This window comes from Argopecten irradians, chromosome 15 (genome assembly GCF_041381155.1).
Source record: "Argopecten irradians isolate NY chromosome 15, Ai_NY, whole genome shotgun sequence".
NCBI lineage: Eukaryota > Metazoa > Mollusca > Bivalvia > Pectinida > Pectinidae > Argopecten > Argopecten irradians.
This window is the reverse complement of record NC_091148.1, coordinates 425122-497210: the sequence shown is the minus strand read 5'-3', so window position 1 is coordinate 497210 and position 72089 is coordinate 425122. Positions and strand designations below refer to the sequence as shown.

At 34.8% G+C, this 72089-nt stretch overlaps 2 protein-coding genes across 2 annotated transcripts in view; both read right to left on the bottom strand.

The window, feature by feature from the left end:
- Nucleotides 1-32175: 32175 nt before the first annotated feature.
- LOC138309116 (contactin-associated protein-like 2) lies at nt 32176-42155 on the bottom strand. The gene is made up of 5 exons (XM_069250261.1): nt 42010-42155; nt 40173-40339; nt 36526-36669; nt 34035-34185; nt 32176-32626 (listed from the first exon to the last, which is right to left on the bottom strand). Exons 1-5 carry the CDS (start codon nt 42131-42133, stop codon nt 32391-32393), a joined length of 822 nt encoding a protein of 273 aa, XP_069106362.1. The 5' UTR covers nt 42134-42155; the 3' UTR covers nt 32176-32390.
- A 28742-nt stretch (nt 42156-70897) lies between these two features.
- Nucleotides 70898-72089, bottom strand: part of LOC138309762 (uncharacterized) — a 5714-nt gene continuing 4522 nt past the window's right edge. Inside the window, exon 4 of the mRNA XM_069250974.1 lies at nt 70898-72089. This exon is cut by the window's right edge and continues 2201 nt beyond it. The gene's annotated coding sequence lies outside the window, so the exon portion shown is untranslated.

The following is a 72089-nucleotide window of genomic DNA, read 5'->3' as shown; positions in this document are numbered from 1 at the left end:
TTATTGTGGTGAAATGTCATGGCATCATTTATTGTTATTGAAGCTAGCATGTTTTTGATATTATTGTGGTGAAATGTCATGGCATCATTTATTGTTATTGAAGCTAGCATGTTTTTGATATTATTGTGGTGAAATGTCATGGCATCATTTATTGTTATTGAAGCTAGCATGTTTTTGATATTATTGTGGTGAAATGTCATGGCATCATTTATTGTTATTGAAGCTAGCATGTTTTTGATATTATTGTGGTGAAATTGTCATGGCATCATTTATTGTTATTGAAGCTAGCATGTTTTTGATATTATTGTGGTGAAATGTCATGGCATCATTTATTGTTATTGAAGCTAGCATGTTTTTGATATTATTGTGGTGAAATGTCATGGCATCATTTATTGTTATTGAAGCTAGCATGTTTTTGATATTATTGTGGTGAAATGTCATGGCATCATTTATTGTTATTGAAGCTAGCATGTTTTTGATATTATTGTGATGAAATGTCATGGCATCATTTATTGTTATTGAAGCTAGCATGTTTTTGATATTATTGTGGTGAAATGTCATGGCATCATTTATTGTTATTGAAGCTAGCATGTTTTTGATATTATTGTGGTGAAATGTCATGGCATCATTTATTGTTATTGAAGCTAGCATGTTTTTTGATATTATTGTGGTGAAATGTCATGGCATCATTTATTGTTATTGAAGCTAGCATGTTTTTTGATATTATTGTGGGTGAAATGTCATGGCATCATTTATTGTTATTGAAGCTAGCATGTTTTTTGATATTATTGTGAGTGAAATGTCATGGCATCATTTATTGTTATTGAAGCTAGCATGTTTTTGATATTATTGTGGTGAAATGTCATGGCATCATTTATTGTTATTGAAGCTAGCATGTTTTTGATATTATTGTGGTGAAATGTCATGGCATCATTTATTGTTATTGAAGCTAGCATGTTTTTGATATTATTGTGGTGAAATGTCATGGCATCCATTTATTGTTATTGAAGCTAGCATGTTTTTGATATTATTGTGGTGAAATGTCATGGCATCATTTATTGTTATTGAAGCTAGCATGTTTTTTGATATTATTGTGGTGAAATGTCATGGCATCATTTATTGTTTATTGAAGCTAGCATGTTTTTGATATTATTGTGGTGAAATGTCATGGCATCATTTATTGTTATTGAAGCTAGCATGTTTTTGATATTATTGTGGTGAAATGTCATGGCATCATTTATTGTTATTGAAGCTAGCATGTTTTTGATATTATTGTGGTGAAATGTCATGGGCATCATTTATTGTTATTGAAGCTAGCATGTTTTTGATATTATTGTGGTGAAATGTCATGGCATCATTTATTGTTATTGAAGCTAGCATGTTTTTGATATTATTGTGGTGTGAAATGTCATGGCATCATTTATTGTTATTTGAAGCTAGCATGTTTTTTGATATTATTGTGGTGAAATGTCATGGCATCATTTATTGTTATTGAAGCTAGCATGTTTTTGATATTATTGTGGTGAAATGTCATGGCATCATTTATTGTTATTGAAGCTAGCATGTTTTTGATATTTATTGTGGTGAAATGTCATGGCATCATTTTTTTGTTATTGAAGCTAGCATGTTTTTGTTATTTTATTGTGATGAAATGTCATGGCATCATTTATTGTTATTGAAGCTAGCATGTTTTTTGATATTATTGTGGTGAAATGTCATGGCATCATTTATTGTTATTGAAGCTAGCATGTTTTTGATATTATTGTGGTGAAATGTCATGGCATCATTTATTGTTATTGAAGCTAGCATGTTTTTGATATTATTGTGGTGAAATGTCATGGCATCATTTATTGTTATTGAAGCTAGCATGTTTTTGATATTATTGTGGTGAAATGTCATGGCATCATTTATTGTTATTGAAGCTAGCATGTTTTTGATATTATTGTGGTGAAATGTCATGGCATCATTTATTTGTTATTGAAGCTAGCATGTTTTTGATATTATTGTGGTGAAATGTCATGGCATCATTTATTGTTATTGAAGCTAGCATGTTTTTGATATTATTTGTGGTGAAATGTCATGGCATCATTTATTGTTATTGAAGCTAGCATGTTTTGTGATATTATTGTGAGTGAAATGTCATGGCATCATTTATTGTTATTGAAGCTAGCATGTTTTTGATATTATTGTGTGATGAAATGTCATGGCATCATTTATTGTTATTGAAGCTAGCATGTTTTTTGATATTATTGTGGTGAAATGTCATGGCATCATTTATTGTTATTGAAGCTAGCATGTTTTTGATATTATTGTGGTGAAATGTCATGGCATCATTTATTGTTATTGAAGCTAGCATGTTTTTGATATTATTGTGGTGAAATGTCATGGCATCATTTATTGTTATTGAAGCTAGCATGTTTTTGATATTATTGTGGTGAAATGTCATGGCATCATTTATTGTTATTGAAGCTAGCATGTTTTTGATATTATTGTGAGTGAAATGTCATGGCATCATTTATTGTTATTGAAGCTAGCATGTTTTTGATATTATTGTGGTGAAATGTCATGGCATCATTTATTGTTATTGAAGCTAGCATGTTTTTGATATTATTGTGGTGAAATGTCATGGCATCATTTATTGTTATTGAAGCTAGCATGTTTTTGATATTATTGTGGTGAAATGTCATGGCATCATTTATTGTTATTGAAGCTAGCATGTTTTTGATATTATTGTGGTGAAATGTCATGGCATCATTTATTGTTATTGAAGCTAGCATGTTTTTGATATTATTGTGGTGAAATGTCATGGCATCATTTATTGTTATTGAAGCTAGCATGTTTTTGATATTATTGTGGTGAAATGTCATGGCATCATTTATTGTTATTGAAGCTAGCATGTTTTTGATATTATTGTGGTGAAATGTCATGGCATCATTTATTGTTATTGAAGCTAGCATGTTTTTGATATTATTGTGGTGAAATGTCATGGCATCATTTATTGTTATTGAAGCTAGCATGTTTTGATATTATTGTGGTGAAATGTCATGGCATCATTTATTGTTATTGAAGCTAGCATGTTTTTGATATTATTGTGGTGAAATGTCATGGCATCATTTATTGTTATTGAAGCTAGCATGTTTTTGATATTATTGTGGTGAAATGTCATGGCATCATTTATTGTTATTGAAGCTAGCATGTTTTTGATATTATTGTGGTGAAATGTCATGGCATCATTTATTGTTATTGAAGCTAGCATGTTTTTGATATTATTGTGGTGAAATGTCATGGCATCATTTATTGTTATTGAAGCTAGCATGTTTTTGATATTATTGTGGTGAAATGTCATGGCATCATTTATTGTTATTGAAGCTAGCATGTTTTTGATATTATTGTGGTGAAATGTCATGGCATCATTTATTGTTATTGAAGCTAGCATGTTTTTGATATTATTGTGGTGAAATGTCATGGCATCATTTATTGTTATTGAAGCTAGCATGTTTTTGATATTATTGTGGTGAAATGTCATGGCATCATTTATTGTTATTGAAGCTAGCATGTTTTTGATATTATTGTGGTGAAATGTCATGGCATCATTTATTGTTATTGAAGCTAGCATGTTTTTGATATTATTGTGGTGAAATGTCATGGCATCATTTATTGTTATTGAAGCTAGCATGTTTTTGATATTATTGTGGTGAAATGTCATGGCATCATTTATTGTTATTGAAGCTAGCATGTTTTTGATATTTATTGTGGTGAAATGTCATGGCATCATTTATTGTTATTGAAGCTAGCATGTTTTTGATATTATTGTGGTGAAATGTCATGGCATCATTTATTGTTATTGAAGCTAGCATGTTTTTGATATTATTGTGGTGAAATGTCATGGCATCATTTATTGTTATTGAAGCTAGCATGTTTTTGATATTATTGTGGTGAAATGTCATGGCATCATTTATTGTTATTGAAGCTAGCATGTTTTTGATATTATTGTGGTGAAATGTCATGGCATCATTTATTGTTATTAAGCTAGCATGTTTTTGATATTATTGTGGTGAAATGTCATGGCATCATTTATTGTTATTGAAGCTAGCATGTTTTTGATATTATTGTGGTGAAATGTCATGGCATCATTTATTGTTATTGAAGCTAGCATGTTTTTGATATTATTGTGGTGAAATGTCATGGCATCATTTATATTGAAGCTAGCAGTTTTTGATATTGTGGTGAAATGTCATGGCATCATTTATTGTTATTGAAGCTAGCATGTTTTTTGATATTATTGTGGTGAAATGTCATGGCATCATTTATTGTTATTGAAGCTAGCATGTTTTTGATATTTTGTGGGTGAAATGTCATGGCATCATTTATTGTTATTGAAGCTAGCATGTTTTTGATATTATTGTGGTGAAATGTCATGGCATCATTTATTGTTATTGAAGCTAGCATGTTTTTGATATTATTGTGGTGAAATGTCATGGCATCATTTATTGTTATTGAAGCTAGCATGTTTTTGATATTATTGTGGTGAAATGTCATGGCATCATTTATTGTTATTGAAGCTAGCATGTTTTTGATATTATTGTGGATATTATGTTATTGAAATGTTTTGATATTATTGGGTGAAATCATTTATTGTTATTGAAGCTAGCATGTTTTTGATATTATTGTGGTGAAATGTCATGGCATCATTTATTGTTATTGAAGCTAGCATGTTTTTGATATTATTGTGGTGAAATGTCATGGCATCATTTATTGTTATTGAAGCTAGCATGTTTTTGATATTATTGTGGTGAAATGTCATGGCATCATTTATTGTTATTGAAGCTAGCATGTTTTTGATATTATTGTGGTGAAATGTCATGGCATCATTTATTGTTATTGAAGCTAGCATGTTTTTGATATTATTGTGGTGAAATGTCATGGCATCATTTATTGTTATTGAAGCTAGCATGTTTTTGATATTATTGTGGTGAAATGTCATGGCATCATTTATTGTTATTGAAGCTAGCATGTTTTTGATATTATTGTGGTGAAATGTCATGGCATCATTTATTGTTATTGAAGCTAGCATGTTTTTGATATTATTGTGGTGAAATGTCATGGCATCATTTATTGTTATTGAAGCTAGCATGTTTTTGATATTATTGTGGTGAAATGTCATGGCATCATTTTATTGTTATTGAAGCTAGCATGTTTTTGATATTATTGTGGTGAAATGTCATGGCATCATTTATTGTTATTGAAGCTAGCATGTTTTTGATATTATTGTGGTGAAATGTCATGGCATCATTTATTGTTATTGAAGCTAGCATGTTTTTGATATTATTGTGGTGAAATGTCATGGCATCATTTATTGTTATTGAAGCTAGCATGTTTTTGATATTATTGTGGTGAAATGTCATGGCATCATTTATTGTTATTGAAGCTAGCATGTTTTTGATATTATTGTGGTGAAATGTCATGGCATCATTTATTGTTATTGAAGCTAGCATGTTTTTGATATTATTGTGGTGAAATGTCATGGCATCATTTATTGTTATTGAAGCTAGCATGTTTTTGATATTATTGTGGTGAAATGTCATGGCATCATTTATTGTTATTGAAGCTAGCATGTTTTTGATATTATTGTGGTGAAATGTCATGGCATCATTTATTGTTATTGAAGCTAGCATGTTTTTGATATTATTGTGGTGAAATGTCATGGCATCATTTTATTGTTATTGAAGCTAGCATGTTTTTGATATTATTGTGGTGAAATGTCATGGCATCATTTATTGTTATTGAAGCTAGCATGTTTTTGATATTATTGTGGTGAAATGTCATGGCATCATTTATTGTTATTGAAGCTAGCATGTTTTTGATATTATTGTGGTGAAATGTCATGGCATCATTTATTGTTATTGAAGCTAGCATGTTTTTGATATTATTGTGGTGAAATGTCATGGCATCATTTATTGTTATTGAAGCTAGCATGTTTTTGATATTATTGTGGTGAAATGTCATGGCATCATTTATTGTTATTGAAGCTAGCATGTTTTTGATATTTTGTGGTGAAATGTCATGGCATCATTTATTGTTATTGAAGCTAGCATGTTTTTGATATTATTGTGGTGAAATGTCATGGCATCATTTATTGTTATTGAAGCTAGCATGTTTTTGATATTATTGTGGTGAAATGTCATGGCATCATTTATTGTTATTGAAGCTAGCATGTTTTTGATATTATTGTGGTGAAATGTCATGGCATCATTTATTGTTATTGAAGCTAGCATGTTTTTGATATTATTGTGGTGAAATGTCATGGCATCATTTATTGTTATTGAAGCTAGCATGTTTTTGATATTATTGTGATGAAATGTCATGGCATCATTTATTGTTATTGAAGCTAGCATGTTTTTGATATTATTGTGGTGAAATGTCATGGCATCATTTATTGTTATTGAAGCTAGCATGTTTTTGATATTATTGTGGTGAAATGTCATGGCATCATTTATTGTTATTGAAGCTAGCATGTTTTTGATATTATTGTGGTGAAATGTCATGGCATCATTTATTGTTATTGAAGCTAGCATGTTTTTGATATTATTGTGGTGAAATGTCATGGCATCATTTATTGTTATTGAAGCTAGCATGTTTTTGATATTATTGTGGTGAAATGTCATGGCATCATTTATTGTTATTGAAGCTAGCATGTTTTTGATATTATTGTGGTGAAATGTCATGGCATCATTTATTGTTATGTTATTGTTTTTGATATTATTGTGTGAAATGTCATGGCATCATTTATTGTTATTGAAGCTAGCATGTTTTTGATATTATTGTGGTGAAATGTCATGGCATCATTTATTGTTATTGAAGCTAGCATGTTTTTGATATTATTGTGGTGAAATGTCATGGCATCATTTATTGTTATTGAAGCTAGCATGTTTTTGATATTATTGTGGTGAAATGTCATGGCATCATTTATTGTTATTGAAGCTAGCATGTTTTTGATATTATTTGGTGAAATGTCATGGCATCATTTATTGTTATTGAAGCTAGCATGTTTTTGATATTATTGTGGTGAAATGTCATGGCATCATTTATTGTTATTGAAGCTAGCATGTTTTTGATATTATTGTGGTGAAATGTCATGGCATCATTTATTGTTATTGAAGCTAGCATGTTTTTGATATTATTGTGGTGAAATGTCATGGCATCATTTATTGTTATTGAAGCTAGCATGTTTTTGATATTATTGTGATGAAATGTCATGGCATCATTTATTGTTATTGAAGCTAGCATGTTTTTGATATTATTGTGGTGAAATGTCATGGCATCATTTATTGTTATTGAAGCTAGCATGTTTTTGATATTATTGTGGTGAAATGTCATGGCATCATTTTTATTGTTATTGAAGCTAGCATGTTTTTGATATTATTGTGGTGAAATGTCATGGCATCATTTATTGTTATTGAAGCTAGCATGTTTTTGATATTATTGTGGTGAAATGTCATGGCATCATTTATTGTTATTGAAGCTAGCATGTTTTTGATACTTTTAGAGGTGAAATGTCATGGCATCATTTATTGTTATTGAAGCTAGCATGTTTTTGATATTATTGTGGTGAAATGTCATGGCATCATTTATTGTTATTGAAGCTAGCATGTTTTTGATATTATTGTGGTGAAATGTCATGGCATCATTTATTGTTATTGAAGCTAGCATGTTTTTGATACTTTATTGTGGTGAAATGTCATGGCATCATTTATTGTTATTGAAGCTAGCATGTTTTTGATATTATTGTGGTGAAATGTCATGGCATCATTTATTGTTATTGAAGCTAGCATGTTTTTGATATTATTGTGGTGAAATGTCATGGCATCATTTATTGTTATTGAAGCTAGCATGTTTTTGATATTATTGTGGTGAAATGTCATGGCATCATTTATTGTTATTGAAGCTAGCATGTTTTTGATATTATTGTGGTGAAATGTCATGGCATCATTTATTGTTATTGAAGCTAGCATGTTTTTGATATTATTGTGGTGAAATGTCATGGCATCATTTATTGTTATTGAAGCTAGCATGTTTTTGATATTATTGTGGTGAAATGTCATGGCATCATTTATTGTTATTGAAGCTAGCATGTTTTTGATATTATTGTGGTGAAATGTCATGGCATCATTTATTGTTATTGAAGCTAGCATGTTTTTGATATTATTGTGGTGAAATGTCATGGCATCATTTATTGTTATTGAAGCTAGCATGTTTTTGATATTATTGTGGTGAAATGTCATGGCATCATTTATTGTTATTGAAGCTAGCATGTTTTTGATATTATTGTGGTGAAATGTCATGGCATCATTTATTGTTATTGAAGCTAGCATGTTTTTGATATTATTGTGGTGAAATGTCATGGCATCATTTATTGTTATTGAAGCTAGCATGTTTTTGATATTATTGTGGTGAAATGTCATGGCATCATTTATTGTTATTGAAGCTAGCATGTTTTTGATATTATTGTGGTGAAATGTCATGGCATCATTTATTGTTATTGAAGCTAGCATGTTTTTGATATTATTGTGGTGAAATGTCATGGCATCATTTATTGTTATTGAAGCTAGCATGTTTTTGATATTATTGTGGTGAAATGTCATGGCATCATTTATTGTTATTGAACTTACATGTTTTTGATATTATTGTGGTGAAATGTCATGGCATCATTTATTGTTATTGAAGCTAGCATGTTTTTGATATTTTTAGAGGTGAAATGTCATGGCATCATTTATTGTTATTGAAGCTAGCATGTTTTTGATATTATTGTGGTGAAATGTCATGGCATCATTTATTGTTATTGAAGCTAGCATGTTTTTGATATTATTGTGGTGAAATGTCATGGCATCATTTATTGTTATTGAAGCTAGCATGTTTTTGATATTATTGTGGTGAAATGTCATGGCATCATTTATTGTTATTGAAGCTAGCATGTTTTTGATATTATTGTGGTGAAATGTCATGGCATCATTTATTGTTATTGAAGCTAGCATGTTTTTGATATTATTGTGGTGAAATGTCATGGCATCATTTATTGTTATTGAAGCTAGCATGTTTTTGATATTATTGTGGTGAAATGTCATGGCATCATTTATTGTTATTGAAGCTAGCATGTTTTTGATATTATTGTGGTGAAATGTCATGGCATCATTTATTGTTATTGAAGCTAGCATGTTTTTGATATTATTGTGGTGAAATGTCATGGCATCATTTATTGTTATTGAAGCTAGCATGTTTTTGATATTATTGTGGTGAAATGTCATGGCATCATTTATTGTTATTGAAGCTAGCATGTTTTTGATATTATTGTGGTGAAATGTCATGGCATCATTTATTGTTATTGAAGCTAGCATGTTTTTGATATTATTGTGGTGAAATGTCATGGCATCATTTATTGTTATTGAAGCTAGCATGTTTTTGATATTATTGTGGTGAAATGTCATGGCATCATTTATTGTTATTGAAGCTAGCATGTTTTTGATATTATTGTGGTGAAATGTCATGGCATCATTTATTGTTATTGAAGCTAGCATGTTTTTGATATTATTGTGGTGAAATGTCATGGCATCATTTATTGTTATTGAAGCTAGCATGTTTTTGATATTATTGTGGTGAAATGTCATGGCATCATTTATTGTTATTGAAGCTAGCATGTTTTTGATATTATTGTGATGAAATGTCATGGCATCATTTATTGTTATTGAAGCTAGCATGTTTTTGATATTATTGTGGTGAAATGTCATGGCATCATTTATTGTTATTGAAGCTAGCATGTTTTTGATATTATTGTGATGAAATGTCATGGCATCATTTATTGTTATTGAAGCTAGCATGTTTTTGATACTTTTAGAGGTGAAATGTCATGGCATCATTTATTGTTATTGAAGCTAACATGTTTTTTGATAACTTTTTGTGGTGAAATGTCATGGCATCATTTATTGTTATTGAAGCTAGCATGTTTTTGATATTATTGTGGTGAAATGTCATGGCATCATTTATTGTTATTGAAGCTAGCATGTTTTTGATATTATTGTGGTGAAATGTCATGGCATCATTTATTGTTATTGAAGCTAGCATGTTTTTGATATTATTGTGGTGAAATGTCATGGCATCATTTATTGTTATTGAAGCTAGCATGTTTTTGATATTATTGTGATGAAATGTCATGGCATCATTTATTGTTATTGAAGCTAGCATGTTTTTGATACTTTTAGAGGTGAAATGTCATGGCATCATTTATTGTTATTGAAGCTAGCATGTTTTTGATATTATTGTGGTGAAATGTCATGGCATCATTTATTGTTATTGAAGCTAGCATGTTTTTGATACTTTTAGAGGTGAAATGTCATGGCATCATTTATTGTTATTGAAGCTAGCATGTTTTTGATATTATTGTGGTGAAATGTCATGGCATCATTTATTGTTATTGAAGCTAGCATGTTTTTGATATTATTGTGGTGAAATGTCATGGCATCATTTATTGTTATTGAAGCTAGCATGTTCTTGATACTTTTAGAGGTGAAATGTCATGGCATCATTTATTGTTATTGAAGCTAGCATGTTTTTGATATTATTGTGGTGAAATGTCATGGCATCATTTATTGTTATTGAAGCTAGCATGTTTTTGATACTTTTAGAGGTGAAATGTCATGGCATCATTTATTGTTATTGAAGCTAGCATGTTTTTGATATTATTGTGGTGAAATGTCATGGCATCATTTATTGTTATTGAAGCTAGCATGTTTTTTGATATTATTGTGGTGAAATGTCATGGCATCATTTATTGTTATTGAAGCTAGCATGTTTTTGATATTATTGTGGTGAAATGTCATGGCATCATTTATTGTTATTGAAGCTAGCATGTTTTTGATATTATTGTGGTGAAATGTCATGGCATCATTTATTGTTATTGAAGCTAGCATGTTTTTGATACTTTTTGAGGTGAAATGTCATGGCATCATTTATTGTTATTGAAGCTAGCATGTTCTTGATACTTTTTGAGGTGAAATGTCATGGCATCATTTATTGTTATTGAAGCTAGCATGTTTTTGATATTATTGTGATGAAATGTCATGGCATCATTTATTGTTATTGAAGCATGTTCTTGATACTTTTAGACTGCCATGAACGTTCGACAATATTTTTTATACAGATTACTTCGTGACCGTATAACATAGTTTTATATTTTTCCGAATAATATCCAGTGATTTCGCCAGTGTAGTGGTTTTGCATGTCACCAGAGTAATGTAAGATGGAGAGAATGCCATTGGCTGGGAATTCATTGTGACATCATGACAGAAACAATAAAATGAAGTGGAGCAAAATGAAGTGAGTGTGATCTCATCATAAAACGCTTCATTTCAACAACTTTTATTGCAAATAATATGCAAATGGATTTGGCATAAGGAAAAACCTATATTAGCCATCTTCAAAAAATACGGTATAGTTCAATTATCGACAAAATATTTTAACATTTAACATTTATTTACATCATGAATGAATATTATTAGTGTATCTCCCCGACCTATCACCGTAGAAAAATCTAAAACTAGAAATATGTCTGTTAAACATTAAGTGCTCGCTAACTACTTTCTATAACTTCCAGTACAATATGCATCTATAGGGCCAGGTGTACGTAGCACTAGCGATCGGTCATTACCCGGGGGACTATGGTTTATGTCCTTGATGTATTGTAATAAATATTTTACCTTGCTTCAAAGAACTTTTAATTTGAAATTACAATTGAACTTTGTTAATTGTGTTCTTTGATACATAGAAAGAAGTTCGTTTATGCTTTTATTGATATTGATACGATAGACGTGTTTCACTGTTCAAAAGAGTCGTCCGCTCTGTCTGTAAACGTGGTGGCTTACTTTTGTCATGCTTGAATACCTTTCTTGGGTACATCAGATCTAGGGCTATAGATATCTATTATTTTCTTTTTGCGTTAAAATGCGGGTGAGGACTTTTGAGTTATGCAAGTAGGGCGTTAGAATTGTACCTGCTGCCCATATTTCATGATCGCAAAAGGCGACTTAATGTAGAATCTCATCTTTTCTCTTCTTCCTAATTGATTTTATCTTTTCTAATGCCTCCCTTGGCACCTCCTCACTTTTGGCCTTAGGTTGAGCGTTCGCCCCAGTGAGGAAGGCTCTGGGTTCTATCCCCTGGCCGAGACATACCAAAGTCAATAAAAGTGGTAGTTTCTGCTCCTGCTTAGCGCTCAGCATACAGATAAGTGGGACGACTGGTTCGCCCGTTGTCAGTATAATGTGACCGTGTGGGGTGTGTTACTTAAATTTTTTTTTAAAAGTTTTACGTGATACTCTTTTTTAAATTAAAAAAAAAATTATCCTTCTAAATGCTTTCTGGTTTACATAATCTTTATGGTGAGTCCTTTTACAATCGTCAGAAAGTAAAACTCCTAAAGTCTGTGTGCTAGCTGTATGAACCGTGTTATTGTCGAAGTATATATCGGGCTGAATGACGTTTCATTTCTTTGAAAATATTATTGATTCAGTTTTTGTGGGGTTAAACTTATGTCCCATTTCAGACCTCACATACTTATATTTGAAAGATTTTGTGAAAGTGTATGGGCAGCATAGATTGGTTAAAATCAAGTCATATGCAAATCTTAACGGTCATCTGACTCATGGCACAAAACAACAAAGTCACAGTATAAAGTAGTGGTTAAAATTAAAATAAGCAATACAAGGAACTCCTTTGTTGAATATTTAAGTTTCTGAAATAGGTAAAGGTCATTTGTTTTACAAACTTGGTAGCCCTTCATCCATATATGGCTGTAACCCATTAATGGATGGAGGAGGAGTCATAATTTAAAGCAAAATTTCAGCAACGCTCCCATGGGTCTTACCTCGGTCCTTTATCAAATATTATTGTCAATACCTAAAACTCGTTTTTATTAAATACATGTATGATTGCACTTCCCCAGTGATGTTTCACAAAAAATATTGATGCATTAATCCGCTCAAGAATTAAGGAGGAGTAGTCTTTTAAAGCCAAATTTCATCAAAACCCCCCGTTCTGAGCCCCGCCCCTCTGTCCCCAGGGGTTGGACATAACTTGTTTATATAAAAACATGACAGTTCTTTCCCTACGATGTTTTACACAAAATATGGATTAAATTCACTTAAAGATGCTCTACCACAGACAGGGCATAAATGGTGTTCATCATTTGAACAATAACTGGTGTTTAATAATGTTTTTGCCTTTGGTGCATGGGCAATCAGTATCTCATTCCTTATAGGATATAGTGCCACGGATTTTTTTCGGGATGCAATTAATTATTTTTTTTTATATTTTTAACTAATATAAAATCAGATGCTCACACTTTTCAATGGTGGTAATGGTGTAAAGTAAGTAACTTTTGTAACTGAAGAAAAATACCTTTTGTCGGCGGTGGTGCATCTTTAAGGGTTAAGGAGGAGTATGATTTTAAAGCTAAAACAAGTACTCATTGTAATGGGCACCAATACATAAATCCCCAAACGACTTTCTCCCTCCCCCTCCCCATTTTTACCTGAAACAAATCAAGCATGGAATTGCGCAGTGTATGACCATCTTGAATGAAGTTTTGAGGTACTTTTATATTCAATGAATTGCAGACGAAAATTTGAAACAGGAGGTTTGCCCAGTGACAATCTTTTAAATTTTTTATCACAATGATCAGCACCCCTTATTACCCCTCTATATTAATTTTCATTCAAATCAGAGACCGAAATATAAAAAAAACAGGAAGTTGGCCAAGCGGCCATCTTGGAATACCAAAATCTTTACGAAAATGTTAACATGTTGCTCGCCATCCCTTAAAACCCTTATAGACCAATTTTCGTTGAGAAAGGAGACCAAAACCTGAAAACAGGAAATGGGCCCAGCGGCCATCTTGGAATAACAAAATCTGTACGAAAATATTTGCTTGTTGTTCGCAATCCCTTTAAACCACTACAGACCAGTTTTCGTTGTGATCGGAAACCAAAACCTGAAAACAGGAAGTTGGCCAGTGGCCAAAATGGAATACCAAAATCGTATTATCAAATATGATTATCCTTCCCTTATGATGTTTTACACCAACTATGGAACGCCACTCAAGTTTAAGAGGGAGTAGGATTTTAAAGCCAAATTTCATCAAAGTTCCCTTTTCTGTGCCTCACCCATCTGTTCTCAGGCTCATTTATATAAAATATGATTGTCCTTACCCAATGATGTCTCAAACCAAATATGAATCAAATCTGCTTTGCAGTAAAGGAGGAATAGCGTTTTAAATGCAAAAAAAAATGCATTTAAATGGCCCACGATGACAGACAAAACACGATGACTATAGGTCATCCTGACCCTTCGGGTTAGTTGACCCTAAAATGGGCCTAAGACAGATCCCTGGTGGACTCCAGCATTAATAGGCTTAAAGGTAGAGAAAATGCCTTCAGTTAGAACACGTTGCTTTCTATCAGTAGGATAATTGATAGGGGGAATAGACGTTTGCTTCGTAGTTTATTTAGAAAAAAAATCATGTTATATCTTCATAATATAAACTCTATTCAAATTAATCCTGAAAAATACAAAAAATACCAAAAACTAACAAAAAATTAAAAGAATTAACACTACCATAAATCATTTTATTTTCGTCTTTACTGGCAAACCAGAAGTCAAGGTGTGGTCTACCCTTTAATAACACATGTTAACATTGATAATAAGTAATCATACAGTTTCTTCTTTTTTTTCAGATATGCTTTTTTCCGCTTAGTTTACATGAAAAGAGACATTCTTAACGAACATTTCATAAATTCTGATTGACCCAAAAATAACACTTAGACGGTACCATTTCAGAATCATTTCAGGCTAAATTGTACTGGTAGAACTGGAGAATAAGTTTACGCACGGCAGACAGCGCACGTCGACGGACGAAACCCTTTAGGCCAGATTACCTAAATTGCATGTAGATATTGCCGACCAGTTATGGCACATATAACTTTTAACTCTAAGGCCAAAGCATCAGAGGAAGGCATCAAATCGCCCCGACATAATACTTCTAAAAGACGATAGTGTTATGTCAGTCAATTCAAATGCAATTGTTAAGAACATTTTAAAAGTTATATAAATGTGACGTATAGTCTAGTTTTCTTTATTGAATTATATTCATTGTATATATACAAAGTCTAATATAACGCCCCAAGCTAAGTGTGCCTTCCGTTCCAATCAAATATACAGCAATATAAATGAGAATATGTCGTTACCTATCCTAATTTCTTGGGAAATAAAGAATTATAATTAATAACAGTAGCATACCCCATTTTCTAGATACAGAAACCTCAGCATTTCTCAAATAACTGCACAATTAATCACATTAATCAACAAGAAAGATTTGACAAATGTAAGTAATTAGCTAAAAATACAGTTTTTCATAACACTCTCGTGATTTAAAGATGCTCCACTGCCGATAGAGCATAAATGCTATTCATTATTCGAACAATAATTGATGTTTAATCGAGTTTATATACATTTGTATGTCTGATTAATAAAAAAATAACAATATATAATTTATTTTGCCTTTGGTGCATGCACAATCAGTACTTCATTCCATATAGGATATATTGCAACGGATTTTTTCGGGATGAAATTAGTTATTTTTCATATTTTTAACTTAAAGTAAAATTAGTAGCTCAAACTTTTCTATGGTGGTAATAGTGTAAAGTAAGTAACTTTTGTAACTGAAGAAAAATACCAAATCGTCTGCTCCTGTTTGTGATAATGAAAAAATACCATTTGTCAGCGGTGGAGCAGCCTTAAAGGTATGATTTGTAACTTACCTGCACATAAATTCGCCGTACAAAGAAATCCAAGAAGAAGCACAGCCTTCATAGTGAGAAGCACCTTATGTTATTAGAACAATACCGGTGGCTATCGGAAGCTGCTTAACGTCACGGTTAAGTGAATTCCACTGAACTGATTTGGTAATGATGTGAACATGCTAGAATAGGGATAACAACGCATACTAGGTGGAAAATCAATGAATTCTCTTTTCAATATCAGTTCATCTGCTAGTGACGCTACTTTCGGATATAAAGACAGAAACTTTGTTTTGATACTTTTTACCGCCGATACTGTCAAAATCCATTCGATGCCGTTACTGAGTAGACTTTATTGGTAAATTGTGGCGTCAAATACATATTAATTCTAATAACAATGGATAAGTAAGGATTAAGGTATAAGCCTGTAATTAAATTTAGTGATATTTAAAATTTTGTTCGTGTTAAATCTAATAAACGTCCTAATAACAGCCAGAGTCATATAAGAAAGGCCTCCAATGTATTCGGTGTATAGCGTGTGTGAAGTGCAAGGTGCCTATTTTGGGACACTGTGGTATATTCATGATGTATTCTATAGGGAAACTGCTGCCATTTTTATAGTGCTATATCACCGAATCATGTCACCAAAGACGCCAAGCAACATATCCCACCTGGTCACATTATACTGATAACGGGCGAACCAGTCGCCCCATGGCCTTTCATGTTTGCGGTGTGTTGCCTGTATGAAGTGCGGTGTGTGTTAATGGTTAGGTCTGATACATACTCACTTTTTAATAAATTCCTGTAACGTCATCAATTGTGTACAACAAACGTGTAGTTTCACTATCCAATGGTGGTCAGTTGGATTGTTTAATAAACTATTAAACTATCAAACAGTATTAAGTTGAATAGCTGTTGGATAGTAAAATATTCAACAGTTCCAATCCAGAAATGAATATGCATGATGTTTAAGCATTGACAACAATAAGATTTTGAAACAAATCGTTTTTATTTGGAATATCGATTATTTCAATATGAGTTCCATTTAGAATAATCCAGTTGTCGAATTATATCCAATTTTAGTGTTATTTTTCGCTACTCTTCTTAAAAGTTGTGTTTCCTTTCCAATCATGAATTGTATTCCAAGAACATTTTTACACTTTTGGAATTTCTAATCCCCTCATTATAAATATCAATGAAAATATGTTATTTCGATGTTTAAAATATCCATTTGATATCCACAAGAATGACTTGTGTGTAACTAGTTATTGATTATCACTGTCACTGCATGTTAAATCCAGTTTTGATTCGATGACCTGTAACTGTGATATGGCAAATGGAATGCACGTGTACCTATATATACACCTTACCTGTATGTCGTATTGTCTTCATTAGACCATATAATAAACATGATTTAGCTGTGTAACCAATTAAGTTCTATTCAACTATCCAACAGTTATAGTTGTTCAGTTCAGAATAGTTCAGTTGTTTCAATACTTGATGGGGTTGAAAAGGGGATTGGAGATTTTTTAAGTTGGATAAACCACTCGTTGGTGTAGAATAGGCCAGAGAAAACACCCTATCGAGGACTTAAAGTGAAGAGTAGGCTAGAGAAACTACCCTATCGAGGACCGAAAGTGTAGAATAGGCCAGAAAAAAACACCCTATCAAGGGCCTTCGGCCCTCCATAGGTGTGTTTTCTCTGGCCTTTTCTATACCAACTCGTGGTTTATGCTATACTCATCAATCTAGTTATGTTAAATTACATCTAGGACATTATATGTAGACAAACAAAATATCACTAGTTAAACATAATACGTTTATGTTGGAATGTTTATACACCGCCTATGTGTTACCCAAATATAGCAGCAAGTGTTTCATTAATCAAGTAGTCTGGTGGGATCTACAGTTTAATGAGATTGGATTGAAAATCATTGGTGCATTGATGCCGCATTCTATATTGATTCTAGGTATATATTTTAAACTATCAGAGACATCTGATTTCGTTATAAGATGTACCACCTTGCGGATATACACAACTGCATAAAGACCGGGTAATATCCCAAATTAGCATCGGGTTTCCTTGTAAACATGATTTAAGCCAGTCAGTTATTTAGTTTTAGTGTATTGGGTTTATATCTATGAATTCCTGGAATACTTTACATTGTTAAAACTTTTTTTTTGTACTCAGAATTGGCTCGTCATGTATTGAAATACAATTTATACATATCATAGTCATATCATTTATAAATAAAAACGTTTTTGAATTTATATATATATAAAAAAATACTAAAATTAAGTACATGAAATAAAACAAAGAGTTGTTTAATTTTAAATGTAGTGAAATTAGTATTTATTAAATTGTGCTGTTAATGTCTAGTCTAATATTTATCTTTTTATGTTATATTTCGTGCCTCTGGCACGGAGCCATTTCATCATCGTACTTTTTTTTCTGTCGTATTATTTTTTCATACTTTTATTTTCATTTTGGCATTAGATTGTATTCTCCTCATTTATACTCTTTCATTCTCTTTCTCACTTTACTGCATCTAATAAAGGAGTTTTGTTATAATATTATATCTTCTCTCACTCTCTCTCTCTGGACATATTCATTTATTCCCATTCACTCTCCCTCTGTTAGTCTTTCTGTGGGGTGCCAAGTTAATATTGTAACAGTATTAGTTGGTGAATTCTGAATATTTACCAAATACATGTATACGGTATATTTATACTTAAAAAAAAGAAAAAAGAAAAAATAAAGGGAACTTTAAGGTTGAAAACATATTTCCAGTATAAAAAAATTGTTTCCATCGGTTGGGAGTCCCATACCTGCATGGATAATCTAGTCTTCACACAAGAAAAAAAAAATAAAAAAAAAACAAAAAAAAAAAAAAAAAAAAAAAAGAAACAAAGAAATAAACACAAAAAATCCTTCTTTTGTAGTTTTTATCATTAGTAATGTTTTTAATTCAATTTCTAGTGAAGCATTGCTTCGTGCGACTTCTAAAGAAAAGCATACAGTTTTTTCATTTTTGTATAATACTGAAAACACAATTTCCGTTTCAGCTCATGTTTGAAAAGTTGAACAATATCTACATATTTTGTTCTTAATTCACTTAGATGATACCAGCATTGTACTTTCCAACTTTGATAAATCTGGAAAGATGGTCAGACAATTTTTCATCAATCACAATTCTGTCTCCGGTATCGCAATTTGTGAGACGATTGTTTTTCGCGATAAAGGTCAAGAATTGTACAGTTTTTGAGAGTCAGGGCCCGGCGTATTTGACCATCGTCAGCTGACAACAGCACGCTCGAAACTCGTAATTTGGTAGTCGTATCAGGATCATACTTCGGCGTGTTTGGATTTTCTGGTAATAACGTTACCTCCCTCCCACGAATGACAAGACCTTCCGTCAACAACTTAACTCCGTCCGAGATGTTGTCAACATACAATCTCCAAAACTTCCCTGTGCATTGTATACCACTGATATGATCAGGTGAAACCACGTTTCCAATAGCAATATAAAGTTCATCATTCATCACCGCCCATACTGTGACATAATATTCAAGTAGATGAAGGTGGTACTAAATTTTTCGATGTAAATGTAGACAAATACAAATTACATTATGGAGCAGAAATCACCATTTCTATAGACTGTATGACACGGACTGTGTTAAATCGATATTGGTGATATACGAATCATTCATTGGACATTAATCACAAAAGTATATTTCAGAAAGTTGTCAATATATGTAATCGATTGCAAATACTGTGGGGCCTTATGATAATACGTTTCTCGAATTGGATGTACAGTATTTCTTACATTAAGTTATTATGTTTCTGTTTTGTGATGCCAATCAATTTAACGACCACAATCCATCTATAATGACAAGAGGCCCAAATGGGCCTGTATCGCTCACCTGGTTCGTAATGCCAAGTTATTTTCTGAATACAGGTTCATTGTTTCTTTTCTAAAGGAATTTAAATATTTACCTCTATTTCCCCTATTTGGCTCCTGCCCTGGGGGTCAGAGCAAAAATATATACAAACTCTATTCCCCTTTCCCTAAGGATATTTCTGGCCAAATGTGGTCAGAATCCAAGAAGAGTTCTATGAATAGTAGCGATATAAAGGATTGACCTCTATTTCCCCTTATTGAGCCCCGCCCCTCCTGCCCCCAGGGGATCAGAGCCAAAATTTATACAAACTTTATTCCCCTTCCCCCAAGGATGTTTATAGCAAAATTTGGTCACAATCCATGCAGAACTCTAGGACTAACACCGATTTAAAGAATTTACCTCTATATCCCCTATTGGGCTCCGCCCCTCCTGCCCCCGCGGGGTCAGAGCCAAAATTTATACAAGTTCTGTGCCCCTTTTACCAAGGATGTTTGTGGCCAAATTTTGTCACAATCCATGGAGAACTCTAGGACAAGTAGCGATTTATAGGATTAACCTCTATTTCCCCTATTGGGCCCCGCCCCTCCTGCCCCCGCGGGGTCAGAGCCAAAATATATACAAGTACTGTTCTCCTTCCCTCAAGGATGTTTGTGGCCAAACTTAGTTACAATCTATGCAAATCTCTCGCACCAGAATCGATTTATAGGATTTACCTCTATTTCCCCTATAGGGTCCCGCCCCTCCTGCCCCTGGGGGGTCAGAGCCAAAATTTTTACAAGTTCTGTTCCCCTTCCCCAAAAGATGTTAGTGGCTAAATTTGGTTACAGTCCATGCAGAACTCTATGACTAGTAGCGATTTAAAGGAAATGTTGACAGACGGACGACGGACGCCGCGCCATGACATAAGCCCTTCGGGCCAGGTGAGCTAAAGACGAATTACATTCTAGCTTCCATTTACCAAACTATTAGACCAAGAAATCGACTGCAGATTTTACTTGAGGAATGCCGGCCTATAAATTAACAATTTTAACTACTTTTATGTTAAGTCCGGATCTGTTTGACACGCAAGACTATAAATGTTTACAGCTAAATTCTGGAGCCGGTCTCCGTTACCAATAGCAACATCTAATATTAATATCCAATTCTGTATTTAATGTAAGCAGTAAGTCATCGTTACTTGCTTTATTTGCAAAGACAAGACAAAACAATCTAAAATTCCATATTTAAATTTCTTCTGATCCATAAAGTGATCTATGTTTTCAAGCATCAATGATGTATACATAATAGAAGCGTCCAGATCCTATCTCGGTTTGTTATATCATACTTGTGTCGTATTAACAGGGTCATGTAAGGACGGCCTTCTGAAGATGTGGTGTCTCCCGTGTGTGTGAAGTGAGTGTTTTGGGAGACTGTTCATATTCTATATTGGTTTGGTATATCATACTTGTGTCGTATTAACAGCCAGGGTCAAGTAAGGACGGCCTAATGTAGATGTAGTGTCTCCCGTGTGTGTGAAGTGCGTGTTTTGGGAGACTCTTCATATTCTATATTAGTTTGGTATATCATACTCGGGTCGTATTAACAGCCACGGTCATGTAAGGACGGCCTTATGTAGATGTGGTGTCTCCCGTGTGTGTGAAGTGCGAGTTTTGGGAGACTGTTCATATCCTATATTGGTTTGGTATATCATACTTGTGTCGTATTAACAGCCAGGGTCATGTAAGGTCGGCCTTATGTAGATGTGGTGATTCCCGTGTGTGTGAAGTGCGAGTTTTTGGAGACAGTTCATATCCTTTATTGGTTTGGTATATCATACTTGTGTCGTATTAACAGCCAGGGTCATGTCAGGACGGCCTTATGTAGATGTGGTGTCTCCCGTGTGTGTGAAGTGCGTGTTTTGGGAGACTGTTCATATTCTTAATGGTTTGGTATATCATACTTGTGTCGTATTAATAGCCAGGGTCAAGTAAGGACGGCCTAATGTAGATGTAGTGTCTTCCGTGTGTGTGAAGTGCGTGTTTTGGGAGACTGTTCATATTCTATATTAGTTTGGTATATCATACTCGGGTCGTATTAACAGCCACGGTCATGTAAGGACGGCCTTATGTAGATGTGGTGTCTCCCGTGTGTGTGAAGTGCGAGTTTTGGGAGACTGTTCATATCCTATATTGGTTTGGTATATCATACTTGTGTCGTATTAACAGCCAGGGTCATGTAAGGACGGCCTGATGTAGATGTGGTGTCTCCCGTGTGTGTGAAGTGCGAGTTTTGGGAGACAGTTCATATCCTTTATTGGTTTGGTATATCATACTTGTGTCGTATTAACAGCCAGGGTCATGTCAGGACGGCCTTATGTAGATGTGGTGTCTCCCGTGTGTGTGAAGTGCGTGTTTTGGGAGACTGTTCATATTCAATAATGGTTTTGTATATTATACTTGTGTCGTATTAACAGCCAGGGTCATGTCAGGACGGCCTAATGTAGATGTAGTGTCTCCCGTGTGTGTGAAGTGCGTGTTTTGGGAGACTGTTCATATCCTATATTGGTTTTGTATATTATACTTGTGTCGTATTAACAGCCAGGGTCATGTAAGGACGGTCTTATGTAGATGTGGTGTCTCCCGTTTGTGTGAAGTGCGTGTTTTTGGAGACTGTCCATATTCTATATTGGTTTCGTATATTATACCAGCGTCCTATTAACAGCCAGGGTCATGCAAGGACGGTCTTATGTAGATGTGGTGTCTCCCGTGTGTGTGAAGTGCGTGTTTTGGGAGACTGTTCATATTCTATATTGGTTTTGTATATTATACCAGCGTCCTATTAACAGCCAGGGTCATGCAAGGACGGTCTTATGTAGATGTGGTGTCTCCCGTGTGTGTGAAGTGCGTGTTTTGGGAGACTGTTCATATTCTTAATGGTTTGGTATATCATACTTGTGTCGTATTAATAGCCAGGGTCAAGTAAGGACGGCCTAATGTAGATGTAGTGTCTTCCGTGTGTGTGAAGTGCGTGTTTTGGGAGACTGTTCATATCCTATATTGGTTTGGTATATCATACTTGTGTCGTATTAACAGCCAGGGTCATGTAAGGACGGCCTTATGTAGATGTGGTGTCTCCCGTGTGTGTGAAGTGCGTGTTTTGGGAGACTGTTCATATTCTATATTGGTTTTGTATATTATACTTGTGTCGTATTAACAGCCAGGGTCATGTAAGGACGGTCTTATGTAGATGTGGTGTCTCCCGTGTGTGTGAAGTGCGTGTTTTGGGAGACTGTTCATATCCTATATTGGTTTTGTATATTATACTTGTGTCGTATTAACAGCCAGGGTCATGTAAGGACGGCCTTATGTAGATGTGGTGTCTCCCGTGTGTGTGAAGTGCGTGTTTTGGGAGACTGTTCATATCCTATATTGGTTTGGTATATTATACTTGTGTCGTATTAACAGCCAGGGTCATGTAAGGACGGTCTTATGTAGATGTGGTGTCTCCCGTGTGTGTGAAGTGCGTGTTTTGGGAGACTGTTCATATCCTATATTGGTTTGGTATATCATACTTGTGTCGTATTAACAGCCAGGGTCATGCAAGGACGGTCTTATGTAGATGTGGTGTCTCCCGTGTGTGTGAAGTGCGTGTTTTGGGAGACTGTTCATATTCTATATTGGTTTTGTATATTATACTTGTGTCGTATTAACAGCCAGGGTCATGTAAGGACGGTCTTATGTAGATGTGGTGTCTCCCGTGTGTGTGAAGTGCGTGTTTTGGGAGACTGTTCATATCCTATATTGGTTTTGTATATTATACTTGTGTCGTATTAACAGCCAGGGTCATGTAAGGACGGTCCTTATGTAGATGTGGTGTCTCCCGTGTGTGTGAAGTGCGTGTTTTGGGAGACTGTTCATATTCTATATTGGTTTTGTATATTATACTTGTGTCGTATTAACAGCCAGGGTCATGTAAGGACGGTCTTATGTAGATGTGGTGTCTCCCGTGTGTGTGAAGTGCGTGTTTTGGGAGACTGTTCATATTCTATATTGGTTTTGTATATTATACTTGTGTCGTATTAACAGCCAGGGTCATGTAAGGACGGTCTTATGTAGATGTGGTGTCTCCCGTGTGTGTGAAGTGCGTGTTTTGGGAGACTGTTCATATTCTATATTGGTTTTGTATATTATACTTTTGTCGTATTAACAGCCAGGGTCATGTAAGGACGGCCTTATGTAGATGTGGTGTCTCCCGTGTGTGTGAAGTGCGTGTTTTGGGAGACTGTTCATATTCTATATTGGTTTGTATATTATACTTGTGTCGTATTAACAGCCAGGGTCATGTAGGACGTATGTAGATGTGTGTCCTGTGTAAGTGCGTGTTTTGGAGACTGTTCATATTCTGTTTGATATATTGGTCTTTAGCGTATGGCGTAATAGATGTGTGTCTCCCGTGTGTGTGAAGTGCGTGTTTTGGGGAGACTGTTCATATTCTATATTGTTTTATATATACTTGTGTCTATTAACAGCCAGGTATGAAGACTTATGTAGATTGGTGTCTCCGTGTGGTAGTGCGTGTTTTGGGACTGCATATATATTGGTTTATATATACGTCTATTAACAGCCAGGGTCATGCAAGGACGGTCTTATGTAGATGTGGTGTCTCCCGTGTGTGTGAAGTGCGTGTTTTGGGAGACTGTTCATATTCTATATTGGTTTTGTATATTATACTTGTGTCGTATTAACAGCCAGGGTCATGTAAGGACGGTCTTATGTAGATGTGGTGTCTCCCGTGTGTGTGAAGTGCGTGTTTTGGGAGACTGTTCATATTCTATATTGGTTTTGTATATTATACTTGTGTCGTATTAACAGCCAGGGTCATGTAAGGACGGTCTTATGTAGATGTGGTGTCTCCCGTGTGTGTGAAGTGCGTGTTTTGGGAGACTGTTCATATTCTATATTGGTTTTGTATATTATACTTGTGTCGTATTAACAGCCAGGGTCATGTAAGGACGGCCTTATGTAGATGTGGTGTCTCCCGTGTGTGTGAAGTGCGTGTTTTGGGAGACTGTTCATATTCTATATTGGTTTTGTATATTATACTTGTGTCGTATTAACAGCCAGGGTCATGTAAGGACGGTCTTATGTAGATGTGGTGTCTCCCGTGTGTGTGAAGTGCGTGTTTTGGGAGACTGTTCATATTCTATATTGGTTTTGTATATTATACTTGTGTCGTATTAACAGCCAGGGTCATGTAAGGACGGCCTAATGTAGATGTGGTGTCTCCCGTGTGTGTGAAGTGCGTGTTTTGGGAGACTGTTCATATTCTATATTGGTTTGGTATATTATACTTGTGTCATATTAACAGCCAGGGTCATGTCAGGACGGCCTAATGTAGATGTAGTGTCTTCCGTGTGTGTGAAGTGCGTGTTTTGGGAGACTGTTCATATTCTATATTGGTTTGGTATATTATACTTGTGTCATATTAACAGCCAGGGTCATGTCAGGACGGCCTAATGTAGATTTAGTGTCTCCCGTGTGTGTGAAGTGCGTGTTTTGGGAGACTGTTCATATTCTATATTGGTTTGGTATACTATACTTGTGTCCTATTAACAGCCAGGGTCATGTAAGGACGGCCTTATGTAGATATGGTGTCTCCCGTGTGTGTGCAGTGAGTGTTTTGGGAGACTGTTAATGTCCTATATTGGTTTGGTATATTATACTTGTGTCGTATTAACAGTCAGGGTCATGCAAGGACTGTCTAATGTAGATTTGGTGTCTCCCGTGTGTGTGAAGTGCATGTTTTGGGAGACTGTTCATATTCTATATTGGTTTGGTATATTATACTTGTGTCGTATTGACAGCCAGGGTCATGTAAGGACGGTCTTATGTAGATGTGGTGTCTCCCGTGTGTGTGAAGTGCGTGTTTTGGGAGACTGTTCATATCCTATATTGGTTTTGTATATTATACTTGCGTCGTATTAACAGCAAGGGTCATGCAAGGACGGTCTTATGTAGATGTGGTGTCTCCCGTGTGTGTGAAGTGCGTGTTTTGGGAGACTGTTCATATCCTATATTGGTTTTGTATATTATACTTGTGTCGTATTAACAGCCAGGGTCATGTAAGGACGGTCTTATGTAGATGTGGTGTCTCCCGTGTGTGTGAAGTGCGTGTTTTGGGAGACTGTTCATATTCTATATTGGTTTTGTATATTATACTTGTGTCGTATTAACAGCCAGGGTCATGTAAGGACGGCCTTATGTAGATGTGGTGTCTCCCGTGTGTGTGAAGTGCGTGTTTTGGGAGACTGTTCATATTCTATATTGGTTTTGTATATTATACTTGTGTCGTATTAACAGACAGGGTCATGTAAGGACGGCCTTATGAAGATGTGGTGTCTCCCGTGTGTGTGAAGTGCGTGTTTTGGGAGACTGTTCATATTCTATATTGGTTTTGTATATTATACTTGTGTCGTATTAACAGCCAGGGTCATGTAAGGACGGCCTTATGAGATGTGTGTCTCCTCCCGTGTGTGTGAAGTGCGTGTTTTGGGAGACTGTTCATATTCTATATTGGTTTTGTATATTATACTTGTGTCGTATTAACAGCCAGGGTCATGTAAGGACGGCCTTATGTAGATATGGTGTCTCCCGTGTGTGTGCAGTGCGTGTTTTGGGAGACTGTTCATATTCTATATTGGTTTCGTATATTATACTTGTGTCGTATTAACAGCCAGGGTCATGTAAGGACGGCTTTATGTAGATGTGGTGTCTCCCGTGTGTGTGAAGTGCGTGTTTTGGGAGACTGTTCATATTCTATATTTGGTTTTGTATATTATACTTGTGTCGTATTAACAGCCAGGGTCATGTAAGGACGGCCTTATGTAGATGTGGTGTCTCCCGTGTGTGTGCAGTGCGTGTTTTGGGAGACTGTTCATATTCTATATTGGTTTTGTATATTATACTTGTGTCGTATTAACAGCCAGGGTCATGTAAGGACGGCCTTATGTAGATATGGTGTCTCCCGTGTGTGTGCAGTGCGTGTTTTGGGAGACTGTTCATATTCTATATTGGTTTTGTATATTATACTTGTGTCGTATTAACAGCCAGGGTCATGTAATGACGGCCTTATGTAGATATGGTGTCTCCCGTGTGTGTGCAGTGCGTGTTTTGGGAGACTGTTCATATTCTATATTGGTTTTGTATATTATACTTGTGTCGTATTAACAGCCAGGGTCATGTAAGGACGGCCTTATGTAGATATGGTGTCTCCCGTGTGTGTGCAGTGCGTGTTTTGGGAGACTGTTCATATTCTATATTGGTTTCGTATATTATACTTGTGTCGTATTAACAGCCAGGGTCATGTAAGGACGGCTTTATGTAGATGTGGTGTCTCCCGTGTGTGTGAAGTGCGTGTTTTGGGAGACTGTTCATATTCTATATTGGTTTTGTATATTATACTTGTGTCGTATTAAACAGCCAGGGTTATGTAAGGACGGCTTTATGTAGATGTGGTGTCTCCCGTGTGTGTGAAGTGCGTGTTTAGGGAGACTGTTTATATTCTATATTGGTTTTGTATATTATACTTGTGTCGTATTAACGCCAGGGTCATGCAAGGACGGTCTAATGTAGATGTGATGTCTCCCGTGTGTATGAATTGTGTGTTTTTGGGAGTAATGAGTGGTTAATTTGCTGGGATTAAAAAAGTGATTACTAATGAGTAGTTAATTTGCTGAGATTAAAAAACAGTGATTACTAATGAGTGATTAATTTGCTGGGATTAAACAAAAAACAGTGATTACTAATGAGTGGTTAATTGCTAGGATTAAATAAACAGTGATTACTAATGAATGGTTAATTTGCTGAGATTAAAAAACAGTGATTACTAATTAGTGGTTAATTTGCTGGGATTAAAAAAAACAGTGATTACTAATGAGTGTTTGATTTGCTGGAATTTAACAAACAGTGATTACTAATGAGTGGTTGATTTGCTGGGGTTAAAAAAATTGTGATTACTAATGAGTGGTTAATTTGCTGGGATTAAAAAAAACAGTGATTAGTAATGAGTGGTTAATATGCTGGGATTAAAAAAAACAGTGATTACTAATGAGTGGTTAATTTGCTGGGATTAAATAAACAGTGATTACTAATGAGTGGTTAATTTGCTGAGATTAAAAAAAACAGTGATTAGTAATGATTGGTTAATTTGCTGGGATTAAAAAAAGTGATTACTAATGAGTGGTTAATTTTCTGAGATTAAAAAAACAGTGATTACTAATGAGTGGTTAATTTGCTGGGATTAAAAAAACCAGTGATTACTAATGAGTGGTTAATTTGCTGAGATTAAAAAAATTGTGATTACTAATGAGTGGTTAATTTGCTGGGATTAAGAAAACAGTGATTACTAATGAGTGGTTAATTTGCTGAGATTAAAAAAACAGTGATTACTAATGAGCGGTTAATTTGTTGAGATTAAAAAAAAGTGATTACTAATGAGTGGTTAATTTGCTGAGATTAAAAAAACAGTGATTACTAATGAGTGGTTAATTTGCTGAGATTAAAAAAAAACAGTGATTACTAATGAGTGGTTAATTTGCTGAGATTAAAAAAAAACAGTGATTACTAATGAGTGGATAATTTGCTGAGATTAAAAAAACAGTGATTACTAATGAGTGGTTAATTTGCTGAGATTAAAAAAAATCCGTGATTACTAATGAGTGGTTAATTTGCTGGAATTAAAAAAACCCAGTGATAACTAATGAGTGTTTAATTTTCTGAGATTAAAAAAACAGTTCTAACTAATGAGTGGTAAATTTGCTGAGATTAAAAAAACTAGTGATTTCTAATGAGTGGTTAATTTGGTGAGATTAAAAAAACAGTAATTACTAATGAGTGGTTAATTTGCTGGGATTAAAAAACCCAGTGATAACTAATGAGTGGTTAATTTGCTGAGATTAAAAAAACCCAGTGATTACTAATGAGTGGATAATTTGCTGGGATTAAAAAAACCCAGTGAAAACTAATGAGTGGTTAATTTGCTGAGATTAAAAAAACAGTGATTACTAATGAGTGGTTAATTTGCTGGGATTAAAAAAACAGTGATTACTAATGAGTGGTTAATTTGCTGGGATTAAAAAAACAGTAATTACTAATGAGTTTGAATATGAAGATTTGTTAACGAAAAATCTGTTTAAGCATATTCAAATAAATTGTTTAACTCAGAAACATTTTAGCTGTCGGAACGCTTCTCAATTTTACGGGCCATCGCAAATTTGACAATTTCCACAGTGATCATGTCAGCATATCGAACCGACTATCACTTCGTCATTAAAACATCCTTTTTTGGGGATGTGGATGTGGCGCAGTGGTAGAAGGCGCAGCTATGTTTGGCTAGGCGATTGTGTGCCGTAGATCGTGAGTTCGAGGCCCGGATAGGGCACGAGTCAATAAATTGTCATGCTTTGTTAAATTGTGTTTCTTTGATATTTAATATTTACTAAACACAATGAATCATATTCACTATGTGTTGTTGATCCAAAGATTTAATTTGACGATTTCCACAGTGATCATGTCAGCATATCGAACCGACTATCACTTCGTCATTGAAACATCCTTTTTTGGGGATGTGGATGTGGCGCAGTGGTAGAAGGCGCAGCTATGTTTGGCTAGGCGATTGGGTGCCGTAGATCGTGAGTTCGAGGCCCGGATAGGGCACGAGTCAATAAATTGTCATGCTTTGTTAAATTGTGTTTCTTTGATATTTTTTATGAATTGATATGAAGTATTGTTAATCTCCATAAAAAATGAAATTAGTCCAATTAGTTTTATGAAAAAAATAATGTCACGCTATATATCTATAAGTAAACAACTATGATGTTTATGTATTCATAGGTAGGGGTATTTACCAAAATGTTTTTCCCAAAAGGAGAAACAATGCTTGAATATTATGGAGTCATTAGAACAAGCATAGAGGAACCAGATGAAGGCGAGGATGATATATACATCTTTGAATGTGTCTTCAAAGGAAAAAAATGATCATATGAGAATGACATGAAATGTTCATGCGAAGATCATGCGTGTGCAAAAATCATATGATTTCCGCATGAGATTCATGTGAAAATCACATGAAAATCACCACGCATGATTTACATGCGTGGCACTATTGCCTGTGTACGTAAGAAAAAGTACATACTGAGACCAACGACCTGCATGCATGGATGGCTAATTTTTTTCGTACTTCCGGTATAACCTGTTCCGGCTGTGCGTTGCTCCGGTTCTGTTCTCCATAGTAAATTTATTCAACTAATGCAAATGCATTAATGCATTAACAGGAGTAATTTATTATTTTTATTCTTTTTTTAAATATTAATAATAACACTTTTAAAATTAAAAGCTATGGAATACACTCAAAATATCCAACAAGCGAAAAATGAGCACAAGGAATCATGACATCACATCACGTCAACATATTTAAATCGCGTGAAATCAAAGGATTCGCATTTGCGGCACAGCAGGCCTGTGACACCGCAAGGACACAGATAACCTCTGTTTAAATTAAAAGTTTTATTATTCTTGACAATCTTTATGTCACATATTGCTATAGGTTTACGTTCTTTTAATTTATGTTTTCTACAAATCTACTTGAAATAGAAAAGAAAAAAAACAAGGAGAGCTTCACTCTTCCCATGCCGTGCTTGATTCATATTAAGAGCTAGCTCGATGAGCGGTCTCTACTAACCATAACACGTGTGGGATCATATATAACCCAATACATTCCAGTACCCCCTGGACTTTGAAATCGTGTCCGCGGGAAAAGTCTCGCGCTTCCATGCAGGCAGACATGTTTTGATACTCGTTCATCAGCACGAGAAGAATTGAAATTTTCTCTATAGACAAAACGTGTCATCAGAATACACTTTGAAAATACTATAAGTAGTTGTAGATAAATACACAAAAACGAAGAACGGCACAATAAATGTACTGGTCAAAATGATAAACTCTGTGTCGAGTGTTCGGCACCATCAGCCGTGACGTCAGGGCGTCTTTGTTGCCAAAGATGACGGCTCATATACCCACGCATTTTTGATACATGACATGTTGCTATATTTTCCGCCTTTGAGAGAAACAAGATTGAAAGGATGAACTATTCCAGTTGAATATTTCTTTTCGACCTATATATGACGACTGTCAATATATTGCTAGAACCAAACATCCATCAACAGTGATGCAGAGTTACATTTCATAAAAAAACGATGATGGGACTACAAGTTTAAACAGTTTTAATATCGTTCCGAGGTTATAATCCTTACTATATTTACATTTTTACATGTAGCTGCGCTCTTCTAAGGCTTTGCCTTAAATTCATATTATCTTACAGCTATTCTACACTGATTGAAGTGTTAGTAATAGTTATATAAAACATACTATAGTGGTAATGTGTGATTGCGAGGTATTTGATTTAAGTTATGGCTTGGCTGTAACCACGACTCCTGTATCAGAGAACCCGAAACCAAATACAACACTGATCATCAAGGTTTAAACACTTTATTAAAACAAACTATATTAAAATGTAATTTCTTAAGGATGTACACCTCTGAGAAGTCAAAATTTCTTGTATTAAACTTTTTTTCTCATATAGATTTCTGGAAAAAGGAGTTCATACCATAAAAGAAAATGGAAGAAAAAACATATGTCCGTGTGCTCGTTTTTGAGCTTGTGTCACTCAAAGACACCTAGTTGACAAAATATTGTATTTTATGTGAACTTTGCCGTTTTGACCATATAAGATAGAGATTAAAGCCATAATTTCCTAATGAGGTGTTTGATATGTATGAATGTTTGTAGAATTCATTTTCTAGTTGTCTTCTTTAAAAATATACCAGTTTTGATCAATTAGACTAATATTTTTTCTCAGAATAACAACATATGCTACCCCAACCCCTTAATTTTGTGCTACAAAATGCACCATTTTCAGCCATTTTTGTCAAATTTAACCTTTTATAGAAAAAGTTCTGGTATTAAACTTTTGTTATTATTTTGCATATCAATAGGGAAACGGTTGTTCTTTCTAAATCAGGAAGAAAAATTGGGGGTCCGTGTGCTTACTTTTTTGCCCCATTTGAATTTTTGTTATTTTTCAGTATTTTAGAGTAAAAAGTAAAAGTGCCCAAATTACTATTAAATGTAAAAATAAAGTCACAAAAGTGTATCGTTTCACATATTAATGCTCAATATTTTAATAACTACGGACGATTTGCAGCAAAAATTAGCTGAATACAGCTAAAAATGCTGGCGCAGTGATGATTTAAGTAAAAACAATTTCAGTAAAAAATGGTAAAAGTGTGGCTCTTCTTGAAGCGAAAAAAGACACAATTTCAAAATGGCCGCCAAATGGACCATTTCTTAAATTCCCCGTATAAAAAAATCTACTAAAAATAGAAATGTATTTTTTTGACAAAATTTGCATCTGGCAACTTGCTACAGATACTGATAAATTGTATTTGAAAATCTCATAATTTCTTTGATCTATGTTAAAACGAGACTTAAACGGGACTGAAACCTCAGAAGAATACATCCTTAACACAGTTCTTCCGTTCCCAACGTAGGCTGATCTTTGGGCTGTTAATTCACTAAAGCATATACAAATGTACAGATAAAGCAATCCTGTTCATGTCTTTATGAAATACCAAACATTCTCGAGGTCCACTGTAGTATATGACACATCAGGGGTTGACTTTAGTAGCATACAGTAGTTTGAGCCAATATCAAAGACGAAACTGTCACAGTCTGGCTGTCTGTAACACATCAGGCCACATAATCCTTGGTAAGGCGCGTTCGTCTCCTGAAGGACTGGGAACACATCACCTGCGGATCCGAGTGTCGCTGCCCACTGGTTACATGTACCTGTTACAAGACACGACATTCAATGACAAAAACAATACAAATATTAGTTTGTTTGTTTGATTAATTAACGTCCTATTAACAGCTTTGGTCATGTAAGGACGGCCTACAATGTATGTGGTGTGTTGCCTGTATGTTGTGCGAGGTGCATGTTTTGGGAGACTGCGGTATATTCATGCTGTGTCTTCTTGTATTAATAGTGGAACTGTTGCCCTTTTTATAGTGCTATATCTCTAAACCATGCCGCCGAAGACACCAAGCAACACACCCCACCCGATCACATTATACTGACAACGGGCGAACCAGTCGTTCCACTCCCTGTATGCTAAGCGCTAAGCCGGAGCAGAATCTACCACTTTTTATAGACTTTGGGTGTATCGGCCATGGGACAGAACAGAACTCAGACCCTTCCTCACAGGGGCGAATGATCAACTCAAGGCCAAAAATGAGGCGGTGCCAAGGGAGGCATTAAAAAAGATAAAGTCGATTAGGAAGAAAAGAAAAGATAAAATCCTAAATTTAGTCGCCTTTTACGATCATGTAACAGGGGCGGCAGGTACAATTCTAACGCCCTACCTGCAGGGCGTTTTAATATATGATGAGTATTTCCTTCCATCAAACCTGTGAATTCAGAAGATGTTTTGAATTTTTAGTCAGTTTGACCCTGTTTGGTCAACCTCTCTGGTCCCTCTGGTCCCCCAGGGAGCAGCGAGGACCTATATGGATGCTAAACTGATATATCTCTGGCTAAAAATTCTAATCAAGTTTGACTTATTTCCTATGGAAATTCAACAAATAATGTTCGTGTTAGTCCTATATAACCTAATGTAAACATGAAACCCCAGAGTCATATAATTTTTATAAATGACCTTAAGACCTTTCCATATATGAAAAGTATTTGTTATATAATTTCAGGAATTCTAGATGAAGATTTGTGAAGATTTAATCCATTTGACCACTTTTGACCCCAACCCTAAGGCTCCTGGGGGTCAGTCATGAGATTCAATGGCCATCTCATACTAATAATTATGACAATATTTGACTCATTACAAACGACCAAATTATGCTCAAAAAGGTGTTTTCCCAACTTTAGTAAACTTAAGATTGCAAAGGACCCTAATACCTTTCTATGTATGAAAAGTATTTGAATCTACTATATCTGTGAGATTTGTGAAATTTACGTCAATTTTACCCCTTTTGGTCCTCCTAACAACCCCCTTGTTCACTGGGGATCAGGGACCATTTAATTTGTGCTTGTTCACTGGGGATCAGGGACCATTTAATTTGTGCAAAATTTCACGAAGGACAAAAGGCAATTAGAATAAGTCACTAGAGATTTCGTCTCAGGTGACCTAAAACAAAGTTCGACAATGACAAACCAAGTTCCTTTGTAAAAAATTATGATACTAACTTGAATTTGAAATCGGACATCCTTTAACCTCAAGTCTCATAGATCTGTAGCCTGTTCCAGACACGGATATGACCCTGACAAACTTGGCGGTTACACTTCTCCCCAGTGTATTCGTTACTATGCTGCTATCGTCAGAGTTTCCAGGAAACAACTGCAAAAATAACACAGTAAATATGTGATTGGTTGTGTGGTTATTTCATGTATATCCGTCTAACATTTAGTCAAGGGAATTTAGGAAGAGGGGAAGAGATAATATCCTAAATTTAGTCGCCTTTTACAATCTGATTACAATACAGATCCTCATTACCAATACGTTAAATAGACAACATCCCAGTAGGGGTCATGTTCGGAGACATTTTTACCACGAGTAATTTAGATCAAATGCATTTCTACCACATTGTTATATCAAGTGATAACTTCATTTCGTCCTAGTATACCTATACATTAAGCTTTATTCAGCTCTTTGGGCGACTAGGTCGTCCCCAGTCAAGATTCTGGCAGCAGCAATTCGATTGGACATTTCCAAATGTCACCAGAATGTGAACCCTGATGGGATGTTGACAGATTCTCTTATCAACATAGTGATAATAAAGTATGTTTTTAGTCAGATTGTCGCCTTTTACGATTATACAATAGAAGCAGCAAATACAATGTATTGTTTGTTACTAACAGGTGAACTGACATACAAGTAACTGTTCTACGTTTGCTTTGATTCCCACTTTTTGCATTTGCTTATACGTTTACATAGTAACGTGGAGCTCAATATATCGCGACACATAACGTACCAACTCGATGTTTCTTTTTTAAAATCCCTATGTTAACATTCGACGAATTTAGCAACGTTGTTGGGAATTATCTTTCCGAGTTCTTTTACCAGATATTTAGATAGCTTGTTGAATATAACAAATACATAGATTATCTTAATTCTGTTCGGTAAAATAAAATAATGTTGTCCCTGTGTCAGGATACATCTAGAAATGTCTCCCTCAAGAAAAAATAATTCTTACATTATCATCCTCCGTTAAGACCTTTGTCTTGGTCTATATAGTGGTACACGCACCCCAACAATTGTCTCTAATTAAAACACTTATTAATAATACAGTATGGTGATTTTTTTGATCAATTTACTTCATATTATCAGTTAGGGACATGTAAGGCGGATCTCCAATATATGCGATGTGTCGCAGTGTATGGCGTGCGTGGTGCGTGTTTTGGGAGACTGAGGTATTTTCATGTTGGGTTTTCTTGTATAGTGTTACTATTACCCTTTCTATAGTGCTATATCACTCAACAATGCCGCCTAAGACAAAGCAACACACCAAACCCGGTCACATTATACTGACAACGGGCGATCCAGTCGTCCCACTCCCGGTATGCTAAACGCTAAGCAGAAGTATATATTCTATGTGGTGTCTCGGCCAGGTGTAGCAAAGTGGGCTGATGGTTCAATAGAGGTAATAGATATAGTATCTGCTGTGGACGGCAAATTTGGATTTTGTAGCCACTACCCAGCGTTCTAACAGTTTGTATATGATAGCAGTGATTGGGGTGGTCAGTGTGAGGGCACCAATGTGGAAGGGGTGTGGTGGATGTTGGAATTTAGATAGTTGATTAAGTGTATTTTATGCCGCTCGTGCCTTTTTAATAAATGTACAAAGAAGCGGGGCGGTGTAGGTGTTAAGTTAAATGTTAGATATACTGGGAATTTAGGGAGTTGAGAGAGAGACTCCCAAGATGTAAGCCATAAGGTAACATCACCTGGACATGGAGTCCGAGGTGGCGTCAGAGAGAGAGACAGGAAAGTTGAGGTCAGCCGGGGAGTGAGTTAGAACTCTCCGAGGGAACTGGGAGCTTCCCAGCCTTGGATATTCTTATGATGAGAAATACGAACTTAGTAAGATTAATAGTCGTTTACAGATACCAGGTTAGTCAATATACTATACTAGTTGTGTGTTAGTGGCAAGGACAATGTTTTGTTTACATATATTTACATGTGATGAACTGCTTATAAGTAAGAAGATACCATGATGTGTCGTGTCATTGTGTCACATATGGTATTGTCATTGTGTCACACAGGGTACAGAACCCAAAGCATTCCTCACATGGACGAACGTCATAAGTTAGGTGATGTCAAGGAAGAAGAAAGTATGGTAGGGAGAAAGAAAAGATAATATCCTTAATTTAGTGGCCTTTTAATATCATGCAGTAGGGGCAGCATGCACAGTTCTTACACCCTACTGCAGGAAAAAAAGATTTTCTGAATAACAAACAATATGCAGCTGAGTCTAAGGTATTTTCGTGCAAAATATTTCCTATCACTGAGTGATACCCCTCCATTAGTCGCTATTTGCGATCATGCAATAGGAGCAGCAGGTAAAATTCCTACGCCCTACCTGCAGGGCAGATATAAAATGAGATAATACGGTTGAGTATTGAATAGTGATACAAAACAGTTTTAGAATGGTTGAACTAGATTAATTGCTGAAGTCACCTTTACTGTGCCATTTGATGAGATAGAAATCCAGTTGATTCCGTCCATGCTGGTGTTTACACTGTACGAGGACACCAAATGTCCGTGAACCATTCGTCCAGTGGTCTGTATGGCTTTCAGGGTAGAAGTAGTCTTAAACTCAACCTGAAACAGAAGTTTTATATTTTAAAACGAGTCAAAATGATACGTTTATATTTGCCAGGTGGACGCTTGTATTATTGCTAGCCAAAATATTATCGTCTACATTTGATATACTGACATCTAATAACAAAAGGCCCATAGGCCTTACATGCCATCTGACTATTGGCCTAAAACATTGTCGCAGTATACAATATTGACCTACACGAAATTCATAGAACTCCTTAGTTGAAGCTGCAAGTTTTTGATATATTTGATGACGTTGCCATTAAAGTATGTTACTCGCTCTACCTGCAGGGCCAGAACAAGGAATGCTAAAGGCACAAAGTTATATAGAGAAACTGTTTTTCATTATTATCCTAGAGAAACCTGTTTGCGATAGAATTAAATCATGTTCTGGCTATAACTTATAAATCGTTTAAGATAACACTTTTTGTAATACATTACATTATATTTACAATTGCTAGGCTTGATCACTATACGCAAGTACTATCCGATTTTGTTAACCATAACTGCATGGTAACATCGAACTGTGAACTTGCGTATGAAAATGTTCTATGCAAGGTAAAGGGGCTACTTTTAAAAAAAAAGAAACACATGGCTTTGTTTACATTTTGACGCATCATTACGTGTATATTGTTGTTTTTCATAGAATTTTGGAAAAATGTAAACAATACATATATGTTTTATATTTATATATGATACAAACATTTTTAAAATTTACAATTGTATAAGGAAACGGGAAAAAATATCCCGACCGGGGCGACGTGCAGTGCTTTCATTTTTGTTAAAAATGATGTATGTCAAATGTAAACATTACCTCTGTGTCTGTGTTCGTCCTGCGATCGAGTCTTTGGGGTGGACGGGCGTGAGACCCTCTGACAGAGCTAGGTAAGTTATAAACATATTCTCTTGTCTTTGTTCTTTGATAATTTAATCGTGTGTATTATAAACATGCACCGCTATTAATCCACGTGTTGACAGTTATGCGTCACCTTAAATACCTTGTATCCATCTAACACAAATGAAGTTGTTCCATCTATCGATGGCGATGGATCTAAGCGTAGATTATATAATGACGTGGCTCCCAAGGATGTAATATCGTCAAGTCGGACAACAATCTCAAACAAATTTAGCTACTTGAACACCGCTGTTTTGACAACTTCGTAAACTCAAGTGTGTAAGCGTGCGTCGTCAGCTTCGCCTCGCTACACAATAACGGTCACCGAGTTCACACATGTGGCCGAGTACAAATACTTTATGTTATTACGCTATATATTAACTTTTAGTAAAATTGAATATATATTTAAAGTTCTGATATGATTAAAAAAATGTCTCTGAAATTTACTTTGTGTGTCATGTTTATTTTACACTAAAATATTGAACTTTTTTGTCGTCGCGGATGCATAATTCTATCCTACGTGAAGAGTCTTCATTCGCTGTTAAATTGAGTAAACTCTCCACTTTTGACCGACTTTTATTGAATAATTACGTCACTTTCAAATGACGATTTCATTGCATAAAATATAAATAAAAAGTCGTGTGAGTGTAAATATAGGGATTGGATTTCGTTTTCATGTTAACAATGTTTATGTTGTTTTGCCCGACCACAACGTATATAAACTGTGTAAAGAAGTGTATTTTAATCAAATTGTGCCTTTAAATGCCCAATAAGCGTTGTTGTAGTCACAAACATTTACAAAAAAAATCACAACGTTCTCTCGGCATATAATGTTGACTTAAGCCAGTTAAGTTGTTATCAGGAGACCAAGTGTGAAGTTTCAAAACAAACATAAATATAAAAAAACCAATACAAATGTGGCCCACAACAAATACAAAACGAAAGGATACAAATGTCACGATTTCGGGAAGATATTACGTGACCCGATCGACTGCGAAAAATTATGACGTTAGTAAACAAAACAATCCAAATTCAATATCAACAAGGACGATCCCATTCAAGTCCTTATTGATTTGATAAACGTAACTGCCATAAAAACAAGTCCTAAATTCGATTATAGGCCACCTGACCAGAGTCTTTTGTCCGTCGTCGTGCGTCGTCCGTCGTGCGGCGTCCGTTAACATTTCCTTGTGAACGCAATAATTTGATTAAATTTAAACCGAGTTTAATGAAACTTTGTATGTAGACTACCATTGGAAAGATCACGGGCGAGTTTGAAAATCAGCATGATTCGACAGTAATTAATAGAGTTATTGCTCTTTGAACCAATAATTATTATTAAACATTGTGAACGCGATAACTTTAATAAATAAAAACGATTTAATGAGACTTTGTGTGTAGACTAACATTGGAACAATCTCGGACGAGTTCAAAAATCAGCATGAGTTATTGTCCTTTGCATTTATAATTAATATAATTAATATTCGACCTTCTGAACGTGATATCTTAGTAAATATAAACCGAGCTTAATGAAAATTTGTATGTAGACTAACATTAGAATTATCTTCGACAATTTAGAAAATCAGCTTTATCTGACGACAATGTACGGAGTTATTGCTCTTCGCACTTATTATTATTATTGGACGTTGTGAATATGATAATTTGAATAAATACGCACTCAGCGTCATTATACTTAGCATTTAGACTAAAATAGGAAAGGTATCTTTTAAAATCGACCTGATTAGATCGTAACTTACAGAGTTATTGCCCATTGCAATTATCTCTTTTGAAGTTTGAAAATAAGCTTGTTTCGACTCAAACTTATTTACGGAGTTATTGCCCTTTCAAATAATATTTATTGAACCTTGTGAACATGGTAATGCTCAAACTTTTTCACATAGTTATTGCCCTTTCAAATAATAATTATTGAATCTTGTGAACATGGTAATGCGAGTAAGTAAATCGTAACTTACAGAGTTATTTCCCATTGTAATTATCTCTTAACAAGTTTGAAAATAAGTGTGATTCGACTCAAACTTATTTACGGAGTTATTGCCTTTTCAAATAATATTTATTGAACCTTGTGAACATGGTAATGTTCAAACTTATTTACGGAGTTATTGCCCTTTCAAATAATAATTATTAAACCTTGTGAACATGGTAATGTGAGTAAATATGCACCAAGCTTAATGAAAATTTGTATTTAGACCTATTAGATGTATGTTCCTATTTTGAGAACAAAAGGCATCAGTTGGCTAGTAAATAACATAACTAATTTGTTTCAAATTTCTGGTGACCGTTACGTCCCATAGGCCTCTTGTTTGAGGATATTGTGCATCGAAACAAATCAACCAATAAAATACCTTATTGTATCAATCGGGACAGGTTCGACAGGAAAACTGAGAAAGACATCGGTGCGCATTCCACAGGAAAACAGAGAAAGTAAAATATTGAGATTAGCAGTCTCGAAACGCTTTTTTGTCTTGTGCCAAAGGACCCGGTGTTATAAAAAATAGCAGCGATGGTGGTTTGAAATTAACACTGGCTATACGGATGTTGTCGATTTCCAATTAAATAATAAATTTATAACATGTAAACCAATAAATACCTGTAAATAATCACCGTCCCTTATAGTCGCCGGACACCAGCCATACGGACTACTAAACCTGGCATATAGTACAGGGCAATGATCATGGTGAGAGGACGCTGTGATAGCATCGTCAGATACACCATATGGCCCTGTCACCAAATCGTAGTCACAAGGTGTGCATACAGCTGAAACATAAACAGAAGACGAAATTATTTCTGGTAATCATCAAGCAACACACCCCGACAGGTCGCATTATATTTACACTACCACTTCTATAGACTTTGGTGTGCCTTGGTCAAAGGAAAGAGCCTACCTCACATATGACATTGCGTTTAACTGGATCGTGTAACTCGATGCGTAGTATACATACAAGCAATATGGCCACAATAAGCTTGTTGCGGTCGACTACCTAGAAAATTATCTAACACACTTCCCGTATGAAATCAAACACCAACTGTCATTTGGACAACAATAACCATAACTTCCATTCCAGATTTCTTCTTGGAAAATGATATCGAGGGACAGAATATTACACTTGCATTACGTAATTACTGTGATAGTAGCATTGTATAGAAAACCAGCAATTCGAAAATAATGGTAACAATCGATTTAAAAAGTTTAGTAGAATTCCATTTCACAATTTAAGTAGGTTTTTTTATCAGGTTAGATTTATGATTAATATGTTAACATCAAATTGCCAGTAATGGTCATATATTACTTCGCTGCTACTCTTTATCCCTTAGTTTTCTACAAAATACGCAATTGCCTTTTTGTGGGGGTGTTTTTTTTTGTTTTAGTAAAATAAATATTTTAGGAGAATGTACATTAAGCATAACTATGCGGAAAACCATTTCTAAGGATTTATGGAGTTAAAACTTTTATTATTCACGTTACATCATATATTTATATGCTAGGGAATCAGTTTTGAGCTCGGTTATATCATCTATTATCGTTCTCGGGTAAAAGAGACAAGTTAAAAAATCAAGTATCCTAATGCTCACAACGGGAACAATCAAGTCAACAAAATAAATACATGCATATACATGTAACCTAGTTTTTAACACGTAAACAGTGTTGATACCTTTACAGACTATAGAGAATTACCATTTTCAAACAACAAAAAATAACAAGAGATCCCAGAGGGATCTTGGCTCCCACCAAAGAATGATCTATATCTGAGAAGTAAAAGAGGGCTCTTTTATCTACTTTTACCATAACAATCCAGGATGATGGCCTGTTGGCCATTTTATTCACTGATCGGTCCCAAAATGCATAAAGCAAAAATAATGGCCTATTCGGAGCCTATGCATAGGAATGCTGAGAAAGATCTCTTTGATCAGTAGTTTCTGAGAAATAGCGGTAACAAAGTTTAACTATCAAAATACAAGAAGGCGGCCGGTCAACCATAATGTTGACTGATCGGTCCCAAAATTCATTATGCACAACCAGGGCTCTAGAAGAACCTACAAATGAAATATCAGAAAGATCCCTTCATGACGAACTTTAATTATCAAAATCCACGCCTGGCAGCCATCTTGTTGACTGATCGGTCCCAAAATGTAATATGCTGAACTAGGGCTCTAGGGGAACCTACTATGAAAATTAAGAAAGATCCCTGAAATACTTTCTGAGAAATTGCGGTTACAAGATTTGTTAACCGACGGAAGAACCACGAACGAAAGACGATTTAAATAGCCCACTTTCTGAAGATGGTGGGCTTTAGAAAGTAGTTTTGAATTTTTTTTTTAAAAATTGGCGTATTGTGAAAATTATGTTTTAATGTGAAATAAGTTATTTCTAAAAACGATAAAATTATTTAACACGTCATGTATAAAACATTAAATGAGTGACATACCTGAACAGATATTCGCTGTGCAAAGAAAAGTGAAGAGTTGAAATACAGTCAGCATGGCTAATATGTTCAAAGAAACGCCAGTAGAACCATCCGCCTTGCACGTCACACACGCTACACAAAGCATGCATGGGAGGCGGTCATTACATGACCATAACTGTTAACAGGACGTTAATAAATCAAATAAACAAATGGTATCAGTGGTCAGCTAAGGGCTTCAGTATAGATTGTATTTCACTTTAAAAATCAATGTTTCGATTTGTTTCGTATAAAAATGAATGGTCCTCGTCTTCATATTGCATGGGTTTAATAATCCGAAAGCGAATATTTGCTTAACAAAAATCAGTAAATATTGGGATACATTAGCAAATTGCTTCATATATATGGTTGTGTTTACATTGAAAATGACATATTGTGAAGATCCCGATTTAAGTCAAAGCGGTATTTGTGAGAACCGCGTTATACCTACAAATTCTAATTTTGTTTTTGAGTATCTATTGTCAACGCAACGATGGCCTAAGGTGAGCCCAAAGAGTTAACATTACATAACCGAGAGACTGTGGTTTACATGGCTCCTTTTTAACTGACAAAGCAGTCATCCCATTCATGTTATGCCGAGTTCCAAATACCTACCACCATACATTTTAGAGACTGTGATATGTCTCTGCCAGGGGCCAGATTCCGGAGCCTTTCTAACGGGCAAGAGCTCAACTTAAGGCCAAACGTGAGACGGTGTAATAAGGTGACATGTCTATAAGAAAGAGAAAAGATCTAAATTTGATAAAAAAATGATATCCTCCCTTATGTTTGACGCAAAAAAGTCATTTGGGAAGAGATGGAAAGTGGCCAATTCCGAGGTGTAGATGGACGGGACATATGTCTGATTCTGATCAAAATTTTGTAACCCAAACATTTTTCATAAAGATTCAGATACCCGATACTGTTCTAAGTGACATATTAGACATGCAGGCAAATATTAAACCAAATAATAATATGAGAAAATTATTTTATAACTTTGATATCTTCCAGCTGATGACGGGAGATTCTGGTACGGACCGTTGTTTTAGAATTTCTTTAAAAATGCGGGTCTACAGAAACCAGCAAGAACTGAAAGTAAGACTCGTTGAACAATGCACTTTACTGACAAATTCACCAAAAAACATCGTAAACACATTAACAAATATCAAACGGAATTAAATTCCTGAAATGAAAGATTTTCTCCCGAAATACACCGAATGTTTTTTATTGGTGAAGTCAGAAATGAGGTTTGGTTTGGCCAGAAAATACACCGTCTATGAATTGTTAACGAGTGAAGAAATTTCCAGGGCAATAGGCTATTCGAAAGCATCCTAGATAATTAAAGCATTTTTTGGACAGAACGCTGTTTTAGATTCTATGATGCATTTGTTTGTTTGGTTTAAGAGTTCTACAATACAAGAAGACACAACGCGAATATACTGCAGTCTCCCAAAACACACACCCGCACTTCATACACGCAAAACACCGCATAGTTGATATTTTATCAATTAATGTCCTATCAACAAACAACCACCGTCATGTAAGGCCGGTCTCCCATGTATGCGAAGTGGTGCGTGTATGTGTGCAGGATGCGTGTTTTGGAAGACTGCAATTGTGTTTTTTTATTATGTTGACGTCCTATTAACAGCTATGGTCATGTAAGGACGGCCTCTTATGTATGCAGTGTGAAGTTCGAGGTGCGTGTTTTGAGAGACTGCAGTATGTTCGTGTTGCGTCTTCTCGTATAGTGAAACCGTTGCCCTTTTTATAGTGTTATATCACTAAAGCATGCCGCCGAAGACACCAAGCAACAGACCCCACCATGTCACATTATACTGACAATGGGTGAACCAGTCGTCTCGCTCCTTGTTTGCTCAGCGCTAAGCGGGAGCATAAACTACCATGATTAAAGGCTTTGGTGTTTCTCGGCCAGGTGATAGAACCAAGAGCCTTCCTCACAGGGGCGAACGCTCAACTCAACGTCAAAAATGAGGCGGTGCCAAGGGAGGCATTAAAAAAGATAAAGTCGATTAGGAAGAGAAGAAAAGATGAAATCCTAAATTTAGTCGCCTTTTACGATCATGTAACAGGGGCGGCAGGTACAATTCTAACGCCCTACCTGCAGGGCGTTTTAATATATGATGAGTATTTCCTTCCATCAAACCTGTGAATTCAGAAGATGTTTTGAATTTTTAGTCAGTTTGACCCTGTCTGGCCAACCTCTCTGGTCCCTCTGGTCCCCCAGGAAGCAGCGAGGACCTATATGGAAGTTCCTCTATTTGTCGTAAAACAATAGATTGAGGTTCTTCATGTTTGTTTAAATAAGAAGAGGAATTGGAGATACATACAAGTATAAGTATCTCTTTTATTGTCTAAGTAAGGAATTTCGTCATACAAATAAAATGTAATAGTACCTCAAAATGCTAGCGCAAATAAATTTGTAATATATTCAACATATATTCATGCTATATCCGGAATATCATAAAACTCCTTGTTTAGTGTTTATTCAAATTAAAGTAATATTTCAAGATCATTTAATTTTGACATATGTATAATGATAGAATACAAGGTTTCCCGTAAACAGTCTTTTCCGTTTGCAATTAATTACAGCAAAAGTTAAATGCGTCATAAAGAAATTTGGTAGTACTAACAAAAAACATTTCCAACTCATTGGAATATTTTGAACTTGTATAAATTAATACCTATGCATTATAATTATGTAATTCCCAAAATGTAAACTTTGATGGTTAACATTAAAAGCTCTTGTTGAGTCGTGCGTTTGAAAAATGCGGCACATATAACTAAGTTAAAAACCGATATTAGTCACCTGATAGTGAGTATTACTATTCATTTTTTTTCCTTTTTTTTCATAAATTTAGAATCCATCACTCGAACTCACCACAATAGGACAAATAGGAGATTAAGAAGACCCAGAATCTCTGGTAGAGTCAGCATCTCAGCAAGTCACCAGACACGTGTCCACAGGATATCGACAATTACCGATAAATATGAGGAACTACATCTAATGTAGTCTACAGAATGTTGATATGGTCTGTGTAATTTTCCATTGATGTTGATATACAAGTGAAAACGAAAATTGAATCGCTTAAAGCAAGCGCAGTTTTGTTTGATCTGTGTTGAAAAAAGAACGTGTATTACATTTCTATAGCATTATATACAAAGTATAATACTTAATGTTTGTTCACATTTTATGTAGTAGCTTTACTTGACGGAATAAATATCAGGGTGTGTTTGTTTTATTACTTATTGACCACCTTAATGGATGCTTCGGTGAAATCACAATCTATAATAAAAAGAAATCTATAAAACGGTAAAGCCAATATTTGTTTGATTAATTAAAGCCCTATCTCAACAGCCAGGATCATGAAATGACGGCCTCTGTGTAGTGTTATGAAGTGCATGGTGCGTATTTTGGGAAACTGGTATATTCCTGTGGTGTAATTTATAGTGGAACTCATGCCCTTTTTATACTGCTGAAGCATACCGCCGAAAACGCCAAGCAACACACCCCACCCGGTCTCATTATAGTGACAACGGGCGAACCAGTCGCCTTTCTCCCTTTATGCTTAGCCCAAAGAAGGAGCAGAAACTCTAAATTTAGAATCTTTATATTTTCTTTCTCCCTAACGTTTCCCTTGACACACCTCACTTTTGGTCTTCGGTGAGTCCTGGGTTCTATCTTCTAGTCTAGACTAGGAAGAAAGATAAAATCATATCCTTAATTTAGACGCTTTTAATTAATGATCATGCAATAGAAACAGCAGGTACAATTATAACGTAAATTCTAACAAAGACAATGAATTTTAAATTGTATATTTTTTTCAGAACCTGAGCCCAAGACGTATTTTTTTCAATAAAACGGTCGTTTATTAAAACTATTACCTTATTTAAAAAATGTGTATTGACTATATTATTTCTCATTGCGGCGGCTATGAATAGCAGTAGCTATCTTCATATTTTAAAATGAAATCCGGGCCCAATTTTAGTGAAAAATTGCATCAAAATAGTCATATTTTCTTCTTTTCTGAAAAAATGATATCAGGAAAAATCGATTTTTTATAATTTCCTAGAAGATTGACGTATTTGCAATAAGAAAAACCAATAAAAATTATATCTCACCATATTATTTTTCAAAATATGACCCATTTGCTTTCCAATACCCCTTAAATGTTGGCCCGAAAACCTTAGAATAGGCAAATCTGTAGCACTTTTCAATGTTTTATGTTATTCATTTCCTCTTGTTAATTTTCTATATTTATTACATTATTGGAGAATACAAGATAACACAATAATTACATATCTTAAAATCTTTATTTAGTTATTATATAAGATATAACAAACTAGTTTGCAAGCTACATGTAGGCCTGACCTCAAATTTCCAAAAAGAGTCTAATTCAGCAGAAAATGCATAAGCTTTTTCTGAGACGAATATTTGCTCTGTGTGATACTGTATTAAAATGGACTATTTTTCGTGAAAACATCCTTCAAATTATATGTAAAGATTTTAATAAAAAATAAATGAAAATATTTTCCAGCAATTTTATTTCCATATTTTGTTTGTACCGGTATCTTACGAAGAGTGCCTATTGAAGCTCTAAATTCGAATGTTTTCATTCAAAACACCACTAACTTCCTTCGGCATCCATATACTGTATAAATTTATTTCTATTCTGCAAAAAGATAGGTATACAGTTTTAACGATAACGGTTATTAAGTTGTTTCTAAGGTTATTGACGTGAAGTTTTTCATTTTGGTTCTCCGTAAATCCATGTGTATTCCATCTGACTGTTTAGCGACTATTATGATTCTTGGATTTTACTTGATGCAATAATCTTCAAAATTATACTTTATTTGCCGATTGCCACACCTTTAGATTGATACACTTCAAGTAAACACTCAGAATGGTTCCAGACGAAGTATTTGCTCGAATGCCGATGTCAGAAGCGAGTTATAATAGATTGGTACGGAGAAATAAAATATGTTTGCCGGGATCCGGATAGCGACGTTACAAACGTATGACGTCACAGAAGGGACGGTCTACGTTAAAAGAAAAACTAGAAATAACAAATAAATACGAAACAGTAAACTTATCTCATGATTACTGCATGTACAGAACCACTCAGTCTCTATGGAAATTGGTTTTGCCAATTATAATCAGCCACCATAGATTAATTAATTATTACGTCAATAGAAAATACGTGGTTAGTATCTTACAATACAAGGTTTATTTTGGTGCGAGACTTAATTAGGAAAGCCGAGATGACGAAGCTTTGCCGACTAATCTCGGCTTTCCGTGTCGACCACCAAAACAAAACTTGTATTTTATATACTAACCGTGAGTTATGTTTATCCTGCAACCATTATGACATTCAAATGCAAATTGTGAGTTATTTGGTTGGTTCGCTCGAAGCGACAGACTTCTTTGATGCGAATGAAAAGATTCATTCGATTAACCGAATGAGAGTGTATTCCTTTTTACTTCCGTGGGAAATATATCAGTACAAAGTGCAAACAGTACCAATAATTCTATTCAGTGTGTATAAAAAAAAACAATAATTAACATAACATACCTTTGCTCTAAGCGAAGAAAAAGACGATATCACCACACGATATTTTCGATACATGTACCGCAAAGTAATTTCGGTGAATGTGACGTCACTTTTTAGCGAGACTGAATGACGTTGCATTCACCGGAAGTTTCAAGTTCTGGGACAAGTTAGAAAAAAATCAGTCAGATATGGAACAAATTCACGAGATCTTATTGACGGATAAAGTACAAGTTTATCCGGCAGTAGTTATGCGTCAATATGTGGGGCATTTGCTGGAAAACAAAATATATAATATGACTGAAAGCAGGGCATTAAAGGGCGCCGCCAGACGTTTCAGTGATAATTAATTATGCAATGTTAAAAAGTTCAATTTATGGAAATATCGGGGCCGAATTTTCTGTTTATATTTTTATTCATATATTCACACTTTATCCCTGTCCCAAAACCTCCGTTTGAGAAGGAAACATACATACGAGAAGGAAGAATTTTTTATTTCCGTAACAGATATTCCGTTTTTGGTCAGCTGATTATATTGGACGGTAGTCTTTCACTTGAACGCTTGCAAATAAAGAGCAACAGCACCGAGCTTCTGCTGGATGAAGATTACGTTCGATGGATCTTAAAAGCGTTTGAATCGCAGTACATTAATTAATTAATTAATTAATTAATTGTTTTGTTATATAATGAGTTGACTTCAAGCATAGCATTCACGATGATTGAATTTCTTACAGTGGATAAAAAAATGGCGGCCGCAAACTGAAGCTGTCAGTGTGTTGGATTGAATTTTGAAGATTGTATTTCATGTATGCGTTACCTTAGAAATGCTTCGTACTTCGTGCCCCTTATTATATGAATATATTAGTACAAGTAAATCACATAAATGTAGTTTACAGTGTAAGGGAGATAATTTAACCCTTGTTGTATACGAGTTATTCCCCTCTACGGATAATAGACTTGGAACAAGACGTTTGTCTGTTGTTGTCTTGTCCCTGACCAAGATGTAACCACAATGAGTGTCCCAATATCAAACAACTTCTCAATCACAAAATATTGTGATGGTGCGGATACAGTTTCCTAGTTGATAACAAGTGATACAGATAATGCATTGTACAATACGATTTGTCTATAAAGACATGTATTTCAATACATATTTCTGTAATGGCAACGACAAATTTCTTAGACTTTTAGAATCCGTTATCTTTACAAATCCAGCTGTTTCATACAATTTCTTACATTGCGAATCAATTTGTCTTGCATATTTCTCCTCTATTGACAACCTCCATTTAGAGGATGTTAATTTCGCATTCGTCTTTTTGACACACCAGGAACAGCTATCCACACTACTGGTTTGTAATGTCACAGCTTCCACATAGTTACGTATTATTGGGGTAAACTCCAAATTTAAAAACCTAAACAAACTGTTACTTTTTTGTATTGAATCATTCGTGAAGCTCTCGTACTGGAGTATCCTAATGGTGTCTGGGTATTGTTTATTTAACCGGTCCACAATTAGGATATTTGATAATATCTTATTACATAGTGAGGAAGCCAGACGTTCTATGAATTGCCAATCCCACAATTTTGTTTGATGTAATTTAATTCCAGAAATCAAACTTGCTCTTGGATCCCGAAATAAATGGACGACTTTTAAACCAGGAAGCCATTTTAGCAACAGTTCCACGGATGCCATATCTAAGCGAATAGTCTTGATGATCATGACTTTCCTAGAGAGACATGGTTTCAATAGTAATTCCATACATCTGTTTATACTCTCTATGCTTTTCGTTAAGGATTTATATATGTCAGGCTGGTTCACACATTTTCTATATTTTTTATATGTTACAGATTTAGAAAACATCATACTGGTCAGGTCCCGGATGTTGATGTTCCGAACGTCACACGTAAACCAGTTATAGATCATCTTCGCCATTACATAAATGGAATCGCTCCTTGGGTATGATCTGTAATCAAAGATTTGGTATAAGTACAATGTTTACAGCCAGGCATGTTATCGTAAGCCAACATTTTTATTTTATCAGAGAGTGTAGTAACTAGTCATGGTAGTGTAGTGTTACCAAATGAATATAAACATAAGTAAGTTATCCCCCTTGACTCACTAAGGTATTGTGGGATCGCGCAATTTGCGATCACAGGTTTAGGCAGCTATAATGAAATAAACATTTTAAAGTAATGTAAGACAAGTATTAGCTTCCCAAAAATGAGTGGGCTACGCGAAAGCTTAAGCCTTTGAGTGGAAAGAATATGGAAATTAAACAATGATATGACGATATTGCAAACAATTTTAATTAATCTGTTGAGTTATCGTTCTTGGGTGCTGCGCTTAGCATGATGGGAACAAGATCCTGCATTTTTTTCAACGATGTTAATTATGCTTAGTCATTTCTATCTGAAATGTTTTCGATTTTCGTTCTCAAAGGTAAAACTTCCATGCCAACGTCTAGGGCGGAATAAATATGTATATGGTAACAAATTCCCTTGGTACACGCCATCCGACTCGAAATTCTATTTAAATGACGGGTTTTTCTCAAAAGAAATCATTTCATTGGTTAATAAAATTAGATGATGGTAAATGGTTGAGAACAAGAGAAGTTATATATACGAAACCCGGGAACTCTTGCAAAGCGCACCTTTAGTTCTCGTTAACTGATGGCCTACTCAACGATTTCGACGTTGAAATTCCATCTGCTTTACTATCAAACGTAGATTCAATATTCTCAGAAATACTTAAACTATCAGCAGATGGAAGTAATAATGATACTTTTTAATTGATTGAAAATAACAGACAAGAAACTGTACAGTATCGAGCTTTCCTCCTCGACAAACACACTTACTTAGCAAGAACGATAACTCTGTATATTTTCCGGATGACAAATATTTCCCGCAATGGGTAGCCAGATCTAGTACAGACGAACAGTTTTAATCAAACTTTTGTTATCAACAAAATAAAAAAGATTTTATGCAGAGATCGCAGAAAAAGGCCAAGACAATTTATCATATGTTTCTGTGTTTTTTTTCTATATTCCGTTTTCATATGTGCTTTCAGTATGTACTGTCAATCCGCATTCCGCTTTTTAGTATGTACCGTGTTCCGTCAATTAGCATTCAAGTCGCAGATTTGTTTTCAATCAACCAAGGATCAAGTACCCGTGAACATATGATTTGAAAGTGTACAAAGAACATTCAAGGCTGTGCGTGAGAAAACACTCGTTCGCCCAGAGAGTTGTAAATACTTGGAACAGTCTCCCATCAAATGTCGTTCATTTCAGGACAATTAAACAATTTGAATATGAACTAGATTCACATTGGAAAAATCAGCCACAAAAGTATTTATACACTGAGAAAATAAATCCGTGAATTTCAAAGAGCTAACTATTATAGGATTATAAAAAATCCTGTACATGTTTACATATATGTTGTCAGAATAAATATAAGTGTCTATGTAAAGCATTTTTCTATATTTATTGTCACACGATGGTGTTCTAAATAAGAAATATAAAAGTAATTCTCGAATATGGTATACTACTACAGATACATTAATTCCTTCTGTAAATGGAACCAGATTTCATTGAAAATGTCTGATTGATTTCTAGAAAATCCTTATTCAGAGTACTTTTACCATGAATCCTTGTTCTACATTGAAATCTGAACGAGTTCAAGCGCTGTGTTACCATGATAAATCAGGAAAATGGCGTCCGAATCCGGACAGATTCAAGTCTGTTTCCGTAATTCGTTTTAATATTACTTCAACAGACAATGCTTGTAGCACATGGATAAGGCATCTGATTCAAGCGTTCTTGCTACATGACTACCCTGCAAGATGGCGTGAATTGCTTATGAAACTAACTGCTACTCGCCAAGCGGCGTAGCAAAAATGTGTTCTGGTTGTAACAGAGAGTATATTGTGATTTAAAGCTATTAAATGTAAACGATCAGGGTATACAACTATAGCCGCCGATTTCTTTCGTTTCCAAGTCAATACAGTTATAGTTATTGTACCTGACAGGTTAAGAAATGCTAACCAGCACGCTATTGAAGAACCATATCATTTATTGTAAAGATAAATATATCAATTGTTTTGTCACTGCCGGCTACAAGACGCCCTCCGGCGGATCAGACATGAACTCACGAATGTTTAAAGCCTGTCACTATTTGACTTGGAAACCTATTAATATATGCGTTCTTCAGAAAGAAATGATTAAGATTTATTAGTTTAACGTCCTATTAACAGCCACGATCATGTAAAGCCGTAAGGTTTGTTGGTGCAGGAAAGCCGGAGTAGGGAAAAACCACCGACAGCGGTCGATACCTGGGAACTGTCCCACATGGGATTCAAACTCGCGACCCAAAGGTGGATGGCCTGTGGTATTATGTCGAGACATCTTAACCACTCGGCCAACGCGGCCCCTCTTCCGTAAGTGATGTCAAAACGGTTGCCTTTGTTTATATAATACAATATTTGGTAGCAAAGTTTAATTTCTTTCTTCTAACATTTAACGCTCATGCTGTAGATTAGTATAAAGTTACTGAATATGCCATTCTGATCTCTAAGAGTGACTCCCCTTCGTTCCAGCCGTACTAACGGTGTTAAAGTGATATGTGCCGTAAAGTTCATTCAATGCATAGGTTTTAATTTTACATGTACAAATAAGAGCTGAACATTTTATTTGGAGTACTGCCAAAAATCATTTTATTTACATCTATAGTGAAGTGTAATTAATACCTACGGTCAGACCAGGGCGCCACATTACACTTTTTGACAATGTTATTAGTAATTGTAAAGTGATTACATACTTAAGGCATAAAATAAACAATTTTACAGTACATAATTTCTATGTTGTAAGTAACGTTTAGAAGGCATCTGAAGCCATTTAAATGATTTTCACAGCTTAATTCACCAAACCTTATGGTTTTCAATAGGTTAATGATGAAAAAATAGCCTGTCAAATTTTTCGCCCAGTAACGGCACATATAACTTTAAACGAAGGGAGTAACTCAGGTAGGTCATAATGCGAATAGGCCTCAATCAAAATGAAATATTCTCGAGTTCAGCCTTATATGATGTGAACAAATTTAAAGAAATGTCTTCAGTATCATGTGTGGCTAAATAAAGGTGTTTAGGCCATACCATTAAAGACATTCACAGTTATAGAACATCGATAAAATATAGCTACCGATCATGTTTAAATTCTCCTTTCAGAACTAAATTAAATACCTTCTTGTTTTGTTCAGGAATGTGACCACATTTCCATTTATGATATCATTAGTGATGTATCGCAATGGCTCAAACAAATACAAACTGTCGTTGACCTGTTGTAGCAGATCTCCTGTCAGTGTCGACCCACTACGGTAGTACGTAACAACGAGAACACGTGTCGGCTGAGTATCTAAAAATAAATAAATAAATCATCATACATTAACAAAGGAACTGACTATTGCATAACGAAATATAACAGTGAGTACAGTTTCGTTGTTCAGATTACACATTTTGTATTGAGAATAGGTTCCAGAATATTACGTCATCATGCCCGGCCTCCAGTTCGTATCCTGCCTCTGATAGAAATCTTCCATCCGTCGTTCAGAGCTACGTCATTGCAGCTAACTTTAAACATGAAGGTAGGTAAATCAATGATCAGTTTATGTTAGAAATATTGGATATTACTGAATTTAATTGCAACTTTAAAACACGTCTTTTGTGTCATTTTCACCGCTGGATGTTTTGCAACACTATAATTGTAGGGAAACAGAAACGAATGCAGTTGCAATTTAAATGTCGGAAAATAGTTCGCTCCAAAGTAGAAGATGCTATGCTTGTATCATCAATAACGTCAATCTCATTCATAGAGTTAATACAATTTATTTATAAAAAAACAACAGTTCCTGATATTGTTAACAATCACCCATGATTTCCAACAATCCATATTTCTGTCTGATGTCGCATGTTTCACATATAAGATGTAAAATCCCTGTTGTATTTTACATTACGTATAAAATCCTCATATCAAGTTGTCACCTCTACTTTTAACAAAAGTGATGGCGTCAACACTGTTATCCAATGTTTTTGTTCGATGGCTTGTCTTTTTTGTTTAATATGATGCCTTTTACACAGGCAATATTTCTTACATGAACCGGGGCAAAGAAATGAATTTCACGTGAAATAACGTGAAATTCGCGTTCAATTCACGTGACGCTTTCATAATTCAATATATATAAATTATATAAATTGACACAATTGACACAGCTAGTGTAAGATGGTAATCCAGTAATTACACGAGCAGCTTCTAGCTGGAGTTTTTCAAGTCTGTCTGCATCATCGAGAGTACACCCATCCCAAACCTCACAACAATACTCAAGTAGAGAAATGATATATGAGTTATAAATTCGATGTAAAGTTTGTCGATTTAAAATGCATTTTAGCTTTCGCAGAATACTAATCTGCCTTGAAACTTTTTTACAGGTATCTTCAATATGGCTTGTCCATTTACATTGTCCGCCTAATATGAAGTCCAGGTGTTTATGATTATCAACAAAATTTACACTAGCGTTATCAAATTTAAAGCATAATATAATTCAGAATTATAAATAAGTAATGCCTCAGTTTTTGAAGGATTGAACTTAACTAACCATTTTTACATATATATATTTGTATATTAATGAATTAATTCAATTAGATAATTCAGATATTTTACAACTAATCTTTTAAAAACTTTCCCGACCGTACTAAGTAATTAAATTGGTCTATAGTTAGTAAAGTCATGTTTATCCCTTTTTTTGAATAATGGTGTAACAAGAGCATGTTTCCATAGTTTTGGAAAAACTCCATTTTCCAGTTAATACCTAAATATGAGACACAGAAGGAAAGCTACAGATAATGCTGTATTTTTTAACATGTTATCACTAATAGTATTTATGCCTACAGCTTTATTTATATTCAATGATTTTAAAATGTCGATTACGTCATTTAATTCAGACTGTATGTCAGAAATAGTAGATTGTGTTCGCAGTTCTATCCTCGGTAACTCAGTATTACCGTCGTCAATCGTAGAAATGGAAACAAAGTAATCATTGAGAACATTAGCTTTACCATTATCAGTCATTTCAATATTGCAATGATTATTTCTAATAGGAGGTAAAATGTTAGAACCATCTGATGTTTTAATTAATTTACGAACTATTTTCCAAAAATTACGGGGATTAGAATTTGAATATCGGTCTAAAATTTTATTAATATCAGCATAGAATATTTCTTTAGTTCTTTTCTTTACACTGTTCACATGATTACGTTGTTTACGGAAGTTTTATAAATTTCTGTCGGTTCTGTTTGTTTTGTATAATTTCAAATGTCTATTTCTTTTCCGAATTTCTCGTCTTAAATTTGAGTCAAACCATGCATGGTTTGTCATAAGGTCTAATTGTTACTGTCCCACTGTATGGTAACGGGATCCAGCCCAAAATTTTAAATTCTGTCCCACAATTGTATGTGTGAAAAAGAGAATAAGGTATCCTTTTTTTGTATCCAAACATGTAACCTGGATCGTATTTCCGTACAAAACTGAGAAAATGCGTGAAAATATGGAAATATCTCAAGATATCGTAAATAAAAAAAAGATTTATTTCATGAGGTTAAAGATGTTGAATGAAGAATTAGGATAGAACAAAAACTATCTACCACTTCAAATTTATCGATAAATACGTCCTTTGTGCCATAATCGATGGTGTTTAGTGAGCAGGTTTATGACTATAGTGGGTACGTGTTTGGTAAGCACAAAATTCCGGTTTGGTATAGTCCATTAGTATACTGTTGGTATAACAACCCTGGTTAAATTTTAATCACAAACAGGAAGCCGCAAAGCGTGCATAATCCCCCGCGCTTCACAGTTGGGTATATATATGAAAACGCAAATATCAAGTTGAAAGTAAGAGTTATTAATATACTTGGATTAATGTGTGATTGTAAAAAATACACAGTTGGTAACAGAAAAAATAGCAAAAACTGAAGGTTTGCAATAGTCAAAAACCTGCTGGTGAACAAATAATAAACATATAAAAATGCTTAATGATTATGTGTATTTTTATAGGTGTTATGTTTTTTGCTTTTCCGAATAAATACGAGAGCTTTATATAACGCTACCAAACGGGTCATATCCTTTTTTCTGTATTATTATGCTTCTGTAATTGACGCGCGAAATATAACTGTCTGGTTATCGATATTTCTGACATACTTATTTTACTTCAGGATGTTACACTTATTTTGGTGTTCACATATACATTACATCATAGAGCATCCACGTAAATCAGAAATATTTTATATATACATCACGATATATAATTATATTGTCGCCATGGCAGGGCAATTGTTTGTGGCAAAAATCGTGCATGAACGTCATGAACTCTGGGGTAAGTTGTGATACATGACTGCACAAATCGCGATATACATGTATCTATATATATGATATTTGCATCAGTACCAATTTAATAAAATCTTAAATCACGTTATATATATATATATATATATATATATATATATGATATTTGTATCAGTACCAATTTAATAAAATCTTAATACTATGTGTTCGTTTTTACATGATTACTGACTTTCAGTACATATACAGGACTCCACGCTGAATCTGGATGAAACCTCGCCTCTATTGCACTGACACAGGCATCAGACTTGACCAGGATTTTCTCGGAGTCTTTACTGATTTTGTAAAAGATCCTACCATCCATGGTCCACAATGCATAGATGTGTTTCTCACTTCGTAACTTGTTTAGGTGATTTACAAGTGCTGACCGATCTTTAGTAAGACTCTCAGTAATAAAGATGTTGTCCGTGTGTGTTTTACACAGTTTCTTATTTACAAATACATTGTGTCTATCTGAATAACGGACGAAGCGTGCAATCACAGTTGTTTTGCCGTTCTTAACCTTACCTAGGACATGGGATCTGGAAATATCGTCACGTGTAATGGTTACGTTTATTTTCCTCGCGATATTGATGACTTGTGCCGTAGTATAAAGGTCAGAAGGGTCACCGCTAGGTACAGGGACATTATGGAATTTGAGCGCAGTGCACCTCGAGTACTGCTGCTGCTCCTCTGATTCTGAACGAAGAACTTTTTCTTCAGATCTTAAACACTCAAATTCAGATGCTTGTTTTTCTATTTATTCAACGAGGGGCAGCACTTTATCGTTGACATGAGTTGAAAAAATTTCCTCAAGATTGACGTCATTAAATAAAGCAGTCTCAACGGCACTCTGAACTAGGGGTTGTATCATAATGGCTACCATTGTCGCCATGGCAGGGGCAATGGTTGGGGCAAAATCGTGCATGAGCTCTGGAGTAAGTTGTGATGTCTGCGCAAATCATGATCAGCGCTGACCAATGATTCTAAAACTGGACGTTTGTTTTCTATTATATCAGGGGATATAGGACTGGACATTTTCTTACGTTTTTCTTTTACATCTTCTTCTACAGGTGTTGTAAAAGCAAGGGGCTTTTTGTGTAATATAAAAGGTCAAATCTCTGGACGCCATTTAACGATAGAGTTTATGATAGAGTTATTTTCAACATGCACGTTGTGCTGGAACGCTGTTCGCCGCGAAGGTAATTTGGTGTACTGACACCCTATATTTCAAGCACCCGAGAGACTAAGAGTATTCTCCCCTGACTTGGTGAACAGCATGGGCGGTACATTAAAAAGCAACAACAGAATCGAAAGGGTATTGACGCACAGTGTAAGTTTTGTGATACCAAATACAAACAATACAAATGCAAAAATACTCAAGTGCCCGAAACCAGAAACCCTTGTCAATACCATACTCTGCTTATTTCGGTGTTAAACATGTAGCGAATTTGCATAAGACACTTCGTCCCTATGCTTTCATTTACGGAAAACCTTTTATTATTTGTTTGTTTTCAATGACACTTAAAGTTACTTATTCCATGTACCAATTTGAAGTGTTCCCTCTAATTTTAGTCACCTAGTTACATAAAATGCGGTTATATGAGCATTACAGATTGTATGTGTTGTACCGTATTTGTTCAGTTGGTGACCCTAGTCTCCGTTACAGTATACACAATAAGTTTGGATATTTTGTATTGTGTATCTATTCTAAGCTAGTTTCGCTAAGTCTGTGCACATTGGTACTTCAGATATAAGGTGGTAAAGCTTATATATTTCGAGTATTGGTAACATCATTTTGATATGCACGGAGGGTTCAATGCTGAACAGATACGGTAATGATTTGTAATGATTTCTTAAGATGTCTCGTTTGTATTGATTATAGTCAATCTACGTACAAATGCATACCTCGAACGGAGAAGCAGTTCTGTACTAAAGGCCTTACCAGTGTAAGTTGTATTTAACAGTGTTTATTTTCTTTTTTTTAATGTAAAGAAGAAACCCAATTTGTTTGCTATACTCATAAAGTAGAAACCTGTAATTCATGTTATATTCATAATAATGAGTCAGTGAGGTGGTAAACAGTCATACATAAGAAGTATCAATTTGTCTTTCACGAATTGTCGTAAATCAGCTATAGGTGTAGTTTGAATGAAAAGTAGTTATCTGTACGCAAACAAGGACACTTTGTATAGTTTTCATAACCTTTTATTCATACATTTTAGAATATAGACAAACTTTGAATGTGGTCACATTGTAACATTGTCTTGTATTTGTGTAATTGTAGTTTTACATGATCCAATAAAAGATTGATGCAGTTATCTTGAGGAACTCTGTTGTCTGTCTGTCTCAAACTTCACGGGCCAGAACACAGGTAGAACGTACGTACCAGATTTTAAATGAAACGAAAAACGATAATTTTCCTGTCTGTTTATCGAAGTGATATAAAACTGCCATTGGTAGTTTGCAGCAGAATGTCTTATGAACACTTACGTGGTGTCTGAATTAGAAAAAACGTCTAAAGATATAAAATTAAAAAAAAAAGTCTCCACCACAGAAACACAGGTCACTCCATTCAGGTCATCACGTGACACCTCACGTCTGTATTGGCGGATCGCCAGCCGATGTTTAAGCCACGCCCCCAACGATTCAAGGGAGATTACTCCTGTTTGCTCCGACATCGGCAATATAAACAAGATGGCGACCGCCAAATTTTCAGATGACTTTTCATCCATAATTACCTTATTAACCAATCTTTCAACAAAAACGAAGGACAATATCGTTTGTCAGTGATTTTAAAATAAAAACTGTGAAATTGTCAATTGATATTTTGCAAACTTTCATACATGCCTATTGCAGTCAATGCAAGTCAGAGCACCCGCATTCTGTAAATATTGAAGTAGGCATATCGCTTTCTAAAACCGTGTTGAATGACATTCATTATTCATGGTTTAAAGCATGGTTAGTACTTATTGTGTGTGGAAAGGTTTGTAGGCCATTTTTCAAAAGCCTAATAGGGCCTATATTTTTAAAACTTTTTTTTTCAAATATATGTTGAGGTAGGCCTAATAATCATGGCAGGATTTTTTTCATAAATAAAAACACTTAACTAGACAGTAAATAAATTTAATGATTTAATGAACATATAAATTTAAAAATCAATAATACAAAAAAATCACAGAGTATTAATTAAGGTAGAATATTGATGTGCAATGCATTAAACAGGACAGAACTAATGTAATTGATATCTGCATCATTTATAAGCACCTGCAAATATATCAATATGCCTATATCTTTATGGTTAAATTAATCATATTAAGATAGGTTTGTTGCAAATATTTGTATCTGATGTTCATTAGAATTTTAATATATCATAGTGTAATTATTAGAAAAATTTGTATCTATTGTCATTATAACACTACAAATGTTGAAATACATACAATTGATAAATTGATATTTTGTTCAATTCATATACAATATATGCATTAAATGCTCATTAAAAGCACACTGAACATACATAATTAAATGCTTCAGTTTACAGCATTGATGGACTGTTCCCATGTACTGGCACTTATCATGATCCTCACCAAGATAGTTATAACTGTATATGTATATATGTGCTGAATATGTCAACTCTTTCATGACTGACAAGTACAACTGGTTGTATGTTTTCCTCTTCAACTTGTTCCCAAATCAATGGCACTCTGTTTGAAAATAAATAAACAGAAAAATTTAATTCCATGTCTTTATTTATTGCATATCTCTCAGTCAATTTAGCTGATATCCAGCAAGTATCATTTTCAAATAGGATTCACTTCTTTACAGAAGATACCTGTGACCTGGTAAGAAAAGTTTCTTAGCTTTAGATTTTTCCATAACTTGCCATGAAATGCTCTACATTGGAAACTTTTAAGTTAAGGATAACTTAATATTTCTTAAGTTAAGTTAAGAAATGTTCATGAAACATTGAATTTAGGGTCTATAAATAAATCAAATCAGACATCACAATGACTTTAAGACTGATTAATATACATGTACACATATTATAAAAAAATCACAGACATGATGCAACAAATGATAAAATCAATGTGATTAATATTGTAACTATACATGTATAGGAACCTGATCACTTCTCAAAGCTGTTTTCAGCAGGGTGTGGCAAGCTTGTACATAAAAGTACAATACACCAAATAAAATAAAATATATATATATATATGTAGGTCACATTTCAATAATAAGAGACATTAAATACATGAATTATTAAGAAAGGTTGGGTATATATTTTGGAATGCACATGTATATGAAAATTTGAAGAAGAAAAAATATCAATAATCTGCTTAAAATATATTATCTAATTAAATATATTCTATTACATTATCAAATATTTACTTTAAAACATTATATAATGAAACAGACTGTGGATCAGGGATGGTTGGCCCTCCATGTTTAAAGTGATGATCAGGATTAAAAAATATATATACAGTATATAGTGTAAGAGTTCAAATAATTACTTTCAAGCAACTTTAATTATAAGAGGGACTAAGTTTTTTTTCATCTTAGGAAGTTTTACATAAATCAGAAACTTCAATGCATTGTGTAAAGGTTTCAGTGTGTTAGGAATATTAATGTATGTACTACATGTACACAGTATTTTCACTCCCTATAAAAATGCACTAACTAGGCCTAGTACTGATAATGCATCATTGAATCTTTGATTTTATCTAGTCACTAGGCTATACATTGTATATGCACTTGACTTGTCATATATTTTTTAACAAAATTGGAATTAGAATGACATTAATGTACTAAAGTACCTATGGTAATCGTACATTGTATATAGACCATTGATACAGACATAACGAGGCCCTACTGACAAAAATATATTTTCGTCTAAACCATACACGTGCATGTACATGTATCTAATAACTATAACGTTAGCTAGTCTCTGGTATTGTACACTTTGGGCCTATGCTAGGTTTACACTATGTTCCCGGCGGCCACGGCAGCCCCGTTTCAGGCCACCGTGGACAAAACGTGGTGACCGCGAGACAACGTGAGAGAACGCAGAAGGACGTGATAGACAAACGTGAGCGGCCGTGATTACCGTGGATGCCGTGCCAGATTTTTAAACTGTCAAAAAATTTGCCACGGCAGTCACGGTACAGATGGTGAACGCCACAGGACGTAATAAAACGGGATTGACGTAACAAAACGTGACAGTGCGTACGAGGCCGTAACAGAACTTCAAGACGGTCCGTGGTGGAACGGGCAGCAAGCACGTTCCCCAGAATCTCACGGTGATTTCAAGTTTTGTGACGTTCTGTTGCGTTTTTTCCACGTTTGATCACGGTTGATGCAGATTGGCTGCACGTTTTGTGCCGTTTTGTCCAGGTTTGTCAAGGTTTTTACGGCAAGCCAAGGTGGATGAAAACCGTTTTGATGCGCTCTGTCAAGGCATCTTACGGCTTGTAGCGGTTGAAAGTCCGACGTGATACGGCTTGTTACGTCTTATTACGGTCTTACGTTGCAAGCAAAATATGATATTGGTATCATTGCCTGGCCTGGTACATATTTGCTACTTCATTGAATCATTTGTATTGATAAATAGAAATAGTCATTATCAAACATATTTTAACCCTCAAATTATACCAAAGCTGTTATTGCAAAAGGCAGATTAAATGAGTACAGAAAAAAATATTTGCGTAGAAACACTTGGCTATAATAATTATATATTTATACCAAATATGCTTTTAACAAATTTTGTAATTAAAACGTGCTTGAAATGACATTTTCGGCAATAAATATTGTTTCAGTTGCTCCAAAAAGCCCGGCATCAAACTTTCTTCCTAGTAAGCCTTGGCGAATCGTGAAAAACGTATTGGAGTTCGATCAAAACGTGTAAAACGTAGCAGACCTCATCAGATCGTAACAGGCAAGGAAAGAAGATAGTGAAATCCTTGATAGACCGTGCTAAAGCCGTAGTGTTCCTTTAACCTCCGGGAATAGCACTTTCCCCTATATCCACGGTCCACCACGTAATCCGTAAAAGACCGTGGCAAAACTTCACAAGACCTAGCTCAACTTGAATACAGTTGCAAAAATAGCCAAAATTCCACGGCGCACCACGTTTCGGGCAAACGTGGCTACCGTGGTCGCCGGGAACATAGTGTAAACCTAGCATAACATATAGGAAGTTCAGTCACGGCCACACGTTACCGACTTTATACCTTCAGAAATCAGTAGGTCTTGATGGTAACAAATTTAGAGCTAACACTTCTTGATGATCTGTATAAAATATGACATATGCACAACAGAATATTTTATGAGTTACTTACATAGGCCTACAGTTTTACCTTTGAACACATGTGTAACACGTAGACGTGCTTTCAGAACATCAGCTGTTGCCTCGGGCGGTTTTATCCATTTGTCCAGCGATCTTCCAGGTTCAGGAAAGGGGTTTAATAAAACATTTCTAACAAATTTATCAGGATGTCGATTGTTGCTGTTATATTTATCCCAACGCCAACGCTAACCCGCATTTTCAAATTACACACGCCGTACAAGTCTACAGTGTTGACGTAAACAAATGGCTGTGATGTCGGAGCATTCGAATTGGCGGCTAAGGTCACGTGCAAAAGGGGGCGGTACCAAGCAGTTTGATTGACAGCTGGCGATCCGCCAATGCCAGATAATAAAATTTTATTTGTTTTCATACTAAATCTGACTTTCTGATTGGCAGATTCTTCAAACATTATTAAGAAAAAACCCAAGAATGGCGCGAAAACCCGACGTTATCACGACGTCACAATCGAGAGGTCGACGTTGCGTATTGATTTAAAAAATAATCCTTTGGAAAATTAACCCTTTGAGTGCCACAGAAATCCTCTAAGAGAGTGCCAAGCCGTGTTTCGGTCAAAATGTGATTTGAAAAAATATGACGTAGAACAATAGAACAATAGTCACAGGGATGACGTCACGTCATTATCACGACAAGCCTGGAATTCCTCTCGTCACAAAATGGATAATTATTGTGCAATAATAAAACTACATGTTTGTTTACAGTTCTTAGTCAAATGGATTTTTACCAAATTTGGCATACTAATGGGAAATTTTCTATTCTTTCAGCTCGTGGTATTTTCATAGTTTCTCGTAACTTATTCTTTTGAGGAAAACATGTTTTATAAACAAGAAAACGTCTTCATTTCCATGTTGATAACAAGGAAAGGAAGCTGGCAGCTTTGAGTTGTGCACAAAAATAATAATATCTGAAAAATTAAATATGGGAAAACTATGCAAATATAATGAGCAGAACATATCGATGAATTTGGTAAAAGTCTACTAATAAGAGATCAGAAAAAATCATAGATAAAATGAAAATAAAACAAAGATATAGAAAAAATTAACAATGTGGAAAACTTTTGACCCGAAACTGTTGATGTAGCGTTTAAGGTCATGTGCTTTATGTCTAGTTTCAGATATTTTAACAGAAGGTTTTTAGATAAAATTATATGAATCGTTAAAATAAAAAATGTATCGTCTCAAATGACATTTTATTCCAAACAGAAAACCAAACAACATTTATTCTTCTTGACGTCATATGTACATGTATACATGTGTCTTACATGTACTCCACGGAAATTCCTTGAACATACCGTATTCGCACATTTGTATGACTCTAAAATGTATCAGAAACTAAGAATGGTAAGGCAAAACAGACGGTCAGCCAGCGAGATATATCCTTTCGGTAAATAAATGATGGGCGGAACGAGCGAAGGGTACAGCGATACGAAATAAGCACAGGCGTTTGGCTCTATAGATCTCTCTCTCTCTCTCTCTTTATATATATATATACATATACAGTAATACTGTGTCAAAGTATTGCATATAAATAATATATATATATAGAGAGAGAGAGACATATGTCTATAGAGCCAAACTCATGTGGCGTAAGTTACTCTGTGTGTCCGGTACTGTATATTATAACCGCAACATAGCAAGCCAAGGGTACCCAAAACAGGGATAGTGTCGTAATAATTGGCTAGAGAGGTAGGTATAATCGATTACTTCACTTTCATATCTTTCATTATTGCAAGATATGGAATTTGAACAAATGGTATACATTTACCCCGGTGCAGTCTTTATGTATTTTTAATTTTGTTTTAGAAAGATGAATAAGGGGACGAGTCCGCATAAAATCGTATACAAAATGTACATGTATATGTGTAAGTTGTTCACACTAATCAGAGACAAATCTTAACATTAAAAGCCATGTGCCAATAATGCCAATACACCAAAAAAAAGCCCGCGAAAAAATACCCTACGCTATGACAATCGTTTTAGTTGTTCTGTTAGTTACTTATTTTTTTTATATTGACGTACGTTTGATATGTCGGTAATTTTTAACATTCAAGTGAACGAGAGAGCTATTTGTCTAAGCATACATTTATATTTACACTTGCTATGCTTGGTCACTATACGCTAATACTAGCCGATTTTGTTTACCATAACTGCATGGTAACATTGAACTCTGAACTTGCGTAAGAAAATGTTCTATGCAACGTAAAAGGACTACTTTTTTTAAACAAACACATGGCTTTGTTTACATTTTGATGCAACATTACGTGTATATTGTTGTTTTTCATAGAATTTTGAAAAAAATGTAAACAATAAATACATGTTTTATATTTATATATGATTCAAACAATTTTTAAATTAATAATTGTATAAAGAAACGGGAAAATATCCCGACCGGGGAGGCGTGCTTTCATTTTTGTTAAAAATGATGGGTGTCAAATGTAAACATTACCTCTGTGTCTGTGTTGGTCATACGATCGAGTCTTTTGGGTGGACGGGCGTGAGACCTTATGATAGAGGTCAGTTATAAACATATCCTCTTGTCTTTGTTCTTTGATAATTTAATCATGTGTATTATAAAACATACACCGCTAGTAATCCACGTGTTGACAGTTACGCGTCACCACAAATACATTGTATCCATCGAACACAAGTGAAGTTGTTCCACCTATAGCCTAGATGGCGATGGTATAAGCGTAGATTATATAATCACATGGCTCCGAAGGATGTAATATCGTCAAGTCAAATCGACAATCTCAAACAAATTTAGCTACTTGAACACTGGTGTTTTGACAACTTTTGAGAACAAATACTTTATGTTATTACGCTATATATGAACTTTTTGCAAAATTTAATACCTACTTAAAGTTCTGATCTGATTAAATAAAATTATCTCTGAAATTTACTTTGTTTGTCATGTTTATTTTACACTAAAATATTGAACTTTTTTGTCGTCGCGGATGAATAATTCTACCTTTCGTGCAGCGTCATCATTCGCTGTTCAATTGAGTAAGCGACTCCCACTTTTGACCGACTTTTATTGAATAATTACGTCACTTTCAAATGACGATTTTATTGCATAAAGTATAAATAACGCGCCCCATAGAATATCGTATGAGTGTAAATATAGGGATTGGATTTCGTTTTTATGTTAACCATGCTTGTATGGAGCAATTCCTCTAAGAATATATTCAATATGGTATAAATAACGCGCCCCATAGAATATATTATTAGAGGAATTGCTCCATACAAGCATGGTTAACATAAAAACGAAATCCAATCCCTATGTATTTACCATAAGACATGTCTTGTGCATGTGCCTATCTCAATAGATAAGACTGTCTCCGACAATCAATGTTCTCGCATGTTTGTTGATATATCTAAAATTGCGTTAATACCTGTTCATTCTATGTTGCTTTACCTTCTAATTCTTAAGCATAAATTATACAACGAAAACTTTATTAACTGAATTACTGTATCACCTTTTGTCCGTCGTTCTTCAGTCGTCCGTAAACATTCTTTTTACCGCTACATGCAATCCTCGGAAGGTATATTGTAACTTAGGACTAATCAGAAAACAACATGGCTGACAGGCACCAATGCATTTGCATTTGGAATTTGAAGTAGTTTACTTCTACGTTTATTGACTTCATATACTCAATTTCGGCTGAAACGTCTTATCACATGGTCAATTTTGCAATATAGTTTACAATTGTTCTTTGTATTTGCTTGATTTTATTTATTGATGGATTCTAAACAAGTTGCCAAACTTCAAGATAATTGTCTACTCATACATCAGTAATTTTAGCCATAGTGTATTTTGTTTTAGAAAATCGTGTCCTTTAAGCAAGCATTTTCACGCTATTTGTAAAAACAAAGAAAGTTTCATTGAGTTTTAACGGTGCAAAAATAATGATATTTTGAAAATAATACATCGGAAGACTCAACAAATACTATGATCTGAAAGAGCAGACAATTTCTTATGGTATCACCAAATTTGATAAAAATCCGTCGATAAATAAAGCCATTGTTTACATAAGAAAAAAAGTCGAAACCATGGAGCAAATAATCACGTCGCCATTATTCCGCCAAGCCGATCTTATGGAGCGCGAAAATGACGTTGCAGAATAGTTAGATAACGTCATCGCTATTGTTAAACTGTCGAATTATAAGCTTTGATGTGACAATTTTTTAACTACATCGGGTTATGAAATAAATTTTGTTGAGTAAATTTCTAACTCGAGAATAATTTGGAATAAGTTAATAATTTGGATGAATTGGTTTGAGAATGAATTGTTGTATATATTTGGACATTGCCATTAATGCCTTTTGGCGTGCTTTGTCAATAAAGCCGTGGCCTTGTACTGTCTATTTGTGTGTCTGTTATCTTTTATGAAACATACCGAACTTCAAAGAAATTAAAGTAACTTCTAAAGGACACTTAACACAATGTGGTTGGTAAGTTCCTCGAGGTTGTTGCTGGTGTACAAGAGGGACTATGACAAAATCAATCTAATAACACCACAGACGTTATATGTGAAAAAGGAGCGGGCGATGTGGTTTGTGCATAATGCTATAAATACGTCACTCAGCTGACGGAGCATGCTTCTTTGGTTCAGTCGGTAGAGTATTTCCACGACAACGACCCGGGTTCGATTCCTGGTCGACGCACTTAGACAGGAATATGTATTTCCACTGTTTTTCTACATTTGTAAACTAAAATGTTAAACCACAGGTTCGATTTGTCAAAACCTGGTTCCTTTAATCCAATCAGTTTCGAACTTTGAAGTAGTCAAGTTGGGTGGAGATGTGAAAAACAGCTAGTGATGTTGTCGATATGGCTGTGACTTCACATCCGTCCAGTTCACCGAAAATCAAACAAAGCAAATAAGCATACAAATCATTATGAGGGTAAATAACTGTCCTTCATAACTGTACGATTTACCTTACGGCAGAACAAGATCAACGGCCCAATTATTTTACGTTCCGGTCGTTATCAAATTTAATTGATACAAAATCAAGTGTTTGATCAACCATGACTTCATGTTGTCTCCAAATGTGAGTTAAAATATGAAACATTAACTCTAGTCAGGTGCCTGCAGGTAAACAGCTAATGCCATTAGACTTTGGTTTCGTTAGTAAGCCTTTGTGTCGAACTCAGCCGAGGGCTTTATCGCGTGAAATATAAAAATACAGTGCATGTTTTTTCCATATACAGTGAACTCATGATAATAAAATAATAAATTGTAGAATGGCCATGCATAAAACTAGTTGTTGATTGTAAGGAGGGAGTTTAAAAACTTAACAAAATACAGATATTTATAATTAACTCTTTCAAGCACTATTCCAACTAAAGATAGTAAAGACATGGCTGTTATTGGAGTTATATTGACGTCTATCACCCTTTAAACTAACGACATGACTTCAACTATTTGCACTCAATTCAATTATTTTATTACGCCAAGCCTTTCGGCTCATCGGTTTGAAACAGACATATATCCTATACAACACTCTCATCCATACAAACCCCATCCTCGCCATACTTACATGTATACAGTGACACACAACTCTCGTAAATAAACAAGACTAATATAGAGGTATTATGCTAATTTTGACTTATAACATGTTATTTCTTATCCTATCACTTAATCTAATACATTTATAAATACCAGTCTTTAGAGACATATTTCAAAGTAAAACGAATGCTGGTTGCTCATGCATATATATACATATGTGATCATACCTGTGTATTTGTATCGTTTATATTATAACATTTCAACAAGCTCTTAAAGAATCATGCGAATTTTACAGAAAAAAGCGTTCAGATTTATAAAAGTGACTTACCCTCAAATTTATGTTTGAACACACGATTAATTGTTTCATTGTTAAACACATGGCTCTTGGTTTTGTCGCTGGGCGCAGGAGGAGAAAACCGTAAGTGTTGGTATCTTCCGAATCCTCTGGTAGTTATCCATATAAATAACAAAATTATAATGTTGATAGTACAAATAAAACAATACTGCGGTACCTTTGGAGAGTTCATATCGATAACATGAGCTCGTGAGCTTGTCGTTGAGCTGAGGAATGTGAAATTTCTGGGTTTATACACTCCGTGTAATGACAGTGACTCTCGTCGTTGAGCCGAGGAATCTGAAATTTCTGGGTTTATACACTCCGTGTAATGACAGTGACTCTCGTCGTTGAGCTGAGGAATGTGAAATTTCTGAGATTATACACTCCGTGTAATGACAGTGACTCTCGTCGTTGAGCTGATGAATGCGAAATTTCTGGGTTTCTACGTGCAATGACACTGACTCTTGTCGTTGAGCTGAGGAATGTGAAATTTCTGAGTTTCTACACTCCGTGTAATGACAGTGACTCTCGTCGTTGAGCTGAGTAATGTGAAATTTCTGGGTTTATACACTCCGTGTAATGACAGTGACTCTCGTCGTTGAGCTGAGGAGTGTGAAATTTCTGGGTTTATACACTCCGTGTAATGATAGTGACTCTCGTCGTTGAGCTGATGAATGGAAATAATTTCTAAAGAAAATGTCACATTTAACGAACACGATCAGTCTCGGCTAGCTGGATAATCGATTGAATAATTCGACAGAGAACACAGTTAATTTATATAAACTTTGTGTTTTGTTTCTTCAGCAGGGCAGGTAAACTTGCATGTATATCATGGGGCGTCGTCCGTCTGACGTACAATAACTTCAGTCAATTCCGTACAATAAAATCGCATACGTAACATTAGCTCTTGTGAGCTATCACGACATACAAACGTATTGGTGTATTGTCAATAACAACAGAAAATCATAACTAAATAGAAACAAACACAGAGTATTGGTTTGTAAACATTTCAAAGCAGAGGGTAAGGATTGCTGATTAAAAGTAAACTATAGAATTTGTACAAACATTGATGTAATATTTAGAGGTTATTATATGACAAATTTGATATTGCACCCTTGATCATCCCGATACCGCCATATCAGCCCAAGGGCCGCAGGCCCGAGGGCTGATATCAGGTCAAGGGCTGATAAAGCAAAAGGTATACGTTGACTCATTGTAAACTGATATAGTGTAAATTTAAAGAAAACCATTTGGTACATAGTCAAAGTGCCATACACACAGACTAACTATAGATAAGTATGATGCCATAGGAAGTACTAATAAAACGATTTTTCGGAGTTCATTTGGAAGGCAGTTCCACACAGGTCAGGCCGCAAACGGAAACAAACATTGCCAAGATTGTATCTCATATTTGTGTACAAACTTGGCTCAAGTGAGATAAAGTATTATACAAATATCGACCTGTTTTCAGGTGGATACGGTGATTTATCAACTCAAGGAAGTGATATTACCCGAGGCCGGAGGCCGATGGTTATATCCATTTTCGAGGGTTGATAAATCACCGTATCCACCTGAAAACAGTAAAGTGGATATAAAATAATATTTTAATAATTTCTATGACCTTGTTTTAAATGTTTAAAGTTATTTCCGTTGTGCTGTAATATTCATACTCGGGACTATGATGAATTCACTTTAATTTAGTTTTCGATCAACTGCTAATTCTGTTTTCTAAATTTGTGCTAGCAATGTGCTGAATATTCATACTCGCGGAATCAAGAAAAGCTTCTATTATCTTATTCACCACAAACCATTTTGACAATACTTACAATGTATAGGTTTTAATTTTACAGGTATAACAAAGAACTTGATATTATTTTGGCAGTACTGCTATAAATCTTATTTACATTTACAGTGAAATGAGAAATGTGTACATGTTGACAAAATATCAAGCCAAGTTGTGGTCTACAGTTTTAATTTGCATTTTTACAGGATATAATAAGTAATGACAAAATAATTTTCGCACGGTGTTTTTTATCTTAACATATTTAAAGCAATAAAACGTTACATTACTCATATGTTATAACACGAATGCTTATAAATCATACATTATTTGCACAGCTTTATTAATTAAACTCTATGGTTTTCAATAGATGAATGAAAACAATTAGCATGCCACACCCATTTTTAAAGAAAATAGCCAAACATATTTATAATTCTTTTCATTTGGAGCTGATAATAAAAAGTCACATACAGAGTGGAAGGACAAAACTATAAAGAATACATCTCTTCAAAAACTCAAGAATAAAAATGATACAATTTTTAAACAGGTGTTAAATACACTATTACTCAAGTCAAGTAGACGTTAGATAGTTGAAGTAAACGCTAAACTTAGAGTTGTACAGGCGGAACTGGAAACAACAAAACGACGGAACAAAGACGTGATAGTTTCCTTTGAGTTAGTAGAAAGAAAAAAAGTTAATATAACTATACATCAATAAAGAAATCATTATTATTTTACAATGTAGTTACAAATGGATATATCACGTTTTACGATAGGAATTCCCTGATCATTTAATATTTGTTTATAAAGGAATATTTTTTATTACACTTGTGAAGGAAAAGAAACTCAATGATTATTTACTTACATTGCAAAGAAATGAAATTTAAGTCTCTAGTTTTACTTTAAATCAACTGAAAACAGAGCATTTAAAGGCCTCTTATATACTCTTAAGTATCCCACTTATCCAGTAAATACTCATAAACTAATGCTGTCCAATGACAGATCGCGTTACTTATTGTAGGCACTAACAACTTTAATGATAAGTGAAATTCTACTTTGATTTTTAATTAAGTGAAATTACATAAGCGTTCATTGACTGCAGGTTAAGTATATAAAATACAGATATCACAAGGAATTCAAGTAAGATGCATTAAGGATAGTGCGATGATATTGTCAACAGTAGCTTGTAGCTGATAAGAGCAAAGTATCTCGTGAACACCTTCATAGTAGTATTCCTACTGGTCAGTACCACTCGACAACAAAATATGGGTCCAGAACGTCTGGTCCGGAGTTCTGCAAAGCGGTTCAGACAAATGACATGTTAGAGGAGGCCTTGCTTTGACTCACTTAAAGGCTGAGACCCAGTCAAGCAGACATTCAGAGCTCTACAGACGGAGCTTTAAACAACAAAACGACGCAATGACGACATGGAAGTTTCCTTGGATGCGGTACAGGCGGAACTGGAAACTACGAAACGACAGATTCAAGAGTTAAAATCAACCAAAGAGGGTATTGTTTCTTTTACCTCGTACTATCGCAAGTCGTTTTGGAATGTCTGTATTTCCCCGTACTATTGAAAATGTTTCTATCCCCCTTAGTTTTAAATGTATCTATTGCCCTGTACGAAAGTCGCTTGTATTGAAATATATTAATTTCCCCTTTCCCCGCACTACTGTCAGTGTTTTCCGTGCCAATGTCACTGGATTTTATAATGTCTATATTGTCCCGTACAATATTCCAAATTCATTTTTTTCTGTTTAACGCCATTGCATCTCAATCAGAATCAACACTGCAAACGACGACAATTTCCTTTATAAACTATTTTTGTTAAGCCAATGAAAATGATCGATACAAGTAACATTGAATTATTAAAAAAAAGTATTTTTTATATATGTATATTTTGTTAAACCACAAGGACACGCTACATTTGTATATTCCAGTCAAACCATTATACGTTGATGCCGCTGAGATAAAACATTTTAACGTATGATGTCAGAAATTACATAAACTTTCTATTTGCTCTATGCTTAGCATTAATCTGAAAATATATATGTTTAGCATTTATGAATTAGTTACTTAGGAATAAAA

Excerpts from the sequence above, each read along its gene's own strand:
- LOC138309116 (XM_069250261.1), bottom strand. The coding sequence starts at position 42,133 with ATGCTTTGTGTAGCGTGTGTGACGTGCAAGGCGGATGGTTCTACTGGC. Across the intron at positions 36,670-40,172 it reads GGGACGGTGATTATTTACAG|GTTGAGTTTAAGACTACTTC; the intron begins GTATTTATTGGT and ends CTTCTGTTTCAG. Across the intron at positions 32,627-34,034 it reads ATGTCCGATTTCAAATTCAA|GTACATGTAACCAGTGGGCA; the intron begins GTTAGTATCATA and ends GTCTTGTAACAG.